Source organism: Apium graveolens, chromosome 9, assembly GCF_009905375.1.
Source record: "Apium graveolens cultivar Ventura chromosome 9, ASM990537v1, whole genome shotgun sequence".
Classification (NCBI taxonomy): domain Eukaryota; kingdom Viridiplantae; phylum Streptophyta; class Magnoliopsida; order Apiales; family Apiaceae; genus Apium; species Apium graveolens.
This window is the reverse complement of record NC_133655.1, coordinates 93,592,297-93,664,385: the sequence shown is the minus strand read 5'-3', so window position 1 is coordinate 93,664,385 and position 72,089 is coordinate 93,592,297. Positions and strand designations below refer to the sequence as shown.

At 35.6% G+C, this 72,089-nt stretch overlaps 1 protein-coding gene and 1 non-coding gene across 10 annotated transcripts; both read left to right on the top strand.

Moving 5' to 3' along the window:
* Positions 1–26,594: 26,594 nt before the first annotated feature.
* LOC141688664 (small nucleolar RNA R71) lies at positions 26,595–26,701 on the top strand. Its single transcript, XR_012562097.1, has one exon. It is a non-coding gene; the product is annotated as a small nucleolar RNA R71 (small nucleolar RNA).
* Positions 26,702–44,196: 17,495 nt separating this feature from the next.
* LOC141686757 (F-box protein At5g07610-like) lies at positions 44,197–50,228 on the top strand. Of its 9 annotated transcripts, none has more exons than XM_074491811.1 (4): positions 44,209–48,906; positions 48,996–49,071; positions 49,283–49,697; positions 49,849–50,228. In XM_074491811.1, the coding sequence occupies exon 1, from the start codon at positions 44,351–44,353 to the stop codon at positions 45,623–45,625; it is 1,275 nt and encodes a 424-aa protein (XP_074347912.1). In that variant the 5' UTR covers positions 44,209–44,350; the 3' UTR covers positions 45,626–48,906; positions 48,996–49,071; positions 49,283–49,697; positions 49,849–50,228. The 9 variants fall into 9 exon arrangements, with proteins under 9 accessions (XP_074347915.1, XP_074347914.1, XP_074347912.1 ...); XM_074491812.1 differs by having other exon boundaries at positions 44,209–49,071; positions 49,283–49,348; positions 49,515–49,697; XM_074491814.1 differs by having other exon boundaries at positions 44,197–44,276; positions 44,358–49,697.
* Positions 50,229–72,089: the final 21,861 nt, after the last annotated feature.

The window sequence follows — 72,089 nt, the reverse complement described above, 5'->3', positions numbered from 1 at the left end:
AGAATCGTACATTGATTAAAGCTGCAAGAACTATGTTAAGTGAATCAGGTCTTCCAATGTACTTTTGGGCTGAAGCTGTCAATACTGCATGTTATACTCAGAATCGAACTATAATCAACAAAGACTTCATGAAAACTCCTTATAAGATTATAAATGAATAGAAACCTTCTATCAAATACTTTCATGTATTTGGTGCAAGATGCTTCGTGCTCAAGGATGGAGATGATCGTCGTGGTAAATTCGAGGCAAAGGCATATAAGGGTATTTTTGTTGGATATGGAAGAAGATCATACAGGGTGTATATCATTGATCAACACAAAGTAACTGAAAGTGTCAATGTTATATTTGATGACACTAAACTCCCTAGTATCCAAACTGAAGATCATTCTGAGAAACTGAAGTTTGATGATATGTCAGATTCAGAATCAGAACATGATCAAGAACCTGAGGTTGTTGCTGGTGAAGAACCTGTTAATCATGATGATACTCAAGGTAATGGTGATGGAAACATTAGCAACAATGGAGATACCACTGCTACTGACGAAGAATCATCAAGTCAACCTGACAACAACTCAGGGGGAGATGCTGAAGGATCAACTAGTAGGACACAACATCCCAATGAATTTCAAGGAAAATCATCAAGATCAAATCTTCCAAGACAGACTGTCTGGAATAAAGCTCATCCTTTTGAGTTGATTATTGGTGATCCAGATGTTGGAGTCAGAACTAGACGTGCTACTCAAAATGAATATATGTTCTCAGGATTTCTTTCTGAGATGGAACCTAAGAAGATTGAAGAAGCACTGACTGATCCAGACTGGGTGATTACTATGCAAGATGAACTTAATCAGTTTGAACATCAACAAGTCTGGAAACTGGTACCTAGACCTACACACAAGAAAGCTGTTGGTACTCGGTGGGTATTCAGGAATAAACTAGATGAAGATGGTGTGGTTACAAGAAACAAAGCAAGACTGGTAGCTAAAGGGTATTCTCAAGCTAAAGGCATTGATTATGATGAAACCTATGCTCCAGTGGCTAGACTCGAGGCCATCAGGATATTTCTGGAATTCGCAGCATTCTCAAACTTTAAAGTTTATCAAATGGATGTCAAGAGTGCCTTTCTGAATGGAAAGCTGGATGAAGAGGTGTATGTAGAGCAACCTCCTGGTTTTGAAGATCCAGATCATTTGGATTTTGTCTACTTTCTTTTCAAGGCTATCTATGGTCTCAAACAGTCTCCTAGAAAATGGTATGACACTCTCTCTGAATTCCTTATTGAAAATAGCTTTATAAGAGGTGTCATAGACAAAACTCTCTTTTTTAAAAAGCATAAGAATGATACTATATTAGTCTAAGTCTATGTGGATGATATAATATTTGGGTCTACTAATGATAATCTCTATAAGAGATTTGCTAAGTTAATGCACAACAAATTTGAAATGAGCATGATGGGAGAGCTGAAGTTCTTTCTTGGATTACAAGTAAATCAAAGGTTAGATGGAACTTTTATTTGTCAATCCAAGTATCTCAAGAAACTCCTCAAAATGTACAATCTAGAGGATTCTGCATCAGCAAGGACTCCGTCAACTACAGCTGTCAAGCTTGAACCATGTGAAAACTCCATAAAGGTAGATGTCACAAGCTACAGAGGTATGATTGGCTCATTACTCTATCTTACTGCAAGTAGACCAGATATTATGTATGCTACATGCTTATGTGCAAGGTTCCAAGCGGATCCTAGAGATATTCATCTCGTTGCTGTTAAACGAATCTTGAGATATCTTAAGGGAACACCAAATCTAGGTATTTGGTACCCTAAAGAATCCGGTTTTAACCTTGTTGGATATACAGATTCAGATTACGCAGGAAGTGTTGTTGATAGGAAAAGCACCTCAGGGAGTTGTCAATTCCTAGGTAGCAGACTAGTCTCATGGTACAGCAAGAAACAGCAAGCAGTTTCCAATTCAACGGCCGAGGCTGAATATATTGCTGCTGGAAGCTGCTGTGCTCAGATCTTGTGGATTAGGAATCAGCTACGGGACTATGGCTCTGTATTGAACAAAATACCTATTCTATGTGACAATACAAGTGCAATAGCCATCACCAACAACCCTGTGCAGCATACAAGGACCAAGCACATTGACATCAGGTATCATTTTATTAGAGAGCATGTCATGAATGGTACCGTTGAACTATTTTTTGTTCCAACAGAAGAACAAATATCAGATATTTTCACTAAACCACTTGATGAATCCACATTTACCAGATTAGTTGGTAAATTGGGTATGTTGAATAACTTTAGTGATTAAACTAGTTAATATCTGATATATGTTCTTGAATGAATTTACAATTGAATTTTTCATAAATGAAAAATTCATTTGCAAATTTATTCTATCATATTTATCATTTTTCTTGCTTATTTCTATGTAATTTTTGTTATCTTATCTTCTTTATTTATTCTACTTGTTAATTTTAATATCTCAGAATATTTTATTTTCTCTAAAAATATTTTTCTATGAATTTTATTTGCTAAAATTCACCATAAATCTATTTTTGGAATAAAATATAATTACTTCTAAAATATTGATTATTTTTGTAAATATATTCTGTAAGTGTAAATTCTGTTTAATTTGTTTTATTACTGCAATGACAATCGGCAAGACAATTGAAATTGTCTTGCAGAAAGTCATTCCAGTGTATATGTGTATATGTGTTTAATTTTATTTTCAGTTTAATCTTATACTGGCAAGACAATCGGTATGACTATCAATAGTCTTGCCAGTTATAAAACTTATATTATATATATATATTTCGTTTTATTTTTATACTAGAATGAAAATCGGTATGACTATCGATTGTCTTTCTAGTATATTCTGTTTAACTTCATATTATTTTATACTGGTATGACAATCAGTATGACTATCAGATTGTCATACCAGTTATCTTTTTCCTTTTTTTTTAAATTCCAACCGGTTGCCTGGTATGACAATCGGTATGACTATCCTCGATTGTCATACCAGTTGTCCTACTTAATAATTTTTTTGTGATTGTATTTTGTTTTAATTCATTTTCAACAATCGTGTCTTTCTCTCTCTCTCTCTCTCTTCGATCAAATCCATCGCCATTGTTATCTTCTTGCTCGAGTTTTTACTTAGCACACTTAACTGTGATATATACATATACGTATGTATACATACAGTGAGGAAGTGCTGCCAATTTTTTTAATTTCACTTCATTTTTCCCCCTTCAAAATCAGTTTTTATTTGTTTTTGGGTATTTCTATTTAATTTTGTGTCTTGTGAGTTTGCAGATCTAATATTGTGAGTTAAGAACATTAACGAGATACATTTCTTTCTAAATTTTTCGAATATAATTGATTTAATTCGAATTATTAATTTTTTTTAATTCGAATTTTCTTAGTATTATTCTTAAAATTCTGAAAGTGTGTGTTTTATTATATTTTTAATGGCTCTCAATTTCCAAATTATCTCGCATAATCATGTTGGTTATTTTAATCCAGAAAAGTGTGATGTGGAAAAATTTAAGCCGTGGATTAGATTTTTAAATGACCATTTGATTGTTAGCTCTGCTATTAAATCAAATGTGCTATTAAATGTCAATCTGCTTAGACTGATTTGCACAACCTCTACTGTGGCCGATGATTCTAAATCTTTTTCATTCACCGTGGCAAACACACAGTATGTAGTTGATGAAACAGTCATCAATCGAGCGTTAAATTTTCCAATGGACAATTTCTGTAATTTACCCTCTGAAAATGATATTTCAAACTTTTTCCATGCCATTCACTATCAGGGGGTGATTAATTTAACCAAGTTGTCTAAATCCAATTTGGTTTCTGAATGGGATATTTATTTCGATACACTATCCAAAGTGTTTGCCAACTGCGCTAAATCCAACTTTCACAACATCACTTCCACTCTGCAGTATATTGGTCTTGCGGTTGTTTTCAATCAAAGGATCAATTTTGGCAAACTACTTTTACCCATTCTTCTGAGACGTCTTACTACAGCTTTACGTGATCATTCTACGAATCGTAGGGTTTCGTGCTACTACGCTCGTTTTCTTATGCTTATAGCAGAACATCTTCTCACACCTGAGCATAAAGCTCTGTTTGCTAACTCATCAGTAGCTGAACCCCCTCCCATAAGCAAAAAGATTTACACACGCCAAGACACAACCTTCAAATTCATGCAAGTTCCAGTACTTATATCTGCTTTCATGGCCACTTTCATTCCTTTACCAATTTGCAATCTTCCCGGTCATGAACAGCAAGCTCAACCTCCAGTGGTTCAAGCCACCCAGGCACAAACATCTGATGCTCTTCCACTGCAGGTAATAATTCCTCACTCTCAAACTATTCCTATTTCTGTTGAAAGACCCCCAGTGGTTGAAAGGGCTGACCATGAAGTTGTAGAACCGCATCTTCAATCCCAGGTCATAGAGCCAAACACAGAGTCTCAACCTGTCTCAACCTCTCCCCTACTGTCTAAAATGTTACCGAGAAGGTTAGTAGGAAGTAGTATGTTGTTGGATGTGAATGAACCCTCAGCTCTGCCTCCTCCCAAGAAAAGAAAAACACTTACTGAGGCATCTGAAATCCCATCCGTGTCCTCCCTACAGGACATGGACTTTGATATGGCCAATGAACAGTTACTAGAGATATTCTCTCAACAGGATGAATCTATTGAAATTCGTCATAGGGCCATGGCATCTTGTACTGAGTCAAGCACACTTCCATTACTCACAATGGAAGCATATAGACCAATAGATGATACTCAGGACACAAAGAGAGGAGTGCACATTGAGTCGGTTACAGTGCCTGCCATAGTTACGGCAGAAGAGCAGTCACATGCTTCAGAGGGAAAATCTGACTCTCAGCCACCTTTAATAGAGTCATTTTCTCCCCTCCCAGATCCAACACCTCTGGCTACCTCATGGGATTCTCCACTCGCAGATTTATCTGGAGAAAGTGGAGGGCAACTCGGTCAATTTATCCCTGAAGCAATTCAGACATCTAGTTCACATAAAAAGATAGGTTTGACTGAGGATCGGGACTCGCGAATTCCCATTACACCACCACTGACCTCTCTTGAAGAGGCTAGGGTGATTTCAATTGCAGGTACAGAAGATCAGCAACATGATGGCTCCTCACGAGCAATTATATTGAGAGATACACAAGCACATGAGTTGAGTGAACCAAACACGAGAGATATTCAGGTGAGCGCACACACGGACACAAACACTGAAAATCTGTTAGCTCAAATTGCTGCTCTGAAAGAACAACTTGCAAAAAGTCAGACTGAGGCTCAAACATTCAAAGCACAAGTGGTTGAACGGTCTTCTTCTTCCACCTATGTCAACAATCAGCTGACATTCATTAGACATGATATCTCAGCTTTGAAGTCCACTGCTGTACCAAAGCTAAACTCAATCCAGGCATCTCCAACTTTATCAGCTGAAGACATTTCAAACTTCTACTCTCTCCATACAAGAATGACTTCTCTTGAAGACCTGGTTGAAATGAATCATTCACTGGACTCTTCCAGATTTGTGAAGATAGAAAAGGGCATGGAACATCTCAATGAAGGGATGAAGCACTTGTATTTCATGATCAAAAATTCTCACTGCCCTAATGAAGAATAAAGGACTTTCTTTGAAGGGCCGTCTGGTGGAAGCTCAGGCTCTGGAGGTAATGGAGGTCAGGGAGGGTCTAAAGGAAAATCTGTAGAGGATTCCTCAACTAAGGGGGAGAAGCAAGGGAGAAGTGGAAAGGGAAAAGAAAAAGATTCTTCTACTGGAGACACAAGGAAGGCTGATGATGTCTACTATAGTGGAGAACAGGATGACTTTGATATTTTTGACATTCCCACTGAACCAGACTTGGAAGATAAAGATGGTTTCTTTGAAGCTGAGGAGGAAAGTGATTTTGAAGAATGGGAGGAGGAAGCTCAAGTGGATCCTATTTTTGAGAAAGAGTTTCAGCAGCAGCAGTCAGAGTTGAAGAGAAAAGAAGCTGAACTTAAAAAGAAATCCCAGATCATTGACATGAGGAAAGACATTCAACGAACAGAAACTCTTGAAAAGCAACGTCTTCATGACATTAAAGCTAAAGAAAGGAGAAGAGATGTCAAACTGAAGATTGGTGAAAAATGGGATAAAGCTAGGAGAGTACTTGATATGCCTCAGCTGAGCACAAACAATGATAGGCAGTTTCTACATCTTCTTGACAAGCTGGAAATCTCTAATCCAAATAATGACGTGTATATGAATGCTATCAAGACTGAAGTATCAAGGATCATAGCTTCCTTTGATAGATCTCTAAATGAAATGAGCATATTTGTATATTGTCAGAGTGAAGGATCTTTCAAGGTATCACTTTATCTGTTTGAGAATCGTTCTTTATCAGAGATTTGGGTTCTTCTCAACACAGTCAAAAGAAGCTCAGAATTGAATGATGTCCTTCGTGAAAGGCTAAAATAGTTTGCTAATAGGGCTAGTCCTCAAGTGGTCAACTTTCCTTTTCAAGTAAGATTCTTTAAGTCGGACTGTCTTCAAATCTGCCAGCTCGATTCACAATCTCTTAAAGACTACTCTGCTAAGCATCTTGTCTGGATGGAACATCACTTAAGAACTGTTGGATACTCATTTGAGTTGAAAACTAAAGCTGCTAATCTGATTCAAGCTTATTGTGAAAAGAATATTAAAAGGTACAATCAGTTCAAGAATAAGCTAAAGTCAGTTGGAGTTCAACAGTCAGACCAGCCAGCTTCACTTCAGAAAAGGATCGTGTCTTTGACAAGGAGTTGCTTCAAGATTTGGAAGAAGGTGAATTCGGAAGGGAAGACAACTGAATTCAATTAGCTCAAAACTTAATGTAATATGCTTAGAGCTTTATGAATCAAGATAGACAAATGTAGTCATATGTTCAGTCTAGAGGAACATCTATCTTGTATTCACTTGTAAATTTCTTTTGGAATCTGGAAAATGTTAAATATAATCCAAAACTTTTCTGTTATTTACTTTGCATTACTGTTTATATCTTTTTCTTATTTGTTAGTTGAGTTATCCTCTAGGTATTTGTTGTTATTGTCTAACAAATAAATAGGGGGAGATTGAAAGGCATATGTCATAGCCTATTTGTTTATTCGAGGATTTAACTCAACTCAAATAAGGATGTAACAATTAAATAGTGGTTCTATCGTCAGAGAGATCTCTCAAAGTAACATATGTCAAAGGATTAAGTAACATTGTTCATCTACAGACTTGAGGACTTAATTCACTGGAAGAAGCTCAAGAAATTGATCAAGCCTCAGTGATATAAATCAAGATTGTGGATTTAATCAAGTGACAGAGATCTTGTCAGGGTATCAATTAATTACAGGGATTTAATCTGAAGAAAATCAAGACATGAAGAAACATCACAGAAGTTAGTCATTCATGAACCAGACAGTACATCGAGTGTCAACATTGAAGTGGTGAAATGGATTCATGATTTTCAGAAGATTGTCAGAAGAGTGGTTGCTGTTCAAGAATAGTATTAATTCTCTATTAATTAATTAAGTCGTATAATTTAATTAAAAAAATAAATTATATCTGCAAAGATTAATTTATTGATTAATTGGATTAATTAATTATGAATTAATATTATGGTTTTTCAGAATTAATTTTGAATTTAAATTCAAAATTAATTCAGCAAGACAATCTTTTGTATTAGTATGACAATCGGTATGACAATCAATAGTCATACCGAAAGTTATGCCAGTTCATTTAAATTGTCTTACTGGAAGTCTTACCAACTGTGGTGATTGTCTTGCTAGTACAATCAATAGTCCTACCGAAAGTTCTACCAGCTGTTGGGATTGTCTTGCTGAGCTCAACGGATTGTCTTGCCAATTAAAATCAAGTGGGTTGTTTTAATATAAAACAACAGAAGCTGATTTTCAACAGAAGAGAATTGAATATCAAACAAACTGAAGAACAGTGAACAAAAGCAGAGAACTTATTACAATTTCTCAGGACATTAATTTCTAGTATTTATTGTTAAATCTAAACCACTAGAAATCCTTCTCTTGTTCTTGTGTAACTATCTAGCGGATCAAAATCCCTAGAACTTAATCTCAAATTGCTTTTAGCATTTGATCCTTTTTATTTCAAAAATAGAAAAAGTTCATGTCGAATTTATTCTAGATTTGGAATAATTTATTTGAGATTAATCCCTTGTAAACGATACCGTTGTTGTACCACCTTTCAAGTTTAATAATAGTTTTATTTAACTTAAATTTTGTTTCACTTTTTTATTCCGCATTTTATTTGATTAAACGGTATAGTTTGTATTCAACCCCCCTTCTACAAACATATTGGGACCTAATAGGGGAGGAGTACTGGGAGGAAATAGGGTACGAACCTCTTTTGCCACCTGAAATTCCCAAGAAATTAAGAGGGAGACCAAAAAGAATGAGAAGAAGAGAGGGGTGGGAGAGTAAAAGTGGTAAGAAAGGTAAAAATATTGTTAATGATGTCCCCCAAGTTCAGAGATTCAGTAGTGGGAGGATACAACATTGCAGCATCTGCAGGCAGACAGGGCATAGAAAGAATAAATGTCCAGGATGAGTAGTTGAGAATGCTGAGAATGGAGATAATGGTGAAACTAGTGGAAGTGCTGCAATTGATGTTAATAACAGTGGTGGCAGGGGTGGTGAGCAAGCTGGGAATGAAGGGGGTTAAACTGGTGGAAGGGCTACAACTATTGGTGATAAGAATGGTAAGAGGGTTGGTGAGCAATATGGGATTGAAGATGGTCAATCAAGTGGTGTTAGAGTTTTTACTAGGAACAAGTTGAGCTTAAGAAGAACTCAAGTTGTTGGTACATATATGGCACCAAGAATGAAGTTTCCAATTAGGAGGCCACAATCACTTGATCAAATTACAGAGATCATCCCAATACAGGAATCACAAACTACTACAGAGGTCACTCCAACTCCACCTCCACCTGCAGAATCTCAGAGTGACCTCTATATGGGTAATCAGGTTCTCAATGCACCTTCCTTTGTATTTAACATTTTTCAATATTCCCTCATGTTGTGATCAAAATTTTTATTTTTTTCAGGTTCTAAATGAAAGTGAAACTTCTCAGACTGAGAGTGAAGAAGCTGAGACTGAAAGTGATTCATATTTGGATGTACCTCCTCTTAGAAGAAGCGAAAGGTTGAAAGAAGTGGCCTTCATGAGGAATAAGTTTAATACCTCTAACTTCACCCCTGAAGATGCAGTCATTTTGGATGATTAGTTTTAAGTATTGCAATTTCATTTTAATGAGACTTGTTTTGTAAACTTATGTTTTAAGTAGCAATAACCAGGTTATTTGAACTTCTGCTACTTATAAGAAGTACTTATGTTGATGGTACTCTGATGTTGGAAACTATTTTGCTAATTAATCCAATGTTGGTAATTTGTTATGCTATTTTTTATGAGATATTTTAACTAAAAAATAACATTATTTATTCCAATGATTACATACAATAATTCATGGTAGATACTTTATTTGTCCAGTGTTCAATTCCCTGTTAAAAGTTAAAATTACAATGATAGCAAACCTACAAACTACCACACTGCATAATAACAAATTTTGGGTTTGCTTCTTCTTCTTCATCATTTTCTTCGTTTTCTTCATTTTATACATTTTTTCCTCCAGCTTTAACAGATTTTCCTCAAGCATCACAATCCTCTAATTTAGTTCACAAAGCAAATTCCTTGCCCGTCCAGACATCTCATCATTAATCCACATGAAAAATTACAGCTTCTCTCATCCTAAAATAATAATAAATTCATTTTAAAATCTTAATTAACAGTTAAATTACAACAAATCTTAATTTACCTTATACTTCTGATAACTCCAGAAACATCTTCCTGGGTTCTTGCTTGTCCATAACGTTCGTATACGAGCATTCAAGCCACAATCACATACGACCATATTAACCGACGACGAGTTGGACATATTTGACATGGGGGTTTAGTTTTTAGGTCATTGAGGATGTTAAATAGAGAAGGAATTGGATACTTATTTGCAAATGAGGGAAAAATCAAGAAGAGTGATGATGAACCCTAATGTGTATATCTGTATGTATATAAACAGCAATGTGGTCAAACTAGCCATTTTTTCAAATCAACCATGTCAGCTTGCCACATCACCAGCTTCGTTAGGGTTTTTAAACAAAGATAACGGACTGATATATTATTATATTACAGTGCTTTAAATGAGTCCCCGTGGAGAACGAGGAGTTACTTGAGAGATTTGAGTGAGATGGGTGGCCAAATTGATATAAAACCCCTATTCTTTTTTGGACGTCCCCCTCATATTTTAACATTCATTTTAACTTATCACAATCACACATTCATATAATATACTTACTTTAACCTCTACTATCTTATTTTGTGTGGTTCACATTGAAGTCAAGCATTAATTTCTTAAAGATGTGCTAGTAAAACCGGCTTATACATTATAGACGGAGGAAGAACTATTATTGCTTAGATTCTTAATCTAGATATTATAATTGACACTTGTATTTAATACACATGCGTAAGTTCATACATGAAGTAAATAATTTTAAACAATGACATTATTTACAAAGTGGGATATTAACTATAAAAGAAAACTGTTTTTGAAAAAATATTCGGATGATGATGTCCTCCTGAAAATTCTTAAATATAATTATGCTTTAGTCCTGAAGGCAGATTTGTTCTTGCATATATTATAAGGTTGAGTAGATGAACAATGATAACAGGTATTGATCAAATTAATTGTCAAAAAATAATTTAATTAATGGATATGCGACATCTTAAACATGGAGAATTTAATAAGTAAACAATATTGAGCCAAATTAAATAATTTAACTACTGTATTATGATAGTTAGTGCAAATGTTTATTCTTTAGTGAATTGAATTAATATTTAATGACATTGGGCTCAGCCCAAAATCTCATTAGAGGGCCCGACATAATTCTCTATGATCTTCGTGTAACATATATATATATACACACACACTCTTTCTTTAAAGGTTGAAGTTGGTTGGAAAAATTAGGATTTTGGAGTAGCCGCACAAAGAGGTAGCGAAGAATAATTTTTCAAAAACTTTGAAACTTGAGGAGTGGTAAACCTAGGGAGATCGAAGGTCACACTTGGCTCAAGGGGAATTAGGGAATATAATAGAAGAACGTGGAATTGAATCGTTTGCACTGTAGCGAATAAGGTTAATATTTGATTCGTACCCACTAGTTTAATGTCATAAAAGGCAGCACCACGATTCGATTGTTTCAATAATTGGCATCAAGTGCCTGATTCTAAGATTCTGTGTTTTATGATATGATGTTCATGTCGTAATTTTATATGCATTTATATGGGGGTATGCTTGTATTGATTCTGTGATGTAGGTTGTTATCCACTATATTTTATTTATGTGTTTGGATTCCATGTGCATTTAATCGTGGTTTTTTGTTGTGATTGTATCCCATGTGGTTTATCGTAGTTATGTTGTAAATTACGAGGGTTGATCGTGACAGTTTTGTTTTTATTTTTATTTTGATGTAATCTTGTAATCTCAATTTATATACAATTTAGATTATGATTTGTTATAATAAAATTCGAGTAAGATTACGATTTTATGTCATAGATTATTATCTGTTCCACTGCGTTTCTGGAGGTAATCTGCTGTATTTTCACTGATTTTCTGCCCAGAATTTTTGCTCCTGGTTGCCTGGTTTCTACTGACCTGCTGTTGTTCAGAATTCGTACATAAAATCTGATATGGACATGTAATAGCTTTTCGGAAAGAAAACGAGCTACTTTTCAAAACTGATAGCGTAATAATGACCCATGACGTTTTTTAACCATTCGATCATGTTCAATCGTCCAAAAAAGATTTTCGAAAAAATTTCCGCAAATTATTTTGGAGCTGATTTTTTTTGGGGGGGGGGCATAATAATGGATGGATTTTAATATGCTTTACATTATTTTACATATTTTTTTACTTGTTTCAATTATTCTCATTATACATGCTTTATATGTGTTTTCATGATATGTGATACTAATCTTAGTATTCTAGAACGACATGGACATAAGGTTATTATATTTTTTTTCTTTAATTATATTGAGCATGTTTTATGTTCTTTGGTTTTTGTATTATTGATATGATACATGTGAACTTCGAAGAAATAACATAGGATGATGCATATAGATTAAAATTATCACAAAAAAGTAATAAGTGGGAGAGGGCATTGATTTGGTATTAAATCACATGGTATCCAATATTGTTTGTATGTAAACACTAAGGTGAATATAAATTATGTATGTGTCACCTATAGTAGCATGTAATATATGGTGTCTAAACTTTTATGATAAGTACTTGAACAAACTTCTTCAATTAATAACGAATATTATAAGGTATACATGTCATCCACCGTGACGTACCAAGTTTCATAAAATTTGAATAATTAAAAGATACCCTTTTTAATATTAAATATGGCAAATTCTGGATCGGAATCGGGTTTTATGTGAGGCTGTTGTGACCCTTCCGAGACCCGCGAATTAACCATATTTAATATATCAAACAGTGGCATCCAGTATAATTATGATTAATTCAAGATTTAATGATGGCATACACTTAGCTATGAAAAATAATATGCACCGCCCCAACGCGGCGTATTGTTTTGTAATAGGACCGAAGCAATATTTAAATAAATTTAGGTTGTATACATGCCATACATCGTGGTGTACCAGAAACTTATGGTGCTTAAATGTTAGTGCATTAATTTTATAATTATTACAGGAACCAATAAGACTTAAAGAATTTTTCACCCTATAATTATGGGTTATGTGATATTTTTACATGCATGATTCCCAAGATACAATGGGCTTTAATCCATTTTTCACCACACTTAATGATAAAAAACTTACTGAACCTAACTATATTGAATAGAAATAAAATTTGGCCATTGTGTTGACTGCTGAGGAGTATAAATTTTGCAACTATGAACCCAAAGCTTGATCAGCCTGCTGAAGATGCTCCTGAAAGTGAGAAATAGTATTATAAGTTGTGGATTAAGGATGATGTGATGTTGGGAAGTTACATTTTGGCAGCAAAGTCAGGTGTTTAGCAGCATCAGCATCAGTTTATGGACACTACTTCAGATGTGCTCTTTAATCTCAAAAACCTTTTTGGAGATCAGAATAGGGGTGCCAGGCAAGTAGCCATGAAGGCTTTAATGAACAATCAAATGGCTGAAGGAACACAAGTAATGGATCATATTCTCAAGATGATGTCACATCTGAATAAGATAGAGATCTTTGGTGATGAACTTGACGGGGAAACCCAGACTGCCATCATCCTTATAAGCTTGTACAAAGGTTTTGAGCAGTTTTGCTTGAGTTATAACATGAAGAAAAGGTTATATAGTTTCGTAAAATTTCTGAAAAAACTATAGGCAGCAGAAGAATTATTTTGACAGAGTGTTCAAGTGTATGTGGCTGAGAAAGGTTATTCCTCTAAGCCGAAAGGTAACAAGAAGAAGAAAAAGGCTCAGACACGGAACGTTGTAAAGGTACTGGGAGTTCAAGATGGTGTGAAAAAAGCCTAAGGAAAAGTGCTTCAGGTGCAAGCAACCAGTTCATTGGAAATAAGATTATCCTCTTTCGAAGAAGACAAACAATACTGGTTTGTCTCTTTCTTTACTGTACGAAACATACATATCTACGAGCACTTGGTGTGTAGATACATGATCCATTGACCATGTTTGTAATTCTATTCAGAGGTTTCATCAATTTAGAATGCTTAAAGATGGTAATTTAGCCTTGTACGACTTCTTCAAAATCCTAGCTTCTCTTAACCCCATTTCAGCTGTAGAGAAAGAGAATATATATATATATATATATATAGGTTACAACAGGGATCATGGACAACTAGGTCGGACCTTCTACTGACATTCTGGGTCGAGCCTAATATCATTAATTATTAATTTAATTCACTAAAAAATTAATATTTGCACTACCTATCCTAATACCACAACTGAATTATTTAATTCGACTCCATATTATTTTCTTATCAAATTCCTCATGTTAAAGATATCGGATGTTCATTAATTAAAAATATTTCTGATAATTAATTTAATCAATATCTTTTATCCTTTATCATTCACTCAACATTATAATTATGCAAAAATAAATTTTCCTGCAGGACTAAAGCATAATTATCTTTAAGAGCATATTTTAAAAGAACCCAATAACTGTGGGTTCTCAAAAATGCTAATTGATTCAATTTATGATTGCATGGTAACAAGAAAAATATGTTGATCTTGGACAGCGGATATCCTGGACATATGACTAAAAATTAATCTCTGCTATCACAATTTGAGAGGAAGACTAACCCATCTATGTCTTATGGAAATGTCAACATAGGATAAAATTTGGGACATGGCAATGTAATCAATGAAAATGTCATCATTTAAAATAAATTTTTGGTAGAAGGATTGACGCACAACTTGTTGAGCTTCATAAAAATACTGATTTAGGTTATCATGTGGAATTCTATGAATCACATTATAAAGTGGTTCATAAAAAGATAAGAAAGACTGCTTTTATTGGTTACATGCATAGTAACATATTAATGAAGCCAATCTTCATGCAATTACTGATGATCCTGCTACTTATCTAATAAGCAAGGCATTAGTAGATGGAAGTTAGAATTGGAAAAAAAAAAGCTTTTTGACCTTAATTTCAACAAATGTAAATGAGTTGGTTAAAAAGACTTGGTAAGATATTACCAAATATGTTCTCTTCTCCTAATGGTTTATGTGATGCTTGTCAAAAAGCCAAACAAATGAGAAATTCATTCAAAAGCAAGAATGGTCATGAATTAATGAACCGTGTCATCTACTTCATCTAGATCTCTTTGGACTTGTCAAAATTATGTCCATCAATAAAATGAGGTATACCCTAGTAATCGTTGATGATATTACAAGATTCAATTGGGTTTATTTCTTGCACCGGAAAGATGAAGAATCTGAAACACGTCTGGATCATTTGAGACTGATTGAGAATGGTTTAAAAAACAAAGTAAAGATTCGTAGAAGATATAATGACATTGAGTTCAAAAATTCTAAAATAGAGGAATTCTGCAAGTAAAAGGAATTTCCTGGCACTCCACAGCAAAATGGAGTAGTTGAGAGGAAAAAAAGAACTTCAGTTGAAGTTGGAAAAACTAAGTTGGAGGAAGCAAAATTGCCAACTTAAATCTGGGCTAAAGTAATTAACATAACTTGTTATACTCAAAATATAACTCTTATCAGGAGGCATGATGTGGCGCCCCAAAATTCGGGGTCAGGGATCTAGGGGGCCACGCCGTCTTAAATCCTGTATAACAGTTATCTCGTACCACAATATATAAATACTCACACCCTTGCGACCCCACACTTATCACACACACACTTATAGGTTATTATCTTGGAAACGAACCATTCATTACTAGAGTATATCAATCCACAAAGTGATTAGTTATTACAACCCAAAAGTGATTAAGTCTTATCGCGGAAATAACCTTTAAGTAAGGTTAGTCCGTCGGCCAAATATCCATTTCTTATTTATTATCTTACATAAGTCATACTTGTAAATAAGCCGGACTAAAAACAACTGAAAACCAATCCAGCTTATTCGATCTACCTAAGGTACAACACCAAACATCCTACGGAACAACTGGCCATTTCCCACCCATTTCCTGGCTGTGAGTCTCATGATAGTCATCTTGATTCACTGTTGTGTTGTGTCCATTTAAGAAAACAAGTATGAGCTATAATGCCCAGCATAATAATGTACAGTATGAAATGACTGTATGATAAACTCAAGTATAATACCATATATGATAAATATGTTTTATTCAAAAATAGTTTTTCTCGGTGATACACACCTTCTTTCGAAAATAATTCTTTAGTGGATTTATTATCCTGCGAATACCTTAATGGTAAACCCAGCACCTAGGCTTGGGTAAACGCAGCACCTAGGCCTGCAAAAACCTTAAACTGCGAATAGGACATTCACTGGAGCCACCGCATACAATGATCAGTCGTACTACGGAAAATCAGTAACCTTTTCTACTAGTAGAAGGACGACACTTTCGTATTTTGGTTATCACCCTTGCCGCATACGGGCTATGTGTCCCATTTCGAGTATACACACAATTCGCAGGTCCTTAGGTACATATAGTACCGTCTCCCACGGTACTGACAGTCTCCCCAATACACGAAATACTAGATCTCTACCCCTCCCTTGTCCTTTAAGAAATCCTATCATATCTCAAGAACTCGTACTCCTCGAGTTCCCAAAGCATTTAGCTTATTGATAGGCACAACTCATGTTGCTAGTATATATATATATATATATATATGTACTTCCGAGAATTTTCAGAGGAAGTACTAGGATAATGTGAGTTGACCGTTATCAACAGATAAATAAACGAGTGGGGGTTTCTTTTGAAACTATATTCAAAATATTTAAAAAATATGTCGAGATAATATTCTTCGACGGTTTGAAATTATACGAATGATTTTCTAAAATTCATAAAATATTTTAAATCGGATTTTATGATTTTTAAATTATATTAAATTATTTAATAAATAATAAATAATTTAATAATAATTATTAAATAATTAAACCTCGAATAATTATATTTTAAAAAAATATTTGAAATAGTATTCCTCAACTAATTTATGTTTAGATAATTAAGTAATCTTTAATAATATAATTAATCGAGTTTTAAATGAATAATCGTTGGAGATTACTTCTCCTATATTAAATAAAATACCGAAATAATATTCGTTGTTCAAGTAAAATATAGTTGAGGAAATACGATCTTTGAAAATTATTCTAAATAAAATCGAGGTATTTAATACTTCGCAAGTGGACATCGAATCCCTTGGAATAAAATAAGTGCAGACTTTAATCATCCAAAACATCTCCGGAATGTCTCCCAGATTTTCGTTTTAAAACTCCGACTGACTCTCGGTCTTATACATCACGCTCATGGTAGCGTTAAAATATTCTACGACATATACACATCGTAACACAACCGTTATTTATGCGAAAACTCAAATGCTTAGTATCATAACAAGGATGGAATTTATGCAAAAGATAGTAAAACAATCCTTTTACAACACAACAGTATATGGAGTTGGGTTCATAAAATTTCGTGGGTACTTTGAGGTGGAGGATGCTCTAGGGTCCGCTCGGAAATCTATAACCATAAACATAAATCATTTCGTTAGATTCCGTTCTTATTTACGGCGACTCGTACACACATGCTACTTATTATTCGTTCTCTCCACTCACTTACCCTTATTATTCCTTTAAGTACTTATTCATGTCACGGTCGCTTTCTTTTTGAAGTACCTTATGTCCGTTTATATCTTCATTGTCAGCTCCGCTTATGATTTCTAACGATTTTTTAATCACGCGGTCTTGGTTCCGATATTTTTATAAAATTGAAAAATCCTTATTTTCACTTGAAATTTTTATATCAGTTAAGGAACTCTATTTACTACTCTCTGTAAAAATTTCAGGATTTATGAATATTTTTAAGTCGATCATTTCTATTCCAAAAGTTCGTAATTTGTAGCAATTTTTGTCGCGTAAATCACTTTTACTAAAACTATCATAACTTTTGATTCGTAAATCGGAATCAAGCGATTCAAGCGCCTAAACGATCCTTATAACATTGTCTATCATAATCAAGTTACATTTCAAGAAAATACATTTTTTACAGTCCGGACTTTTTGCAGAAACTTAATATTGAGTTTTGTTCGTTTTAGCGAGAATACGATTTGTTAGGACGAAAACACGCGCTAATAATACACGCAAGTATAGGCGTTCGCAAGTAATATAGAATACTTTCTAGTTCGTTCCCATAGAGACTCGGACTAATTATGTTCAATTACACTCACTCACCAATGTATGATTACTTCTCAATGTTAAAACAATAACACTTAGATTTGATTAACTAATTATTAACTACAATTAACTACGAGAATTAAGCACTTAATTAACACTTGAATTAATAATATTAAAACACACATGAGATCACAACTTCATTACTACTTCCTTCAATAGTCATTGTTATTACCCTTAGCATGCAACAATGATGATATTAATCAAACAACACGAAACTAATATAAGACAACTTTCATTGTACTAATACCATTCTACCAAACATCCACAATTAAGATAGAAGTTGAATAGGCATCAATTATGTTGAGTCTCTATATGTCTACAGAAATTGACAACATAACGATTTAAGCGCAAGTTATTCCTTTTGATTACATGGGGTGAATAAAACGGATAGAGTTACCCACTAATCACGTATACACATACATGAACCTATGCTAGCATGGCAAGTTCTAAATTTCAAGATCCACCGTCGCTTTACAAGAGATTAACACCCTATCTTATATGTTCGCGACGCACATAAGACGAATAAGCACAACCAATACTAGATATCATACAATCATCACACACTAAGGTATTAAACAACTAACTAAATAATTCCATAGTAAATCCGTTACGACCCCATGATCACTATTAGCCCATGATAGCACTCATCGTCATCATGGGTTCATATGAAAACATGATAATAACACACGAGAATAATAACTAAAACTACTTATATTAAACCAAAGTACGTCACAAGAGTAAATAGGTCCAAAGTAAAGAAAACTAGCATCCAACGTTACAATGAAACAAAGAATCATAAGAAAATATGCTTCCTCTTCGTTGCGGTGTGCTAAAACGGTCTTCTTCCTTATCTCCTCGCTCTTCGATTAATACTACGATCCAACCTTTTTGAAACATCTCTGAAAACTACTTATATAAGAGTCCCATAAATCCCAGATATCTCAGAAGTTGGAAATTAAACAGAACTAGGAGTCCAAAATAATAATTCTAATTTTCCGTCCCTGAGCGGCCGCTCAGCATTCCTGAGTGGGCGCTCAGCTTCCTGAGCGGTCGCTCAGCAGAGCTGAGCGGGCACTCAGAACCCTACTGGAAATTGCTCTGTTTTCTCCCGTTTCTTCGCTATAATCTGCTCCTATCTTCCCGCTTGCAATGCTAAACACATGTCAAGGCTTATTCTTGATGAAATCTCTCCTGAAATGCAATTATTACCCTGAAATGCACAAACACTAGAAAAATGCATCAAATACACAAAATACTTGATTTCAAGACACCAATTCAAGCCATTATAAGACGTTCCAAGTGGTATAAAATGCCACTTATCACACCCCCAAACTTAAATCGATGTTTGTCCTCAAGCGTCACAGACTCAAAAATAAAACAAAAACATGCATGAATGCAATCTATATGAAATGCAATGATCCCCCTTACTACGACCAAACCAACCAACTTACGACATCTCAACAAATGCAATTAGGCGAATAAAGATCAATCAAATCATGCAAACTAACATTCCGCCGGAAACGTGGTGTGTGCAGATGCTTAACAGATATGCTTCGAAACTAGATCAATTATCATAACTCGACTATCCTCAAGGTAATCACATGATTATACGAAGAATAAAATTCTAGGCACAAAATGACTTATAACACTTTAAGGTTACTGGAGCTTATTACGGAATCATGCTTTTTATTTATCACACAAATAAATGCTTATTTGACCATGCAATGAGTGAGGTCCACAAAAGACTTATGCAATTGCATCCATGTAGTGAGCGTTAGGTTAGCGAATCCCAGACTATAAAAGCCTTAGGTCATTAGGCACAAAGTCCCCTGAGAACTTAATAACTCGAATACCAAAGAGCCCACTCGTGATCAATTATGCATTAACTCTCTATTTTTTTCTTTTCTTTTCTTTTTTCTTTTTCTATTATTTTTTCTTTTTCTTTTTTTTCAAAATTTCTGAGCAAGTGCTTTTCGCTCCATCTTGCTCAACCCTAGACTACTCGCATAAAAATACGAGCCGGCTACTAGCCATTTGACGCCTAGCCACAATTAGCAATGAATTCCACTTTTACTCCAATTTTTCTTTTCATGCTTTTTATCACTAAGAACCTATTATAAATTTTAAGCATAATCAATAGATTAACCTTAAAAACCATCAAACCATAACAATAATCTAGTCCCTAATCATTCTCTAAGACTTAGTGAAATTACAAGTGTTTCTAGCATGCATGTCAACCTACAAGACTCAACATCACTTTAACGCTATCACTACACTCGCATCAATATCACAAATTAATTGGAAAAGCAACGCAAAAGGGATCATGGTATATGCATGAGCTACATGACATGATAAATAAATCTATAAAATAAAAAACTATATGGCAAAAAATATGCAACTATATGAACTAAACTATCATAAATATGCAACTATATGACATACATAAAATATTTCTTAACTACCACCCCCAAACTTAAAATCTTCACTGTCCCCAGTGAAGGTAGTAGAAAGGAACACAGGGTATACCTACTCGGAGAAATCATCATCATCATCATCATCATCACCCTCAGAGGGTGTTGTATCAAGAGGCGGATATGCATAGTCCTCACTAAAAACTGGCCACTGGATGTCAGCTCCAAGGCCTCTAAAAGCAGTCCCAAGCGCAAGGGTGAGCTCCTGAGCAAACCTGCTCTGTGTCTCGTACATAGCATCCATCCTCCTTGACAGCCTCCTATACTGGGCATCAGCCATCCCAGCACCCTCCTGAGCTCTAGAAGAACCAGCCTCATCATGCCCTGGTCTCGCCATGGTAGCACCGCGTGCTGGACGCCCTCCTGGAAGACGATAACCCAGCCCATGCTCCTCGGGCTCTCCACTAGTCCACTCCTACATCGCATTCAGAGTCCCGGAGTCAATAGGAGCGGCCGGCAACTGCAACTGCTCGTGAGACGGCCACTGTACTCCCACTGCTCGGTAAAGCTTTATAACCGTGGATGCATAAGGAATGTTCATGTGCTTAGCTCCCCTCAAAAACTTCAGAATTCCTTGGTAGATGAACTCACCAAGGTCCACATAGTACTCCTCATTCAAAATACCCCATAACAACTGTTCCCTCTCAACTGTGACCTCATGTGCTTGTGAAGTAGGCAGAATATTAGCGCAAATAAAAGCATTCCATGCACGGAAATACCTATTCATCGCAATCGCCGGAAAATGGCGATACTAGTTAGTCTCAGTCTTAAAGGTCCAAACTGTGCCCGACCTACAGAGAGTAGCACAAGTCAAATCCAAGTCAAAATTCTCAGCAGTCTTCTCGTTCCAATTCTCCTCCGTGGGCTTCCTCTGTCGCTGCCCACTCACACGGTGAATCGCCGCAGGGTGATAATCCACCGTCATCCCCCTCACAACAGAATAACCATTCTTTTCAGCCTTCGCGTTCGCATAGAATTCGCAAATAACGCTCATCGGTACTGCTTCAGGAGACTCACAGAAAGCAATCCAACCCTTCTCAGCAATCATTGACAACAACTCCCCATCCCTTCCCGATGGTAAGAATCCCCTCTCCTTCAAAATCGGCTTTCCCAGAAGCCTAGTATACTCCTCCTCAGCAGCCCTATCAAACAAACGAGGCCTCGCAGCAGTACCCCTCGAAGAATCAGCCAGTAGGGACAGTGTTGCTGCTATCAATAGTCCTAGATCTCTTGGGTGCCATCGAAACTGAGAAAAAGTGTTTAAGATTTGTGTTTTTGAATATGGGAGAGAGTTTAAGGTTTGAAAGTGTATGGGGAGTATATGGAATAGTTGTATGTATATATAGGGTAGAGATTACGGTAAAATTTGATTAGGAGTGGGTTTTAGGGTTAAAAACATGGGATAATGGGGAAATAGGTCGTGGGTAATGGGGCTGTGTTTTGTTTTTTTATTTTTCAGATTTTTTTTGGATTTTTATAAGACTTAAAAAATTTCTCCTAGTCGGGCCCTGAGCGGTCGCTCAGCAGAGCTGAGCGGGCGCTCAGGGGTCAACTGGAAAAAAAATTCCTTGCCCTATTTTTTTGATTTTTTTATGGTTTTGGATAGGTTACTAACTTCTAAGTGTTCCTGTAACAACAAATCATGGGTTGCCTCCCAAGAAGCGCTTCTTTTTCGTCATTAGCTTGACATAGCGTACCTTAATCAAGTTGACAATAAAACGGCACTAACCACTTCCCGGTTTGCCGTGTCCCCACAGTAATGCTTCAAACGCTGACCATTAACCTTGAATGCTTGGTCCGGATCATTCTCAAAAATCTCCACCGCTCCATGTGGAAACACAGTTTTGTCAATAAAAGGTCCAAACCACCTTGATTTCAACTTCTCAGGAAAAAGTCGGAGACGAGAGTTGAATAAAAGAACTTGCTGCCCCGACATAAATGACTTAGGATATAACTTCCTGTCGTGCCACCTTTTCACTTTTTCCTTGTACCTTTTGTTGTTCTCGTATGCTTGGAGTCAAAATTCATCAAGTTCATTTAGCTAAAGCATTTGCTTCTTTCCAGCTGCATCTAGATCCAGATTCAACTTCTTCAATGCCCAATAAGCCTTATGCTCAAGCTCCACAGGTAAATACATCCCTTACCATACACAAGTTGAAACGGGGACATCCCAAGTGGAGTCTTATATGCTGTTCTGTAAGCCCAAACAACTTCATCGAGCTTTAAAGACCAATCCTTCCTTGATGGACAAACAACCTTCTCTAAAATGTGCTTGATTTCTCTATCAGACACTTCCGCTTGACCATTCGTTTGCGGATGATAGGCAGTAGCAACACGATGATTCACATTGTAGCGCTGCATCATAGAAGTGAACTTACGGTTGTAGAAATACGACCCTTCATCACTTATGATTACTCGTGGCGTTCCAAACCTTGTGAAAATCTGCTTATGAAGAAAATTCAACACTACCTTTGCATCATTCGTCGGCAGAGCTTTGACTTCTACCCATTTTGAGACATAATCGACTGCTAGCAAGATGTACTGATTATTGCAGGATGAGACAAATGGCCCCATGAAATCGATTCCCCAAACATCAAAGATCTCGACTTCAAATTAGGAGGCATTATATTGCTGATAAGATAATTCACAATATCTGCGAACCATAGCTCTTCCTCCTGAACTGCGAACAACTGCTCACCCAGAAAAGATTCGTTGATCAAAGTCTTATCATGTGAAGTAGACTCGGGATTCTCCAATCTAGAGAGATGGTCAGCTACTTGATTCTCAGTACATTTTCGATCCTTGATCTCTAACTCAAATTCTTGTAGCAAAAGCACCCAACGAATGAGTCTGGGCTTCGAATCCTTCTTGGAAACCAAATAGCGAATGGCCGTATGATCAGTGAACACTGTCACCTTTGTCCCAAGCAAATAAGATCGAAATTTTTCGAAACCAAAGACAATAGCCAAGAGCTCCTTCTCAGTAGTGGTTTAGTTCATTTGAGCTCCATTTAAGGTCTTGCTAGCATAGTAGACCATATGAAAGAGATTATTCTTGCGCTGCCCAAAAACTGCGCCCACCGCATAATCACTCGCATCATATATCATCTCAAAAGGCTCTGTCCAGTCAGGTGCTGTAATAATTGGTGCAGTTATCAAACTCTTCTTGAGAGTCTCGAATGCCGTCAAGCATTCATCATCAAATTTGAAAAGCACATCCTTCTCAAGCAAGTTGCACAACAGCTTAGATATCTTTAAAAAGTCCTTGATGAAATGCCTATAAAAACCCGCATGACCAAGAAAACTACGAATTCCTTTCACAGAAATAGGTGGTGGAAGATTTTTAATGACTCCCACCTTGGCTTTGTCCACCTCGAGACCTTTACTAGAGACCTTATGCCCAAGAATAATGCCTTCACGCACCATAAAGTGACATTTTTCCCAATTGAGCACCAAATTAGTTTCCACACACCTTTTGAGTACTGTACGAAGATTATTCAAACATTCATCATACGAATGTCCAAAGACGGAGAAGTCGTCCATGAACACCTCGACATTATTTCCAATCATATCAGAGAACATAGCCATCATACATCTCTGAAAAGTGGCCGGTGCACGACATAAGCCAAACGACACTCTGCAAAAACCAAATGTGCCAAATGGACAAGTGAAGGTAGTCTTTTCTTGATCCTCTGGTGCAATACATATCTGATTATACCCCGAATAACCATCCAGAAGACAATAATACTCGTGACCGGCCAGCCTGTCAAACATCTAATCAATAAATGGAAGAGGGATGTGATCCTTCCTCGTGGCCTTGTTCAACTATCTGTAGTCCATGCATACCCTCCATCCTGTGACTGTTCGAGTGGGGATGAGCTCGTTCTTCTCATTTGCTACCACAGTAATACGTCCTTTCTTAGGTACACATTGCATGGGGCTCACCCAAGAATTGTCAGAAATAGGATAAATGATTCCTGCATCCAGCCATTTCAGAATTTCTTTCTTCACCACTTCTTTCATGATAGGATTAAGTCTGCGCTATTGCTCAACAGTCGGCTTACTACCCTCCTCTAGCAGAATCTTATGCATGCAGTATGAAGGGCTGATCCCCTTGATGTCTGCTATAGTCCATCCGATAGCCGATTTGAATTCTCTCAAGATCCTCAAGAGCTTGTTCTCCTCACTACCTGAAAGGTCTGATGCAATAATAACAGGTAGAGTAGATGCATCACCTAAAAAAGCATACCTCAAGTGTTCAGGCTATGGTTTAAGCTCCAAGGTAGGTGCTTCCTCAATAGATGGTTTGAGCTTTCCTTCAACATTTTTGAGGTCTGAAGTACCAAGAGATTCAAATGGCATGTCTAGCTTTCGCCTCCAAGGAGAAGCATTTAAATATTGTAGTTGCTCATTACCATCCTCATCATCACTGTCAAAATTCCCCACTAACTTCTCTAATGCATCAGACATTAGCATATGATCAAGTCCTGAAGTAACCATAGAATCAATCAAATCCACTTTTAAGCACTCCTCATCTTCTGTAGGGAATTTCATCGCTTTGAATATATTGAATGTCACATCCTGATCTTGTACCCTCATAGTAAGTTCACCTTTCTGCACATCTATCAAGGTACGACCTGTAGCCAAGAAAGGTCTCCCCAAGATTATGGGAATCTTCTTATCTTCCTCGAAATCCAGAATAACAAAGTCTGCAGGAAAGAAGAGCTTATCAACCTTTACTAGCACATCCTCCACTATGCCTCGTGGGTATGTAATAGAACGATCATCCAATTGTAGAGACATGTAGGTGGGCTTTGGATCAGGCAAGTTCAACTTTTTGAAGATCGACAACGGCATCAGATTGATGCTTGCTCCCAAATCACAGAGGCACTTGTCAAAAGACAACTTGCCAATGGTGCAAGGAATGGTGAAGCTACCTGGATCTTTAAGCTTTGGAGGTAACTTTTGTTGCAGCACAGCACTGCATTCTTCCGTTAAAGCAATGGTCTCCAGGTCATCCAGTTTCACCTTCCTTGAAAGACTACTCTTCATAAATTTTGCATAACTAGGCATTTGTTCCAGAGCCTTAGCAAAAGGTATATTGATGTGAAGTTTCTTGAACACCTCCAGAAACTTACCGAACTGCTTATCCAGCTTTTGTTGTTGCAATCTCTTAGGGAAAGGTGGTGGAGGAGGATAGAGCTGTTTCTCCCCTGTATTACCCTCAGGTAGAGTGTGTTCAACAGTAGTCTTCCTTGGTTCCGCCGCTTTCTCCTTTTGCTTAGCTTCATCATCACCAACTTCAGCTTTTCCTTCTTTTGCATTTTCAACATCAGCAACTTTTCCAGACCTTAAGGTAATATCCTTGACTTGCTCTTTAGCTTCCTTCCTGCCTGGCACTTCAGTATCACTAGGAAGTGTGCCAGGTTGATTATTGAGCACTGCATTGGCTATTTGACCGATTTGATTTTCCAAGGTCTTGATAGAGACCGCCTGACTTTTGCACAACAACTTAAGTTCCTCAAAATCAACATTAGAGGGTGGAGCTGCACCTCCTTGTTAAGGATATGATTGTCTTTGAGCATAATGCTGTGGTTGCTGGAATCCAGGTGGATTGAACTGTTTACTTACGCCTTGTTGATATGGTTGTTGAATAGCATTCTGATTATTACTCCAGCTGAAATTTGGATGATTTCTGTTGTTAGGATGATAAGTAGCTGGCACAGGCTGCTGCGGTCGCTGATAATTATTCACATAGTGAACAGATTCATTAACAAGAGAACACTGATCCGTAGCATGAGAACCTGCACAAAGCTCACAGACCATAGCTATCTGATTAACTCCATAGGTGGCTAGAAAATCGACCTTCATAGACAGCGCTTGGAGCTGCGCTGCAATAGCTGTAGCTGCATCAACTTCTAGAATACCTGCTACCTTACCAGGCATCATCCTTTGAGTTGGGTTTTGATGCTCATTTGCAGCCATAGTCTCAATAAGATTATAAGCCTCAGTATAGCTTTTGGCCCACAAGGCGCCTCCAGCTGCTGCATCGAGCATAGGCCGAGATTGGGCCCCCAAACCATTATAGGAACCAGTGATCGCCATCCAATCAGGCATTCCATGATGTGGACACTTTTTCAACATTTCCTTGTAGCGCTCCCAAGCTTCGCACATAGATTCTGAAGGTTGCTGTGCAAACTGAGTAAGAGCACTCCTCATAGCCGCAGTCTTCGCCATTGGATAAAACTTCACCAGAAACTTTTGCGCAAGATCTTGCCAAGTAGTGATAGACCCAGCTGGTTCAGAATGTAACCAGTCCTTAGCTTTAACCCTCAGTGAGAATGGGAAAAACCTCAGCTTGATAGCCTCATCAGTCACACCATTATATTTGAAAGTACCACAGATCTAGACAAAATTCCTTATGTGCATGTTGGGGTCTTCAGTCGCAGCACCTCCGAAAGAAATAGAATTCTGCACCATCTGAATAGTGCCCGGCTTGATTTCAAAGTTATTGGCCTCAATAGCCGGGTGCATGATGCTAGACTGAATATCATCAATTTTAGGCCGAGAAAAGTCCATAAGAGCTGGATCTGCCGGAACTATACGATCACCCATGATTACTGGCTCTTTCTGCTCACTTCCTGAATCCGAATCTTCAAATTCTATCTTCTCCGGAATATGAAGAACTTCGTCTATCTCCTCAGCCGTATTTAAAGTCCTCTTGCGAGTACGAGAACGTGTTTGCATAAATGCTCGCTAAGGTACCTGAAACACAATCGAAAATAATAAGTAACACGCCTTAATCACTGAGCCCTAATGACCACTGATGGTAAGTACATAAACTAAAAAAATACGCCGAGTCCCCGAAAACGGCGCCAAAAACTTGTTAGGGCGAAAACACGCGCTAATAATACACGAAAGTATACGCATTTGCAAGTAATATAGAATACTTTCTAGTTCGTTCCCACGGAGACTCAGACTAATTATGTTCAATTACACTCACTCACCAATGTATGATTACTTCTCAATGTTAAAACAGTAACACTTAGATTTGATTAACTAATTATTAACTACAATTAACTACGAAAATTAAGCACATAATTAACACTTTAATTAACAATATTAAAACACACATGAGATCACAACTTCATTACTACTTCCTTCAATAGTCATTGTTATTACCCTTAGCATGCAACAGTGATGATATTAATCGAACAACACGAAACTGATATAAGCCAACTTTCATTATACTAATACCATTCTACCAAACATCCACAATTAAGATAGAAGTTGAATAGGCATCAATTATATTGAGTCCCTATATGTCTACAGAAATTGACAACATAACGATTTAAGCACAAGTTATTCCTTTTGATTACAGGGCGAATAAAACGGTTAGAGTTACCCACTAATCATGCATACACACATACATGAACCTATGCTAGCATGGCAAGTTCTAAATCTCAAGATCCACCATCGCTTCACAAGAGATTAACACCCTAACTTATATGTTCGTGACGCACATAAGACGAATAAGCATAACCAATACTAGATATTATACAATTATCACACACTAAGGTATTAAACAACTAACTAAAGAATTCCATAGTAAATCCGTTACGACCCCATGATCACGATTAGCACATGATAGCTCTCATTGTCATCATGGGCTCATATGAAAACATGATAATAACACACGAGAATAATAACTAAAACTACTTATATTAAACCAGAGTACGTCACAAGAGTAAATAGGTTCAAAGTAAAGAAAACTAGCATCCAACGTTACAACGAAATAAAGAATCACAAGAAAATATGCTTCCTCTTCGTTGCGGTGTGCTAAAACGGTCTTCTTCCTTATCTCCTCGCTCTTCGATTAATACTACGATCCAACCTTTTTGAAACGTCTCTGAAAACTACTTATATAGGAGTCCCATAAATCTCAGATATCTCAGAAGTTGGAAGTTAAACAGAACTAGGAGTCCAAAATAATAATTCTAATTTTCCGTCCCTGAGCGGCCGCTCAGCATTCCTGAGCGGGCGCTCAGCTTCCTGAGCGGTCGTTCAGCAGAGCTGAGCGGGCGCTCAGACCCCTACTGGAAACTACTCTGTTTTTCTCCCGTTTCTTCGCTGCAATCTGCTCCTATCTTCCCGCTTGCAATGCTAAACACATACCAAGGCTTATTCTTGATGAAATCTCTCCAGAAATGCAATTATTACCATGAAATGCACAAATACTAGAAAAACGCATCAAATACATAAAATACTTGATTTCAAGACACCAATTGAAGCCATTATAAGACGTTCCAAGTGGTATAAAATGCCACTTAGCACGATTACGATACGAGTTTCGTTTACGTCTTAAATCTCTATACTACTACCAAAAATCATCAAATCATCATCCCAACACTAAATCCTCTCAAGAATATCATGTTATTGAGGCAACAATCATCAAACTTAGAACTAATTAACTAAACATCAAGATTACAACAAATCAACCACTAAAACTAAGTTTATAACTAGGTTTTCAAAAGTTCTTGAACTTAAACCTTAAATGAATTTGGGTCAAAGATTTATACCTTTCTTGAAAGTTTGAGATGTGTTCTTGATGATGGTGAAGTCTTGGGAATGCTTGGTAGGGTTTTTGGAACCTAGATCAACCATTAAAATCAAGAAACCAAAGAAAAGTTATTATTCATACTATTTATTATCACTTTTCTTGAATTTATTTCACCATCAAACCTCAATGAAATGGGCTCAAAAATTTATCTTACCTTATTTTAGGATATATGAAGCTTGGAAATTATTGGTGGATTTTTTCCATGGCTAGAAGAGAGAGTTTTGAAATTGATTTTCCTTCTTTTTTGTGTTTGGCCGAATGGAAGAAGAAAAATGGGGGGAGAGAGAGAGAGAGTTTTCTTGCTATCTTAAATGTTTCTTGTATAAGATTGTATTATATGATTTGTATATCTTCTAGTATATATCCTAGGACTAGCAAATCTTGGCATATCTTAGGACATATCTTGCTAGCTTCCTAGGTTTATAAGCTAACTATCTAGTTTAGGTTTTGGCTTTACTATTCCTAGCTTTAGGTCATCATACTTCCTAGTTTAGGTTACTATTTGGTAACCTAGCCATGGTTAGTTTCTTACCATGGTTAGTTAGTTTAGTTAGTTTGGTTCGATACGTTTATTTATTCGTTTACGCGTTTGCTCGGTCGCTTATTCGTTTTCATAATAATTTCTCCTAAACGGTTCGCGGTGTAAATCTATTCGTATACATTCTTTATGTTTTGAAGTATCGTTCTTGGATATAAATCCGTAGGATTTTAAATTCGTAATTATATTATGATTCCCGAAATCCTTGATATTTCGTTCATACGGTCATTTTTTAAAGTTCACTTTCTTTGAAAACTAATAGCGTTTACATATACTCATTTGGTACGTATAATCATGTTATCAACTCTGAAACTCAATTTTGCATGCACAACATAGTGTGGGCTAAAAAGTTTTTCCCCGTCTGTCAGGGTTACTATTCATTAAGCATTTTACAAAATCTAAAAAATTCGAGTTATTACACATGATGTTACCCCAAGTCTAAAATAATTTCATGTTTTTGGTTGTAAGTGTTTTGTTCTCAGAACAAATCCTAAACAACTTGGAAAGTTTGACATAAAAGCTAATAAAAAAAACTTTGTTGGTTATCCATTATCAAGAACATACGAAGTATTGAATTTGAAATCTAGGACTATCATCGAGTCCTCCAATATTTCTTTTGATGATAATAAGGTCATTGGATTTGAAGAGGACCCCATGATAGTTTGAATTTTACTAATGAAAGTTCAATATAGTAAATGAGGCAAATCTTAAGTGAGTCATCACATACTGATGAAGCAAAAAATATTAATGATGTAGTTGGACATGCACATGTTGAGGGGGAACAACAACAAAGTTCATATGATACTAATATTGATTCATCAGGTCAAAGCTCATAAAAAATATTCAAAATCAGAATGAGTCAAATATTTATAACTCATCAGGAGGAGATACCTCATCAAGAGTAAACACCTCATTAAGAGATGATGGGAATGATTCAGGGGGAGTTTCAAATGAAAATTACTTTAATGATCCATCCAATACACGGGGAATCAAGCTCAAGGAATCAATTACCAAATGTCAGGAAATGGTCATAGTCTTGATCTGATTACTGGAAATCCTGATTCTAGTGTTCGAAGCAGAAGTGCAACTCAACATGAATGTGTTTTTCACAACTTTTCATCAAAGGAGGAATCTAAGAAAGTGGAAGATGCATTCAAAGATTCTGATTGGGTAACTGTTATGCAAAAGAAATTGAATGAATTTGAGAGAAATGAAGTGTGAATGCTAGTGCGAAGGCCAAAGAACATGTATATTGTAGGCCCAAAGTGGGTGTTTAAAAAAAGATTGATCTCGATGGCACAATTATCAGGAACAAAGCAAGACTTGTTGTAGAAGAAAATTCTCAACAAGGAGGCATTGATTATGATGAAATATTTTCTCTTGTTGCAATAATGGAAGCTATCATGATTTTCTTAGCTTATGCAGCTCAAATGAAGTTCAAAGTCTTTCAAAAGGATGTGAAAAGTGCCTTTCCAAATGGGGAATTGGAAAATGAAGCATATGTTGAACAACCTTCTGATTTTGTTGATCTCAAACATCTTAATCATTTTTACAGGTTAGACAAGACATTTTATGGACCAAAACAAGGTCCAAAAGCATGGTATGAGACGTTTGACCAATTCTTATTCGAAAGTGGTTTCAAAAGATGTACAATTGATAAAAAAAATCTTTTTTATATATACCATGGTAAAGATTTGCTTTTAAGTACAAATATATGGGGATGGATTAATTTTTTGATCTAATAACAATAAGCTCTATTAGAATTTCTCTTAGCTTATGCAGTCAAGATATCAGATGAACATTATAGGAGTATTGAGTTATTTTTTGGGATTACAAGTTAAACAAACTGATGATGGAATCTTTATCAATCAGTATAAGTATACAAGGAATTTGTTGAAATTGTTTAACATGCAATACAGTGTTGTAACTACTTCTCCCATGACAGTAACTACGAAGCTTGTTCCCAAATTGAGGTAAATGTGACAAAATACAGAAGTATAATGGGCTTTTTTTCTCTATCTAACTGCTAGTAAGTCAGATATTATGTATGCAAATGCAAGATTTCAAGCAAAGCCTAGAGAACCTCATCTAATTACATTAAAGAGATTTTGCATATACATAAAAGGACTCTATCAATTGGTTTGATATATGCTAGATAATCGGATTTTAATCTAATAGGACACTAAGATGCTGATTTTGTAGGCTGCAAAACTAATAGAAAAATTACACCTAAAAGCTGTCAGTTTTTGGTTGGTAGACTGGTTTCATAAGCAAAATTCTATTTCACATCAATTATTGAAGCTGAGTATATAGTTGATGAAAATTGTTGTGCTCAGATTATTTGGATGAGAAATCAGCTAATGGACTATGATTTGAGCTCATGCCAGATAGACCCTTCCTTCCAAAATTAGTCGGACGACACTTCAAAGTTACTTACTTCACTTTTTCTTTTTACTTTTAAGCTTTCAAAAATGATAGCCAATGCTTTTAATAGCCACGACATCTACAATGTGAGTTTCGGACCGTGAGTCCAACTGTGACTACATCGAAGAGTTAGAAGAGAATTTGGGAACAGAAGGACTCGTGATAATTTTGAATAGGGAATTTAATATCTAGATACTTTATAGGGAATAAAATAAACCCTGATTGCGTAATTAATATCGCACCAATTATATTAACATTGGGCTGACAGTTAAGCCCATTAGAAGAGGCCCAAGACCCTTGAATAGGGGCCCAAAAATAGCCCAGGAATATAATTGGTATTAAAGTTAATTAAACCAGATAAGGTCCAACAATGAAGCCCAGTTAGAAAGGGCCCAAAACCCTGAATATTAATTAATTTCATAATTAATTAATAAGGGAAAAATCAGCTATTAAGAAGAGTTATAAATCCTAGTAGATTAGCCTTCAAGGGACCTAAAAGGATAAGGAATCAGTTTCCTACCACTTAGGACTTCAAAGTCCATTCTAATTCTGAGACTGGCCCACCAAGTCTCCTAACCCAAGTCTAATTCAAGGACTCCCCACATCTATATATGGGGTCTCACCCCACCAATCAGAACTACGTTTTAGACTTAGTCCTTGGAGGACATGAAAGTCACTACGTCCTTGGTGTGCCCTCGCTGCCATAGCCCCCAAGGGCAAGTATCACCAAGAACTACATTTTTTGACTTGATCCTTGGCAATCAACAAGGTACGTAGGCATCTTGTTAAGGCAGATTGAGTCACGAAACACAAGAGCAGTCAAATCGAGCCTCGAAGCTCACATTCCTTAGTAATAAATACAACAATAGTTTTTAATCCATAACATTTGGCGCCGTCTGTGGGAAAGCACAACAACAACCATGGCGAGAACACGGAGAACAAGCAGCGCCCCTGAAGGAGGAACACCTGCGGGGACAACCCAAACAATTTTGTCAACCGTGGAGGTACCTCCGCATTCGACCTATGCCGTCACCCAAGGAGGAGCCCGGGTTGGGGCAACTAAACCTCAACCTCAAGGGACGATTCCCCCAGCTCCTCAAGGTTGGAGGAAGTGGACATGTTGGACGAAGTAGAAGCACGAGGGTGATCGCCCCTTACATACGAGGTTTGGCTCCTATCCCTGAGGATCAGGAATTTTCTGGTCCTTACACCGAGAGAGACTCCGAATCTTCGGATGATGAAGTAGCCCCAAGAACGAGACGTGCTGGCAAAGAGCCGATGGCTGATGGTAGCCAACGTCCTAGGAGCACCCAAGGGATGAATCCCCAAGAAGTGCAGGAAAGGATCAGGGCTCACGAGGCAGAGATTCAAAAGCTGAGGCACGACTTGGAGGCGCACCAGACCACTAGACCCCCACTACCTCCTAGGGGGAGAAATCCTCCTCCTATCATATACCTATATGGTCCAATACAGAGAAGGGCTGTTGTCCCAAGGGCTGATCCAAGCAATCTTCTTCCCCTTGGAGATCCTGATGATCCTACTCCGCCCTTCACTGAAGAAACAATGAATGCCCATATCTCAAGGAAGTTCCAGATGCCAACTATCAAAGCTTATGATGGCACGGAAGATCCCGCTAATCATGTTAGGACATTTTCTAATGCACAACTGTTGTAGCCTGTGAATGATGCTATTAAGTGTCGGGCCTTTCCTCAAACCCTGTCGGGTATGGCTCAAAGGTGGTATAGTTGTTTGCCCCCAAACTCTATTGGATCTTCATGGAATTAAGTCAGGCTTTTATTAAACAGTTCATCAGTGGGAGAGTGCATGAGAAAAGTTCAGCATCCCTCATGAGTATTGTGCAGGAAACAAAGGAATCCTTGAGAGACTACCTGAATCGTTTCACAAAGGAGGCTTTAAAAGTCCCGGACCTTGAAGATAAGGTAGCCATGATAGCACTGCAACAGGGAACTATGGATGAGTTTTTCAAGATGTCCTTGGTCAAACGCCCCCCTGAAAGCATGTTGCAGCTCCAAGATAGGGCATGAAAGTATATCAAGGTCGAAGAGAGTATGAGAAAAACAGTCGTGAGCAACGAGCCCGCTGGAGGCAAGAAGCGGAAGACCGATCTGGAATACATCGCTAAGGACAAGTATCCTAGAACTGAGGAAAATCCTGACTCAACTCCCAAGAGAGGAGGACCTGGACAAAATTTACTGAGTATGCTAAGCTGAATGCTCCAAGGAGCCAAATTTTAATGGAAATCGAGAAAGCTCGAGATATTCGCTGGCCTAAGCCCTTGAAGGCCGACCTTGCCAAGTTAGATAAGAGCAAGTATTGTAGATTTCACAAGGATGTTGGTCATGACATCGATGAGTGTAGGCAACTGAAAGATGAAATTGAGTTCCTTATTAGAAAAGGGAGGTTGAACAAGTATACTGGAGATGAAGGGGATATGAATAACAATGGGAGAAAGAACTTTAAAGATCGTAGGAGGGACCAAGACGATCAGGGGCAGAATCCCCAGCCTAGGGGACCGGTGATAAATACAATCTTCGGAGGATCACGACCCCGAGGGCCTGTGATAAACATAATTTTTGGAGGATCAACTGCTGCTGGGTTATCCAAGAACTCCAGGAAAGCGTATGCCCGAGAAGTTATGCATATTGTTGGGGAAGCCCCGAAGAGGGCCAGGACAGGAGTAATAATGTCTTTTGATGATTCTGATCTGGAGGGTGTGAAATTTCCCCATGATGACCCGTTGGTTATAACCCCGATAATAGGGAACATCCCAGTGAGAAGGGTCCTTGTGGATAATGGTGCTTCAGTGGATATCTTGCTCCATGATACCTTTTTGAGGATGGGATATAACGACTCCCAATTGACCCCAACCGACATGCCAATATATGGATTTGTGGGAGTGGAGTGCCCCGTAGAAGGGATAATCAAGTTGCCAACAACCATAGGACGGGAACCAAGGCAAGCAACTCAGATGTTGGACTTCATGGTGGTGAAGGCTAGTTCGACTTACAACGCTACATTGGGAAGAATAGGGATACACGCCTTCAAGGCAGTCCCTTCTTCCTACCATTCAGTTAAGAAGTTTCCCACCCGGGATGGGATTGGAGAAGAGAGAGGAGATCAAAAAATGGCTAGAAGCTGTTATGTGGCCTCTTTGAGGGCAGATGGAGTTGGGGGGCAGGTTCTTCCTATTAAAGATCCGGATGTCCGAGAGAATGATGAGAAAAGAGGAAAGCCAGCAGAAGACTTGGTTTCAATTCCTTTAGCCCCCGAAGATCCTGAGAAGGTGACTTTTATTGGAGCCACGCTCGAGGAGCCCCTTAGAGGGAAGTTGGTAAAATTTTTGCAAGAAAATAGTGACGTATTTGCATGGTCAGCAGCTGATATGCCAGGCATAGACCCAGAACTAATTACTCACAAGCTGAATGTGGACCCAAATCGGAAGACAGTGAAACAAAAGAAAAGAAGTTTTGCCCCTTAGAGGGAAGTTGATGAAATTTTTGCATGAAAATAGTGACGTATTTGCATGGTCAGCAGCTGATATGCCAGGCATAGACCCGGAACTGATTACTCACAAGCTGAATGTGGACCCAAATCGAAAGACAGTGAAACAAAAAAAAAGAAGTTTTGCTCCAGAAAGGCAAGAAGCTATAAAACAGGAAGTGGAGAAGCTCTTAGAGGCTGGTTTCATTGAGGAGATTCAATTTCTGGAGTGGTTAGCAAACCCTGTAATGGTGAAGAAGGCCAATGGAAAATGGAGGATGTGTCTGGACTTCACTGATCTAAATGATGCCTGTCCTAAGGACTGTTTCCCGTTACCAAGGATCGATATTTTGATAGACGCCACTGCTGGGCATGAAATGCTGAGCTCCATGGATGGATTTAATGGATACAATCAGATTAAGATGCACCAGTATGACATTCCAAAGGTTGGTAAATAAAAATTTTAAGGATCTTATTGGAAAGACTATGGAAGTTTATGTTAATTAATGACATGTTAGTCAAGAGTCTAGTAAAAACTGATCATATAACCCATTTGAGGGAAGCTTTTGAGGTCCTGAGGTACCACAAGATGATGTTAAATCCTACAAAGTGTGCTTTCGGAGTAGGATCTGGAATTTTTTTGAGATTGATGGTCTCTAAGAGAGGGATTGAGGCCAACCCTGATAAAATAAAGGCAATCCTGGACATGGAACCACCAAAAACTGTCAAGGATGTTCAGAAGCTCACAGGAAGGGTTGCTGCGCTGGGACGATTCATCTCCAAGTCAGGAGACAAGTGCTTGTCATTCTTCAAGTCACTAAAAAACATTAAGGACTTTGTATGGAGTGAGGAAAACCATAAGGCTTTCGAGGAGTTAAAGAAATATATGGCCCAGACCCCGTTGTTGGCCAAGCCAGCTTTGAATGAAGTCTTATACTTTTACTTGGACGTTTCAGAGAGTGCTTTGAGCGCTGTGTTGGTTAAGGAGGAACTGAAAATCCAGAAACCCGTATTATATGTCAGCAAAATTCTGCATGGAGCTGAGTTGAATTATTCAACCATTGAGAAGTTTGCTTTAGCTTTGGTAATGGCTTCCAGAAAGCTCCATCCTTACTTTCAGGCTCATCAAATTGAGGTTCTAATAAATCAACCCTTGAGAAATATAATCCATAGTCCTAAGGCTAGTGGGAGACTGATCAAATGGGCAATAGAGCTGGGAGAATTCGATATCAAGTATAAGCCATGAACGGCAATAAAAGCCCAGGAATTGGCTGACTTCGTGGTAGAATGTACCATACCCAACCAAGAAGTCGGGGGTAGGAAGATACCATACCTCAGGACAAGGAAGTTGATAAGGGGGACAAAGAAAAGGATGATAAGGAGAAAGAATATTGGGTTCTCTATTTTGATAGAGCATCAAAAACAAATTCAAGTGGGGCAGGTTTGGTTTTACAAAGCCCTGATGGGTTCTTAATTGAGTATGCCATGAAGTTAGACTTCCCAACCACAAACAATGAGGCAGAATATGAAGCTCTGATAGCTAGTCTTGGCTTAGCAGGGACACTTAGAGTCAAGAGCTTAAAACTCTGTGGAGACTCGAAGCTGGTCATATCCCAGGTAAAGGGAGAGTTTGAGGCAAGGAATGATACGATGGCTAAGTATGTCCGCCTAGTTAGGGTTGTGATGACCCAATTCGATGAATGTCATGTTGAGCACATTCCAAGGGAGGAAAATGCTAAGGCAGATGCATTATCAAAGTTTGCTTCATCTGAGATAGAAGAAAGTTCTGGAAGTGTATACTTTCGCATTTTGAAAACACGGAGCATTGATGTTAAGCTTGTGGCTCCTATAGGCCTGGGGACATCATGGATAGATCCCATTAAGGCTCACATTCAAACCGGTTGGTTTCCAAACAATGCTACTGAAGTACGAAAATTGGCTATTCGAGCACTAAGATACTCTTCGATAGATGGAATTCTATATAAAAGATCTTTTGTGGTTCCCTACTTAAGGTGTCTCAGGCCCGATGAGGCATGCTTGGCTCTTGAAGAAGTACATGAAGGCATATGTGGGCAACACTTGGGGGGCAGGGCCTTAGCTCATAAGATAACTCGTTTAGGCTTCTATTGGCCAGAAATGATGGCTGATGCCAAAGAATATGTGAAAAAGTGTGACCGCTGTCAGAAGCACGCACTAGTCGTTATACAACCCCCCGAAATGCTGACCTCCATCAACTCGCCCATCCCCTTTGCTATGTGGGGAATGGATATACTGGGGCCTTTCCCCATGGCCACGACACAAAGGAAGTTCCTGATTGTAGCCATTGATTATTTACTAAGTGGATTGAAGCCAAGCATTTGGCCAAAATCACAACTAAGCAAGTTGCACGATTCCTGTGGGAAATATCATGTGCCGGTATGGAATTCCCCGCATCCTAGTCACTGAAAATGGAACACAATTCAACAATGAGGAATTCAAGAAGTATTGTGAGGAGAATGAAATTGAGTTGCGATTCACCTCTGTGCCTCACCTGCAAGCCAATGGGCAAGCAAAAGTGGCGAATCGAATAATCCTGGATGGACTAAAGAAGAGGATCGAGAAGACAAGGAATAACTGGGTGGATGAAATACTCCCAATACTATGGGCCTATAGGACTACCTGTAGAGTCGCGACTGGAGCAACTCTCTTCATGTTAGCATATGGTGCAGAAGCAGTTGTTCCAGTAGAGATATCACATTCCTCCCCCAGGATTCCAGCTTTCAATGCTGAGAAAAATGAGGAAGGGCAAAGGTTAGCCCTGGATCTAATTGATGAAGTGTGAAATGAGGCACATGCGAAGATAGTGGAATATCAGAAAAAGGCTTCCTTCTACTACAACCGGAGGGTTAAAGAAAGGTTCTTCAAACAGGGTGACTTAGTCTTAAGGAAGGTGGAAGCTTCTGGTGTAGGGCAGAAAGGGAAGCTTGCCCTAAATTGGGAAGGGCCATACAAGGTCAAAAGTGTTCAGAGAAGAGGAACCTACAAGCTAGAGACTAAGGATGGTTTTGAAATCCTGAGAACTTGGCATGCACAAAACCTGAAGGTTTACTACGTGTAAAATGATCGAGTACGATTCTCACTTGTCAAGATGACAAGTAGGTTGAAAAGCACCTTGAAGCTTTGCTTGATTAGGATTTACATGTTTTAGTTTGAGGATTAATAAGAATTGTGTAAGGGATGAATCCCAAGAGTTTTCATAAACTTTTTTTTAGAACTGTTTAGTTCATACCATATATGGTTGAGTTTGCTTATCTATTTTAGTACAAGTACGAGGAAAAATAGGGGAAATCTATGAAAAGGCTAGCAAACTAACTCCCATAAAATAGTACAAGTACTTGAAAGAAATGGTAGAAAAAGCAAACAAAGCCATGCAAGGCCTAAACACTGAAGATGTTCAAGTCCATGAAGGACCGCAAGTAGATAAAAGCCACACACGGCAAACAAAGCCATGCAAGGCCTAAACACTGAAGAACAATCTATAGTCCAAAGTCAGATGATTGACCAATAATGGCAACCTCAGAAACAACCCAAAGGCTAGGAAAGCCCTGCAAATTTACCATATCCGGGTAAGAGCTATGAACAGAGCCAAGGGACATATTAACGGAGCGCACCTCATCATCATGGGTGTCCATCATCTTGAATAAGTCTTCCGACCATCGATAAACGCTAAGAGAGCTCTAGAATACCAGTTCTGAAGCTTTCTCTCAAGTTTCTTCATCAAATGCCTCCAAGGCCATGTACTCCCTCCTTCATTTTGCACTCCTAGTGAAAGAAGCTGCGAAGTAGGTGTTGGCCAAATAAGAAAAAGATATTAGAAAGCTAACTTCACGAAATGTATATGGTCAATTGAAGTCTACATTACAAACTCCAGCAGACCGGCCTCCAAGAGATGCCTTAAGCCAGCCAGGCTCCTCCTTTAATTTTTGAAGTATTGAAAGTTCTAAAAAGAATAGATGTACCAAATACAAGGCATGAGCCCCGCACATCCCCGCCTCAGGAAGCTGTTCTCCTAATTGAAACAAACTTAACCAATGGAAAAATAAGAGGGGTTAGGCCAGCTTTAACAAGGTTTCTTTGGATTATAAGGACCCATCAAGAACATGAACGTGATGGTTTATGTTCTAGGTCCATCGAGACATGTTGTCCAAGAAAGCAAAAATGTTTCCCCTTGACCGACCAGAGGAGGCCGAGTAGCCATTGAGAATATTAAAGTTCAAGAACTTCCACAAAATAGGATCCCGAAGGGCCAAGATGCTCTAGACATTAAGGATACGGCCGACCAGGGCCTCAAGGGCTTGGTCTCTATAGCCGACCAAGAGTCCTTGAAGCTGACTCCTCCACATGGAGGGTTAGGCCAACTAGGACGTCCTCGAAGGAACGTGTACAAATGTCCGGAACTAATAGGGATGGCCTCTAAGAGAAGGTTTCAAGAAAACCATGAACTAGAGCCAAGAGATGCTCCTAGTGAAGACAAGAACTTCCACGGAAATAAGTTTCATGAAGACTAGAACCCTTACGGAGGGAAAAAAGCTTCATGAAGAGTAAGACGCTCACGGAGGTGAGATTCTAGCCTACCAAGAGTCCATGAGAATAAGTTTCGTGAAGAGAAGAACATCCATGAGAACAAGTTCCGTGAAGGCTAAAGAGTCCATGAGAACAAATTTCGTGAAGACTAGGACATCCACGAAAACAAGTTTCATGAAGAATAGAACGTTCACTAGAAAATGATCAGAAAAGTATGGTTGAGGCTAAACACAAATTGATAGTCTTAAGGGACGATTATGTTAATCACCATGATAAGAAAAAGCCCACATTCTAGAACCTTCCGGAATGTCCTCGAAGATTCTTAACGATTTCTTTTGATCCTTAATGGATTTGGAAATATAGAGGCCCAAAACGAGGCCCAAATCTAAAAAGGATTTGGAAAAGTAAAGGCCAGAAATGAGGCCCGAATCCAAATAGGATTTGGAAAAATTAGCCCAAAAATTAGCCCAATCCAAAGACCATAGATCAGGATTAAGGTCGAATTTGAGGTCGTGAATTCTATTTGAATTCTTTCGAACAGACACCGGAAAATTACGGTTAAAAAAGACCAGGATTGAGGTCGAAGTCCAGACCAGGATTGAGGTCGAAGTCCAGATCAGGATTGAGGTCGAAGTCCAGACCAGGATTGAGGTCGAAGTCCAGGTAAATAAGACCAGGATTGAGGTTGAATTCCTGAATCAAGCACAATATTTTTCGAGAACAAGGCCAGAAATTTCGACCAAAATTCAGGACAAGGGTCCGACTAGGATCCTGGTCGAAATCCAGGTCGTAAATCCTAGTCGAAACCTTACGGCCAGGAAACAAATAAGCGCAGAAATTTCGACTAAAATCCAGGTCGAGGGTTCGACTAGGATCCTGGTCGAAATCCAGGTCATAAATCCTAGTCGAAACCTTACGACCAGGAAATAAAGAAGGACATAGATTTCGACCAAAATCCAGGTCGAAGGTTCGACTAGGATCCTGGTCGAAATCCAGGTCGTGGATCCTAGTCGAAATCCTTCGACCAGGATTGAAATGCTGCCCCAAAATTCGACTAGGATCCATGTCGAAATTTCGACTAGGATCCTGGTCGAAAAGGGCTGAAAATTTCAGAAAAATCCCATAAAAATTAGGGAAAATTTGAAAATAATTTCAAAAATTATTTTTGATAAAATATTCTTGAAATATTAAAGAAGTAATATCTGTGAGTATCGGAATATTCTTGAAAATTAGGAGAAAATTCCCAGAAATTAAGAGAAAATTCCTGAAAAATACCATAAAATTCCTAAAGAAAGGGAAAAAGGTAAGAAAATGATAGGGAAGTTCTAAAAATAACCCTGAAGCCGTGTACAAGGCAAATTGTTGTAAAAGTGTAGGTCGCTCCACACTTTACGCCAAAACAATACCCTGTAAGGGAACGAATGAACTTAACTTCTGCGAAATCTTTTACGATGCCCAGAAGTTGGGGGCAAATGATAGGGAATAAAATAAACCCTGATTGCGTAATTAATATCGCACCAATTATATTAACATTGGGCAGACAGTTAAGCCCATTAGAAGAGGCCCAAGACCCTTGAATAGCAGCCCAAAAATAGCCCAGGAATATAATTGGTATTAAAGTTAATTAAACCAGATAAGGTCCAACAATGAAGCCCAGTTAGAAAGGGCCCAAAACCCTGAATATTAATTAATTTCGTAATTAATTAATAAGGGAAAAATCAGCTATTAAGAAGAGTCCCAATAAGGACATAAATCCTAGTAGATTAGCCTCCAGGGGACCTAAAAGGATAAGGAATCAATTTCCTACCACTTAGGACTCCAAAGTCCATTCTAATTCTGAGACTTGCCCACCAAGTCTCCTAACCCAAGTCCAATTCAAGGACTCCCCACATCTATATAAGGGGCTCACCCCACCAATCAGAACTACGTTTTAGACTTAGGTCTTGGAGAACATGAAAGTCACTACGTCCTTGGTGTGCTCTCGCCGCCATAGCCCCCGAGGGCATCTTGTTAAGGCAGATTGAGTCACGAAATACAAGAGCAGTCAAATCGAGTTTCGAAGCTCACGTTCCTTAGTAATGAATACAGCAATCATATACCCTAGTTTTTAATCCATAACAATACTTTTTTATGTGGATCGTTTTTAGAAAAATGTTTGTTTTTCAAATAATGTTAAATTATTCCGTTTTGTAATAAGAATAGTGCATCTTTTATATTACATTGGATGAATTTCTTTTTCATGTTTAAAATGTTTAATTCTTTTATATTATGTATATGTTGGTATGTGATGGCTCATATATTAACTGTTCACGTCATTACGAAAACTTTTATGTTTAGGTATGGTGTTGAAGATATGTTGTGTAGGTAATTTTCTTTAAAAAATTGTAAAGAACACGCATGTTGTACATGCATGTCCTTTTTGACTTTTATAAAATACGCATCATTAAGATTTGTATTCTTACTAGATTTAAAAAGGAATATGAATTCTTAACATGCATGTTCTTTACAAATTTTAAAAGGCTGAATACGCATGCGAAAAATACGCAATCAATGGTTATTTAGGGCGGAACTTAGTGCATACATGCATTTTGAACACTTAGAAACCGAAAAATTGTGTATTTTGGGCATTCTTTCCTTTTAGGCGTGTGTATAATTATTATCAAATAATATTATTAAAAGTTTTAAATAAAGAAACTACATATCTTAAAAAATTTGAATCAAATTAAAAAAATAACATAATATTAAAAACAATTCGTTTTCGCACGGGTTATAAGTTAGTATTATATAATCATTATTAATACTATTGTTATGTACTCGATTTAAATTTTCAATTTTTTAAGATAGTGATAAACAATAGTTTTTAGTTTTACCATAAAATATTTAATAAAATAAAGGCATTTTTTAAAATATTTTTCACTTTATGTGAGTAAATAAAAAAATAAAATTGTATAATTTTTGAATTGAATTAAAATTTGATAATTTACTCATATTTTGACCTGAAATTCAACTAAAGAATTTACAATATAATAAAACAGAGTACAGCTGATGTCATGTCAAGTTATTATGCTATGATGATCTCATGTGTTACTTATGTGTCAATTTCTGATTTAATATCATTTTTTTATATTGCTTTAAAATCTTCTCTTTCATATTCTTTACTTCTCTCTCTTCATTAATTCTCATCCTTAATTTCTTACTAATTAATCTCCGCTAATTCTCTCCTCCCCATTTTTCATTCTCTCTCGTTCTAATTACTCACTCATTTTTAATTTTTTTACTATTCACAATATTATAAAATTTTAAGTAGCATTTGTAAAATAAATTTTTTATATGACCTTTATATAACATATACAATAAATTATTTTTACAATATTATAAAAATATTTATAAATAACTTTTCTTTAATATATATACTTAAAATAAATTTTAACTAAACTAATACTTTCATAATTAACCGGGCATGGCCCCCGGACTGATCAAGTTTGATTACAGGGTAATGGACAAATATAGCCGATTTTTAAACAAAAATTACCAAAATAAACGATCCTGAATAGTTGGCCAATTTTAGCCGACAGATTACGCATATCAAAACGGAGTATTGCGCTATACGCATTTCGGAGTGTAGTAACCTGCATTACGCAATCTCAAGTGAGGTATTACAAAATATATAACAAAAGATACGCATTTGGCACCATAGTATATAAACTTAAATATGCATTTACTTAATGCGTATTACTATTAGTTATAACAAACCTAAGGAACCACCCATGTGAGTTGTGGGTCCAACATCACTTCTTTTAGCACCTGTACTCTTACCTCTTTGCAAGTATCAGCTGACAAACAGAAACACACCACAGAATCCACAGAATCGTCATACACAAAATAGCATTTGTTATTAGATACGCAAGTAGTAGTAATGTATTAAATATTAGCATATACGCATCTGGCAATGACAGGTTGGATCGATCATTATTGGCCAACTTTATGATCTCGGCTATTTTGATATTATTTAATAAAAAATCAGTTATTTATGTCATTTTTTCTTTGATTCACACTCGAGCCCAAACCCAAATTTATACTGCCGATTATAAAATATATATATATATATATGATGCAGAAGATGAGAAGCATCCGAAGATGAATCGTATCCGGTATGCAAGCTAATACTACTTTGATTATGAGTTTAAAATGGTTTTGATTGTAAATTATTAATATTAATTTATTTATGTCAGTAGTGAGTTTAAGTTCAAAAAAAAAGAAGAGGACAAGTTCCATGGATGATAAGTGGTTGCTTAGCAGATGCACATCTAAATCATCAGAAGAAATTGTTGTAAACGATGATGATCTATTATCACTGATTCTATTGCGTATTTCTTATCGAAAACTCAAGTGTTTCAAGTGTGTTTCTAAAAGATGGCTTTATCTAATCACTGCTCCTCAGTTTGTTGGTCTCCGCTGTAGTTTGCTCCCTCTCCGTGCACCTATTGCCTTGTTTTGTCAACCTTGTCCTAATCATGTTTATTTCCTTCCTCTCGATTATCCGCACAACCCTTCCCCTTTCAGAACTCTTGATTTTGCTAATGACCCTTTTGATCCTCAACGTATTCGTATTCTCGCTTCCTGCAATGGCCTTTTATTGTGCTCTACTTGCCTCTTAGCTCTTCCGCATCATATCACCACTTATGTGTATAACCCTTCTTCCAATCAATTAGCTGTTCTTCCTAAATATCCTCCTCCTGTTGCCAATAGGGTTCTTTATAGAAGCTTAGCTTTTGATCCCAAAAACTCCCCTCACTACAAAGTTATTGCTTTTATTACCACTTCTCTATCAGATTATACTGGTGACTTTCATGTTTACTCCTCTCAAACCGGGACTTGGACCCTGTCTCTCCACTCTTTTTTTCTGCCCAAACATATGTACTTGAGCTATGGAGTTTATTGGCGCAGTTGTCTTCATTGGTTAGGTGATTTAAATTTTATGTCTTATGGTCTCTACTTTAATTTGGATGCCGGTACCCTCTCAACATTTCCAGGGCCTCCTATAAATGGCAAGTTGACTTCAAAAAGTTCGTATTTTGGGGAGTCTGAAGGCCATTTGCATTTTATTGGGGGCTGTCTTACTGCAACTTCAGTCACCGTGTATGAGATGAAGACTGATTACTCACACTGGTTTATCAAGTATTCAATCGATCTTGCTCCAATTTCTAAAGTTTTCCCAGAGATGACTAAACACAAGACTTGTTATGTTGATGGAAATAGTTATGTATTTGCTGCGCTTTCACTTATTAGAAGAGAAATTTTCCAGGAGGATTCCTTCTTGGTATTGGAAATACCTGGTAAGGTTATACGTTACAATCTCGTGGATACAAGCTTTAAAGCGATATGGGACTTTGCTGTAGATTTCGGTGTGGAAAAAGTTGATATTTGGCGTTTTGGAACGTTTAGAGTTTGGCAGTACATTGAAGTTTGGCAGTACATTGAAGCCCTGTTGTGGTTGTAGTTAGTTGGTCAAGGTGCTACATCTTTAGTCCCACTGATTTGGTAATGTACTACTTATGCAATTAATCACTTTCAAGATCAATGCAAAAGTACCTTGTTTTTTTTTTTAATTTTAAATTTTGTTTGGTTGATTTCCTATTTGTACCAGACTAGCTTATGCGCTGTAGTGTTTACTTCTTCTGATTGTCTGTTTCTTTAACAATCTTTCTTCATAAATGTGGTGGTAGATGCCAGTTTGACAATCAGAGATCAATGTTGAGCCAGTATACACATTATTTGCATCACATACTTTTAGTATAGATTTAAATGCAAGAAAATCATTCTTACATATTTCTAATTTAGAAGCTAGGAATAAATTCAATTATATTAAGGATAAAATGTGTGTAAAATTTAACTAGTTACACAGTTCACTAAGTGAATTAAATAAAAAGAAACTTAGAATAAAATGATCCATAATCAGGTATACACGTGGTAGACATTGATGCTATATTTTTTGTTTTATTTAAATTTCCCTTTTCCAAAAAAAACAAATAATAATTTTTGGAAGCTAATACAACTTACGTGTGTAATCAAGCCTCATACACTTACGAGACAAGTAAAAATACATCAAGGGCGGTTTTCTGTGAGACAGACTTAGAAGGGTGACTTTACAGTTTATCCAAGCTAGCAATAACTTCCGGCATAAGTTCCTTTTCTTACACTATCAAGTATACGTAGAGATTATGAGGATAAAGTTATCTCGGGCTTATAATTTCCAGAGGATGTATATGGTTAAGACGATGTATTCTCTAATGGATATGAGAAGATGATTCATCTTATGGATGCAAATTGTATGAATGAAGGACTGCCGAATGAAGTGCTTTATTTTTTGTTTTTTAAAAAACCAATAGGACACGTCTGTTGCATTCTTTCGAAATAACTGTCTTTAGTTTATATGTATTAAAGTTTTATCTCTACTGATTAAATACCCTACCATAATATTCTATCTTTATAGCTGATTCTTTTCAGTTCCATAATATGTACCTCATGAAAAATGACATACATATGTTCATATTTCTGTTGTACTTAAGTGGGCATATTAATTAGATCATGATCAAACAAGCTCGTTAATGAGAAAACAAGCTCGATTTCTTCTGTGTATGAAACTAGAAAAGATTGTGTAATTTGGTTCTCTAAATTGATCAAGACCAGATGTATTTTTAATTATAATTTGAATGGTTTTAGGTGGTTATCGTGCTTTTGGTTTTTTATCTTCCAATATAAGAACCTTTTTGCAGTAGTATATAATTGGAGGCTGAATGCGGGTAGCAATATGAACTTAAACTCTGAATTTGCTCTGGTGAAACTATATATATATTTTGTAATTAGTAACTAAGACACCTGAATTAATGTCCCGGGAGATTGCCAATTCCTCTATCTTTCTTCTTTATGCTGAGGATTTTTAATGCACAAGAACATGCTTTTTACTACTCAAAATATTTCACATGGATAATTCCCTTAAAAATAAAGCTTGATGTCAGGGTGTATAAACTTTAGAAGGAAATGTTCAGCTTCCTCTTTTACTTTTATTTTCTCTCAACAGGAACTTTTGTCTCCTTTGAGTTAGGTTGCCTTTACTACTTGAAACCCTCGTCATTGTGAACTAGGTTCAAGATAAAAGAACTAAGGATGAAGATGTATATTGCATTAACTGAGAGAAGCATATAGATATTGAGTTACTGCATATGCTTTGTTCGCACGCTAGCTTAAATTATTATGATTATATAGCCGCTAACTTAACCAGCTCCTTTGTTCCCTCACTAATTACTTCACATGCCATTTTTTCATTTTTTAATTCTATGTTAAGTTAACAAATTACACACTGTAACATAATTAACCATATGATCACTTCCAGCTTGTTCCAAAAATGCCTTTTTGACGTTGGTTTAATTCTATGCAAATTTAATATTGGAAAGTAGTGCAAAATATTAATCTTATCTTTTATATATGTACAAATCTCTCCCCCTGCCCCCACCTAAATATATATATATTTATACGTATGTATATATATACATATATATATACACACACAGACATGGGCATCACTGCTATTTGTTACTATCATGGTGAAGTAGGTCGTGCAATTTGAACTTTATATTATATATTTTCTTGTCTACTCTTTATATATATGGATACACACACAGACACGGGCATCACCGCTATTTGTTACTACCATGGTGAAGTAGGTCGTGCAATTTGAACTTTATATTATATATTTTCTTATCTACTTTTTGTTTGAGATACAGTTGATTCGGCTTCTGTTATTTACCGCCGCCTAGATGTTCTTAACTATCTAACTTCTTCATCGGCATTGTTAATTCTCAGCCAGATGCTTAATTTCTTGCCAAATATGTTGCTCCAGGTGTTATTATGTTCACCTCCTTAATTGTAGTTGTCATTTCAATGGTTGCAACTTTGCTTATAGTTGCACTTTCAGTTCAATATTTATGTAATGCTTCTGAGGTTCTTTTGACGCTGTGTGATATGTTAGGTCTCAAATTAAATAGTTTACTGATTCAATATTTTGCAATCTATGTTTAGAGATCCTGATTATGTTTGATATTCTCTTAGCTCACAGATAGTCCATAGGAGGAAATAATATGAAACGTTTGGAAAATAGGTTTCAATCTAGTTACAGCACAAAAATTTGCTTTACTACCTTCAGGGAATTCCAGACATTCTTTCCTTGCAGGAAAGCTTTAAATTTTAGTAGAGAACTATAGCTTTGGCGATATCAAGGGCCAATCTTCCTATTTCTATGGATAATCTTATGGCGGCCTTATTTTGTTCATTTGATTATTTAGTATGTTTTATCGTTTGTTTGACATATCCTCTTTATTAGTTTGCTTATGCTCTTCCTTTTAGCTGGCTATGTGCCATACAAATTTATCAAATTCGGGGAAGAGTTGGAGGTAACTGGTAAGTGGAGCTATGCTTTATTTACTATATTTTTTACTTCAGAGTGTTGCTTGGCTCGATAATCTGCAGTTTGTTGCTCTTAATGCTTGATATAATATCAAATCATGTAATTTTTTTATTTTTCTTACCGTTTTTGAAATATTATATATTGTATTGCTGATTACCTTTTCAAAATTAAATATAGTGTCCTCGATTCGAGTTCACTAGGACTATGTTGACTATCTGGACGAATTGCCGCCTCATATTTGACGAATTTCTTGTGAAGACATCAATTGTCATTGACATTTATCATTGTCTTGTAAATTTTCCAATCAATTTGTTTAGGTAGATAAAAAGCTAAGATTATTTAATGTGTACATAATTACAACAACATTATCTTGAGCTCAAGCTTGGTCTTTCATCTATTTTCACAGGTATATATATTCAGGAGGACTATTTGTATGAATCCTTGAAATATCAAGGCCAATGTTAACATGTGGAATGGTTTAAGTAGGTCTATAATCTTTTCTGGTTATTACGATTCTATAATTTTTGCGTTCTTGGAAACGTATTTCAAAGCAATTTAGCGTAAAGATAGAGGCATTTAAGTCATTACTTGAAGCTCAGAAAGGTAGTTGGTGTCCAGAAACTTTGATTCCTCTTGGAATTGATTTACGCAGAGTTGTAACTTTTAATGTTGATAACCTGATCTACTTTGTAGTACTGATCATGGCTATTGTGTGCTTCAAATGATGCTATGACTTTATAGGGCTTAATTGGCTGCCAGGTTGAAAATTCATCTTAACTTTCTTATTTGTATTATAGGCTCAAGTATCTATTTAACTTATAAAGCCTGAAGGCTTTTTTACAGTGAATTTACTTTTATGTCCTCCTTTTACTAACTGAATTTACTTATATTTCCTCCTCTTTGCTCCTGCTGTTCAACCCTTCAGATACGGTTTGTGCACGCTTGATTGTTTGCCCCTCATATGCACACATCTCTTTGCTCCCTTCTCCGTCGTTGATTTTGCTGTTTAATACGTGTCGCTTGAAGATGACTTCAACCTGCTGTTGCTTGTAGATGACTTCCACCTGCTTTTCCATCTTACGGTCGAGTGTGAAGCTCAGTTTTCGAGGTCAGGTTACTCTTCCCACGCATCTTGATTTAACCTCAAAATCCTACTCTTCCTAATCTATTTTGTTCATTTTATCGTATAAGATATTTATGATTTGAACTAAAAATTTATAAGATTTGAACTAACAATTTATAAATGGTGCTTTTGTCAGATTCGTAACATTTGTGACGGAAAATCAAGCTTCTCAAGCAGAAATTCAAGCTTCAAGCTTCTGAAATTTATGAGGAATTGCTTGCAAAAAATTTCATAGTTCTCAGTCTCACTAACATCTAGGTGCATAATGCAGATAAGGTGTTTGATTAACGTCCTCTTTAGAATTTTAGAACTTATGTACGTAATTGTCGTTGAATCGTGTTTATGAAAGATGGTAGAAAATCAAGCTTCTGAAATTTATGAGGAATTGCTTGCGAAAGATTTGATTGAAGTTCTCTTTAGAATTTTAGAACATGTACGTAATTGTCGTTGGATCGATGTTTATGAAAGATGGTGATGATTTTGATAGAGTAATTCTTATTGAATCTCATTTTTCTATATTCTTGCGGTTTAAGTGTTTGATTAAAGATTTATGAGACTTTTTGGACATTTTCTTTGTTAATAAACCTGTGAGTTTGTTGATGGCAAGTACATCTTCACACACATCTTCATGTAAACTCCCTTTTATTAATTCAAGTCTTTAAGAGAGTTTTCGATAACATTATTTTTTGTGTGTGTTACTAAGATGGGACTGTGAATGTGTTGAATGAGACATGGAGTGATGGGAAAAGAGGGGTTATTGAAGAAAGTGATTATACGTCACCCAGGAATTTCGGGAGAGGGGGCTTCACTTGAACGGAAAGAACAAAAAATTATATTATCATTTGTACTTCACTTAGATCTTAAAAATTTGAGAACTAGACTTTAGCGCCTACAGACTAGAAGTGGCGTTTAATTTTCAGTTTAAATTACAAGTGTGTCTGTGTGGCCTCGGCTCAAACACATTAGTGGGTTAGTGTCGAATATGTTAGAGTGGGCTTATATGAAAAACACTCAAATTTTAATATAGAAAATGAAGATGTTATAGACTCAAGGGTGTGCTCAAGCCCCCTAAGCAGACCATATGCATCCGCCACTGATTATAAGGCTGACAGTGAAAGTGACAAGGCTAAGCTTAAGGTCATGTTTTGGGTTCCTCCTTTCTTGCCTGTATTACTGTTGTTGGTGATTATAATTGAAAACCTGTTGTTTACAGATATTGTGCAGTAAACCACATTTAGATGTAGGGATATAAAATCAGTTAGTGGAGAAGGCTATAGAAGAAGGGTATGATGTGAGTAAACTCCACAAGATGACGCACACTGATCATATCAGTAGATATATGGACTTTCTCGCTCATTATCAGGTCGGTTTTCATGATAATTTATTCCTTTTTTTGTTTTACTTAAGATTCTATAGTGTAGTGGTTCCCATTATTAGGTTTGTTTTCATGACAAATTGTTCCTTTTATGTTTTAAGTTGTATAAAGTTTCATTCAGTTTGGTTGATGATCCATTAACTTAATCCTGAAGTATAATTACTACACAATATAATCTCATGTTAGTGCGTGTTAAACATGGGGATCATTACATTTTATGTACTTATCATTCAGTCTATGTGAATTATGTTTATTCAAAGGCAGTCCAGGATCATCCGAGGAAAATATGAAGGTCAAGGGTAAAGAAGTTAGTGACTGTTTGGGAAATCTTAAAATAAGTAACTTATGATTTAAAATAAATAATTGACTTATAGAAAATAAGTAGAGAAATACTTATAAGATATAAGTGTTTGAATAATTTTAATTATAAGTCAGAATTTTTTTTACTTAAATGACCTAAATAAATAATTTTTAAATACAATTCTCTTAATTTGTGAGTTTAAATTAAAAAAACATGTACAAACATTTATTTTAAAACAAAAATTAATGAAAAAGTGAAAAAATGAAATAAGTTGAGAAAAATCTTTATTGCATGTAATACCTTATATTGTTTGTCCTGTTCCTTAGCTCTCTTTTTAATTCAATAGTTTCTTAATATATATTCTTATTATTTTTTTATTTCTATTGGACAACAAAAGCGTTAGCTTGGAATAGGCTGGGCATTGAAATTTGATTTAGATGACCATGTTGTTTAATTTCTAGCTATAAAGAAAACAGTAGCTTATAGAAGTGTTATTTAGTTTTGTATAAACCATTCCCCAATTTCGTACCTGTTCAAATTTCTCATTTGGGCATAAACCATCCCTCAGTACCGCACAACTTTGTTGTCTGGGATGAGTTTGGATCTTGAGAACAAAATTATCAACCAGGTCCATTTTAGTTTTATATAGATATATATTTAGTAACCTATTAGTGCTATCTATTAGAATAATATAAGATCCTGAAAATGGTCATTCTCAAACACCTTGAGGTTTTAAGAGTAGCTGGTTCCTTGACATGGTATAAGAATGTTGCAGTTTTGTAGTGGATTTTAAATAACTTTAACTATTTTCCTCAGCATTTATTTATGTATATATATTACATGATTACGTGTTTATTTTACATTTTTTTTAAAAATCTTTTTAACATATTATTCTATAGAAATAGAACTTCGTGATATGCCAACTTGCATACAGTTCTCCAGATAGGAGTATTGTTCAGAGTTACAGAGATGTTTACCGGTAAACTTCTTACTTTTATGTATTTAGTTTGATCATTACTAATCAGTTTGCATCCTCTATTAGTTTCACTCAAACACAGTTTAGTACTTGTTTACACTCCACATTTTTATATTCAAACTGAAATTGTACATTCCACATTTTTATATTCAAACATAAATTGTAACCTTTCTGCCTGCTATATAAAAAATACCTTTTATATTCTACTTTCCTGATTTACTCCTTTCCCATATGACATTAAATACATTCTACTTTCCTGATTTACTCCTTTCCTAATTAAATACAATACTGGATGAAAAGGTTGCAAATTAAGTGTGAACTAGTATAATAACCCGTGCGAGTCACATGTAATTTTCTGGAGTTTTTTTATACATCATGTGATTATAATGTTTATAGAACATCTCCAACAATATCCTTATATAGGCTCTTGAGTCAAATTTTCAAGAAATGGAGATAAAATTTCTCTGCAACAAGCTCTATGTCCCCCTCTATAACATTAGGAGATTCGAATGTTTCCTCACTTTTAGGAGTGAATATCTCCTCAACTATTATTATATTATATTTTTCTTACTCGTTATTTTATATTTAATGAATGAATATAAACAGTGTAGTAAGTGTACGTTTAAAACGAAATGATTAAACTTAATATGTAGAATGCCGTTAGTATGTTTACAAATAAAAAGCTACAAATTAGCATATATGTTGAATACAGAGTTGACCAATTCGAATCTCACGGGAAGGAAAATTTATGATTATGCCTCCCGAGTAAGAGCCTGTCGCATAAATACGGTTTTCCTTGGTTCACGTGGTTTGCAGGCTATTGCGTGAGCCCGTAGGATTTACCCAGTGCGCACCCGAAGGGTAGCGGCTGCGAGTTACCTACGATAAAAAAATCTTGAATTTTATTTAAATAAACTATATGTACTGCTCTATATTATTACTGAGTTCACTACTAACTTACAATTAACTCACTCAATTTAAAAAGATAAAAAATGCATAACTGAAGTGAAGTCAGAATAACTTGCAATCATAATATACAATAATGTAAAATTTACATTATTGTTAATATTAAAGTTGATTTTAATGAAAAATATTAGTTTTTGAAATTCAACATATGTATGTATGGAGAAATGTTAGTTTTTTATTTACACCACTATTAACAAAATAAGATTAAGTTATATGTATGTGTGTGTTAGCATGTAAATTATTGTATGTTACGTCTCTTAGTAAATTATGATGGTTTCAATTATTTATATGCTAAATATCTGATTTATGTACATGTATAATCATTATTAACATCTAATGAGATAATTGATTACTTAAATAACATGTAGTTATAATTATTCAAAAATTAAAATTATGTAATAAATAAATTGCTATAATTTATATATGGTATTCACATTATCACTGACAAAAAATCCATATCTATTTTTTATGCAACCGAATATTAATCATGGTTGTAACATAAAAATGAATTATATATTTTTAAAACTTATTATTGATATTCATGATTTTTTTTCAAGAATTCGAAAGAAAAATTGTATTTATATCGTTATTTAAACCGTTTTTAAGTTTCTTTCATTACGACTCTAATATTTTTTCATATAATAATTTGATAACATTTTATATTGTTCTTCTAAAATTAAAAATTTTTAGTTCGATAAAGTTTTATAAATATCAGTTGAACTGGTTAATTCTTTCAAATTATTGAACAATATATGTTTTTTCCTTAAATAATATAAAATGCATTGAATCAAATGCTACAATATAGTATAGATATAACTTTTATTTGAATAATTCAAAATATTAAAGTAATTCAAAAAATTTGTACAATATTATCTTGATCAACGAATATTTCTGATCTAAATGAATTCTTTTTAAAAAGTTAGTTTTTTTAAAGTGAAAAATGAAAAATATTCGATTTAATATATTATCATAGTTTTAACAAATCTAGTGAGATCTCATTTCAAATTTCAAATATTCTTAAAATTGGGACAAATCCCAAAAATAATAATGCGTTACTAGTGAAGTTAGTAATTTTAATATAAATAATCAATTGACTTGATCCTATAAAGACCTTAAACACATTAATTTATATTAACATAAGATATTAAGAGATTTCACATTATTGGTAAGATATTCTCGCCGAGTTTGTAATTTAAATTTACTAAACGCAGAATGTGACGATGTTTTCCGGCCGGGTCATGTAGTCAAATTTTGAGTATTTTTTGAACAATGAGCCAAGTTCTAAAATGCATTGACTCATTATAATTCGAACTTATTTAAATATGTAATACCAATATAGATTATTTATATATAAGTAATTCTATTTTCAATATTTTTTTAAAAATTATATATTTACATTTTAATTACCTTTTATAATAAAAAATATATGAGATATATTTTCAAACTAAAAAATTATTAATAAATAAGATAATAATACATTTATGTACCATGCCTAATTTTATATCTGGAATTCAATTTTTTAAAATTAACTGTACAAATATTCAACTAACTATCTTTTTTTGCATAATTCAAGTAAGTATCTTTAAAGTTAAATAAAATATTAATTTTGTACACTTACATATTATGTGTATGATAAAAAACACATGTGACAATATAGTGTAATTGTAAGAGGTTGTATAGTTGAATGAAATAACTTGAGTTCGATTCTCATAAAACACATATATTATATAAATAAGACTTTTTAATCTCTTATTCTGTTATTATATATATAGAAGAGATTAAAAGAAAATGAATTACAAATTGATTTATTCAAAACTTAATACTAAACAGTGTTTCAGTGAAATAGTAGTAGTTGGATCTAAAGTGAAAATTACTTGCATAGTCATTCTAATTAACTATTTCTTTACGGGCATTGGAAAGACAACCTCTTTTCAAGTCCTTAATCATGGATAGTCATCTGAAGGTGCAGTATGAGAAGTAAAATGCCAGATATCCCAAAATTTTTCCTCAAAAATTTTCTCAAATTTGATATGTTATATGAATAGTTGGGAATATATCTAATAATAAAATGGGATCCGCGTGTATTTATATGCACCCATGAACCGCATGTATTTATATGCGCACACGAATCAAAATCAGTCACATATTAATCACGTCATTTGTTAAAAATTGTGAAGAAATTATTGGGAGCACCTGACACTCCTCGGATGAGAATACAAATTTTGAAGTTGTGCTTACGATGGGCATCTGCTCGGGAAGGCAGGATAGGATTTTTAAAGGAAAATGTTGTCAGCTTTGTAAGAGCAAGTCCAATAGGCTCTTAATAGATTCCTTATAAATAGACCCGACAATTTTGGACACGACACGACTTACACGACATGAAACGATATGAAAATTTAGTGTTTGTGTTTACATTTTTAGTACACGACATGAAAGTACACGGTCGAGATTTAGTGTCGGTTTTGTGTTTAACCTTCAAGTACACGACACGACACGAAGTATACGACATAAATAAATATTATAATTAAATTTTAAGATTTTTTATGAATATATGTAGAATTATAATTAATGTATGCATATTTATTTTAAAAATATTATTTGATTTCATTATATTGTATATATATGAGATTTAAATATATATTTTCATATATTTCATAATTTTTTACCTAAAAATCTTATATTTTAATTTATATTAATATTAAATTTAATATATATTAATATTCAATTAACACAACATACACGACACGAAACAAAAGTACACGAACACGAATGTACATGAATGCTAAACATGTCGGATTTGTGTTTAGCCTTCAAGTCTACGAAACACGAAAATACACGACATGAAAGTATACGACACGAACGAATTGCCAGGTTTACTTATAAATATTATAAAATATTAACTTTTAGTGATTTAAGACATAATTTTGAATTTCAACTCCAACAATGTTCCTTATCTTTAATCCTTATTATTATAATAATAATAAATTTGAATGAGATATGAAAGGAAGAGAGAGAAAAGAACTAAAAAAAGAGAGAAAAATCAATTTTTTATTGATAAATATGATATGAGGGATGACTTGTGATTCCTTAAAGATGAGGTATGAGAGGAGTGTCTCAGTGATATAAGGAACCACTAAGACTTGAAGTGCAATTTTATGTCATCTTCGTTATATTTGGACTTAAGAGCATATTTAAGGGAGTTGTTCGACTTGTCAGCTTTTTAAAGCACAATGAAAAAGAACAAAAAACTTCAACTTGTACACTTATATAGATTGTTATTTTATTGTTTTGAGTAAATTTTTATGCGAACTAGGTCTGTAGCTGGTAAAATATGAATTTGTGGACAATTTTTTTATGCAATTTAAACAATTAATCACGGATATTAGAAAATAATAAAATTAAGTTACACAAAAGGATATTATTTGTAGGTAATTCCAACAGCTTAGTTATTTGGAGTCTTAAAGTTAAATATAAGTAACATGAACAAAAAAACTATTCCATAAGATCCACTAAAATTTTCTTCTTATTCCTTATCTTTACCTAACCTCTCTCCTCTTCTAACCTTTTATTTTATAATATATATTTGAAAAAAACACTTTCTCTTTCTTTACTTTATGTAATAATGTTATTTTTTAATGATTAAATATTGTATAAGGAATGGATATAGGGAATATTGTTGGAATTGAAAATAGCTATTGATGTCTTAAGTTACTAAGGTTCAATATTTTATATTAAATTTAGAAAATAAATTAAGAAGCTGTTGGAGATGCTCTCAGATATGCATAACTTAACTGTTCGCGGAAGAATAGACTATTTGTAAAAAAAATTCAATTGTTTTTGCCGGATACTGTTTCTAAAATTTAAGATTTAATAGTTTGGTACATATATCAATTAATAATTTAAAATTAAACTATTAAATACTTTAGGACATAACCTTATACATTAACAATTAATTCTCCCAATTAATTTCACTGCAAAAAATAATTAATTTTATTTTATTTTAATAATTGTTTAACCTTTAATTACTGGTGCCATGTAATAAAGATATATTATGTTCAAATTTTAAACAAATTAATCTCATTCAAACACCATTATTCTTATATTTCAATATTTTTTTTTACAAATTTATACATTCAAAAAAAAAATTAAAACTACTTCAATATAAAACAAGTGATATAAGTAAACTTTTTTAATTTATCATTAGCTATCTAAGAAAAAATAAAAAAATAAAAAATCACCAGTGATCCATGCGAATAAGAAAACATAGAAAATGTTAAAAATATGAAAATATAAAATTTTGGTTAGAAACTGAGAAATGTCCCGATGAACTTAAGATATTAACATAAAATAAAAGACCCACTTCAGATATTAACATAAAATAAATATCCGGAAAGTTACAAATAACAAAAAATAAGCAAGGTTATAAAGGTCAACACCAACAAAGTATGCTGCTTTATTATGACAAAAATATTTAGAAACAAGTTCACCATGGTATATACCTATTTCTATAAAAAAGTTGTATACAAAAACAACTATCATTCATAAAATCTATTCAATTTTTTAACACTATATTTTCATGTTCTATTTCTATTTTCTTATGTAAGAACAACCCATTCAGTTTCTAACAAATTGGTTTGATTAGTCCCTTAAGAAATTAAACTTATTAATTTTTTTAAACTCAGATAATGAAACTTATTACTTAAATTATTCAGTAACACAACTGAAAAAACATGTATATATACAAAACATTTTATATTGCCCAATTTCTCTGTACTTTTTATTGATGACCATATTTCAATCCCGCAACGATGTTTTTTATTCTAATTTTTAATGTATCTAAGGGCCGGTTAACAAAGATCGAACCTGGAGTATTAACCGAGCAATGGACATAAACATTATAACCGCAATATGCTTGCCGTTATCTGCCTAATTCTATAATAAATTTAATATAATACCATATTTTTCTATTATTTTATGTACGGTTATTTTATTACCGCATTTACCGTGACAAATTTATTCAAAAAATTATTTTCATCAATTATAATCTTGCGAAGTGAAAAAAACTTCTAATATTGATAAGTTCAGAACTCGTGGAAAGTGCTAGATTATACTTTTTTTCATTGTTAAGACGGGGGAATGCAAAAGGTTGTGTATATCATTGTACACAGCTGAAATGAGGCTCCGTCCCTTTATTAGCATTGTAGCACATAACGCCACTATTTCTGGGTTTCTGCCACTGACACTCGGAAGTAGTGGCATTCTGGGATAATTTCAATTGTTTTTTATTTTTTTTCTTTCCCTCCCCGTGTTTGTCTTGTGTCTAGTATTTTGTAAGGTAATTAATCATGGCGAAGGATATTTTTTGGACTATTATATTGAATTAAAGGAAAATTATTTTGGTCTAATTTTTTTATTGTTGGGTAGTGATATAAACCAATTTTTAGTACGTATTTTTTATTTTAATCAAAAAGTTGTATATATATGACTTTTGTACCTTTAGAAAATGTGTCTTGCGATTCGAGTGTAAAGAATATGTGAGGGCATGTTTTTGAACGCTCATATTTAATTCCCAAAAAATTATTTTGGTTTAATATTTTTTTTGTTGAGTAGTGATGTAAACTTATTTGTAGTATGTATTTTTTATTTTAATTTTAATTTTTTTGTATGGTTTTAATTGCTTGGAAAATGGTATCACGGGGGAATATATTTTTTCTTGACAAGGCCTCATAATCAAGAATTTTAGAGGTGTAATTCTACAAAATTTATAAAAATGTTATTTGTTTGATGTAGACGTACATTTACTGTGTTGTGAGCATTAAAAATAAAATTATTTTTAAAAAAATAGAAAACATAGTAATTTGTACTGTCTGAAAATGGTACTGCAAGTGTGTGAAATAGTACATCAATAAATTGAAAATGAAACTATGAAATGGGAAGGCCATTCATGAAACTGTTGAAAGTAGTAATACAACATAAAAAAGAAGGAAAACATTTAAGTCAAATTTGTTCATCAGACATGTAATCATCGGAAATGTAATCCTCATTTTGTAATAGTCTTTGTTGTTCCGCTTCTGTAAGCTCTCTACCAGAAGCACGAACTGAATCTTGTGCTAGTTCAAACATATAATAACGACTCTAATACAACAACATCGGTTATTTTCCCTCCGAATACAAGTCACAGATTTAACCACTTTTCGCCTAAATTTAGACTAATGAATATTTTCCTCAGGGCGAGGATATAGAGATAAGGAACGACGAAGCGGAACCCTTACACTCATCGCAATCAAATCATGTGTAAGACTTTCAGATTCTTCACGTTGAAATGCCCATTCTCGGCGTACACCAGCAAAGTACTCCACTGGATCACTTACCCTAAGACTACGATAATCGTCATCTCTTTCTCGTAGCAACCACTTGTGATTTGTTGACGATGACATCCTAGTAATGTTTGTATGAAATATGTGTGAGGGCATAAAATTTATATAGTGTAAGTAGTTGGGTGATAATGAAAAGTTAATGTGGCGCCCTCCAAACCCGGGTCAGAAGTTTGGGGTCCACAAAACAAACACAATATATCAAACTATATATGAAATATTAATTGCAATGACCCTGCTCTATGTAACCATGGATTGCAACAACAACCTTAACTTTTATTACAACGTACCAAATCCCAACTAATTTAACTTACAACTGATAATAAAATTATTCTTACAATCTTACTATCTCACTACCGCCATAAGCTCTTGCTAGCTCGATCCAACTCAATCTGGAATCCTAGCTCGTACATTGAACTGGAAAATCTCGCTATCAACTATATCCTTCTTAACTGTAGAGTACATAAAAAAAATATTCGCAAGAGTGAGCTAACTAGCTCAGCAAGTCATAATAACGATAACTGAGGTTAAACAATGATCAAGGGATGTAATTCATATGAATCAAGTTTCTTTTTAACTAATCATTAGAATTGGATATTCATTTTAAGTTTTAAAACTAAGGTTAGGCTGCTGATCAGTCACGCACTAACCCCGAGCAAAGCACACATCACTGCTCTAATTACTGGATCCAAGGCACACATTGGCCTAACTTGACCATTGGTCTGACCACGAATCTGGTCCACATATATAAAAACTATCCAATCCTAAAGCAGTTCAATATGATAAACAATATAATTCGATAACACAAGATCATAATCAATGATGATTAAACATTTAAATAAAACGTAAGGAAACTCATGGATATCACAAGGGTATATTAGGATATGTAAAAGAAATGGCTTTCAATCTGTAAAAGAATCAGGTATTAGAAAAATAGTGAATTTTTAAGGTATAATTCTTTGATGTTTTAAAGAACGGTTGGAGTATAAAAGTTTCTGTTATTTTCAAACAATTTTGTTTCAGTGTTTGGTGTTTGGTAGTTATACATTTGGGGAGTAGTATCATATTTGTGTGATTTGGTATCTGAGGATCAACAAAGGATGGTTTACAAAGAATAAGGCTTACGGCTCAAGATTAAGAAAATCAGGGTTCAAGGTTTAATAGTTTAAAGCACTTGCAATATAAAATAGGAGTTATTTTGAATAATAGCGACATGTTATGAAACAGTTCGAAAATATTGGTAATATATCTTGAAGAAAAGTTCAGAAATACTTGCCTTACAGGGCTTTACAACTAGTACTGATCAACTCTGAGCCGACTCTACCACTCAGGCTTTAAAGTCCAACCACTAGATCACATTGGATTCGACTTCGATACTCAGGTTTTTCTGTTGAAACTCTACTGAGCTCGTCGACTGACCACTAGGTTATCTTTAGTCCATCGTCCACTTTCAGGTTCCCGACTATAACCTACAGGGTCGAAATACCCTACGTTAGAGATTCGATTATGCTTGACATATTCTCACTAACAATCTACCCGAATGTTAACAAAACCCAACTCGTAACATATTTCATATAATAGTACACGTATCACTTAGGGTTCACGTTCTTGAAAATCGGTTCGGTGCTCGTTTTCAGAAAATACATATACTTGTCATTTTACGAGATTAAGGTTACTGAGTTTTGGACCGAACATTCAACGCAACACACAATCAGGTTTTATATAAAACATATATATATATGTATTTACTTATACTCGCTCGACGTCCCGATATCCCGATAATCCTCGGATACGCTCTCGTATTTCCGTAGTTCGATTTCCCGGAAATCGGACATCGTCCCCTTTGTTTATCGGACTACTCGTCGAAACATCATCGACGTCAATAACACAAATCACAATCCAATTTTCACAATTCCACAACCATCCCCATACGAAACTAATTACGCAACTCATTTTATTTATTTTATAAAAATTAGGACTCAGAATAAATTCATCACCGTCCACCGTCGGCTCGCTGAGGCTCATCGCCGACGGCGGTAAAATTCGCGGGTTCCCGATTAAATTCGGGTTTCCAACGCGAATTCCCCTGATTATACAATAATTTTACATCCAATAATTATTTAATTTCACGAAATCCATCAATAATTCCTGCAGAAATCCAAACAATTTAAATAATTAAATATTACACATGTCATAACCCCAATTTTTGGAATTTTTGAAACACGGATGAATAGTAACTTTTGCTGATGATGCTGATTAAGGAAAATTATCAGACCACGCTATATAGGAGCACTGTTATGGAAATTCTAAGATCGTATTAGTACTCCATAAAGTAAATAAGTGTATGTAAAGATCGTCAGAATCCAAATTCAAACACTTTGATTTTTCCCGAAAATCCACCAGATACCGAAAGAATTGAGTATAAGATAACATGATTAAAAGGATTTAATTCAAGAATTATAAGAGAGGATCATAAAAGGAATATAAAATATGGAGAAAGGTTTAGGGGAACCCAAGTAATAAGATCCCGGGTATGATCCCTCAAATGATAAACGAGAACGAAAGTTAAGCGAACCGTATAACAGATCTGCGGTCATTAGCCAAGTAATTAGGAGCTAATCAAAAAGGTTAGTGATGATGATGTCATCACACCAACAAGAAGAGGAAAAGTGTGGGAGGATGACATAAGCATGACCAAAAGGGAAGGAATTGTTGGATGATTGTGAGCCACACAATTTTTAGCATGGTAACAACCTAATTAACAAGCAAATCATCACACAAATACCTAGGCAACCAAACAAGAAGCATTTCTTCTCCCCCCTCATTCTTGCTCTCGGCTTTTCCATGAAAAGCAAAGGAGAATTTTCAAAACTCAAGCTACACACCTTCAAAAATCAAGAGGTTTGTTTCTTTAGCTTCCATAATTCATAACTTAGATGAGCCATAAGTTTAAGCTCAAGATTCCATGTTTAACATAGCTAATCAATTCATCAAAGTTCTTGGTGAATAGTGTTTTCAAGAAACTAACTTTGTGTTTTCTTATGTTTTCTTCAAGATCCAAGCTTAGTAGAGATAGTTTGTGGTTATTTAAGGCTTCCTTAGTGATTCTCCACTCTCCAAGGAAGGTATAACCCCTCCAAACCCTAACTTTACTTTGAGTATTAGGTTTGATTTTGTTTGTTATAGTTCATGAGAGCATGATTCTTGTATGTTTAGAGTTTGGTTGGAATTGTAATGAGTTTGGAGTTGTAAATCTTGGATTATTGGTTAATAAACTTAAGTATAGTTTTAGTTCATGTTTGAGAATAATATAAATTGGAGAACTTGAGGTGTTGGGGCTGTTGTAGTATTGTATGGATGGAGTTTGGTTGTATGGTTGATTTGTGGTTGATTTGGAGTAGGATAAAATTTGGTAATCGCGTAAACATAGCCGTTGTAATGCCCGATTTACTTTAGACTGTTTTGTTCTTAACATCAGGACCCGAGAACTCACTGTTAGGTTTTGACCATAGCCATGATTAGATAGTTCATGTTACGAGCTTCGTTTTGATATGTGGTTCGCTTGAATCCGATGTATGGTTTAGGAGAAACGACCGTTTTAAGTAACGGCGTTTCGCGAACGAACCATTACCCCTCGCCTTACTTTGAAACCTTGGTTAATGCCCTTAAATGACTAATTGGAGTATGAAACAATTATGTAAAGTGGACTAGGCAGTTGGTAGGGTATTCGCGAAAGCGTCGCCTTAAAATCCGTAACGGTTAATTTATTAAAAATGGTGGAGCCGAGGGTACTCGAACGACTTATGTGATTCGTTAAGCGTAGGAGTGACCATAAGAGAACGTTAGGGTTCAATTGGTTAAAGTCTAGTTTCTTAAGCGACCGGGGTTTAATTCCAACTTATGTTGTTGTTCATAGGTTATTGGACCCACTCTAAGCTTAAGTTTATCCGGGAGCACTCAGGTAAGTTTTCTACCCGTTATACTGTTGTTGTGATGTATATATGTTTATGTATTATCTTGTGATAGATGCATGATGGTTAATTAGCAAATCTTGCGATATATTGGAGCATGCTGATATGGTATATGTGCATGTCTGTTTCATAATCTTGATATCTAATTGTTGATTCAAATGCTTATAAGTTGCATAATACCTATGCTAGAAATAAGCAGTAGTTGCGTATACCCTTAGTATAGGGGACCCAAAGGTGAACATTTTCTAAACCGGGAGTCGATGTTCCCGAGTATAATATATATATATATATATATTTATATAGATATAGATATAGTTTTCAAAACTATTAATCGAATAAGGTTTATTCGATAACTTTATTTTAATTAATGAATATTAGTTTGAATATTCATTCAAGGACTTATGACTCCGTTTATTTTATTTAATGAATATTATTTTGAATATTCATTCGAGAACTTATGACTCTGCTTATTTAATTAAATAATATTCTTTATTTTATTAAAGAATAATGTTTCGATAATCAAACTTATTTTTGATTATTTAAATAAAGATCGTCTATCTTTGGTTATTTATTATTCACTTCAAGTATAAGTTTTAAAACTTCTACTTCAATTATTTTTATAAGGATTATCCTTTTGGGAATATTATTTAGATAATAATATTCAGATATTTTCTAATATATCGGGACTGATTTATTTCATTAAATCAGCATTACTCCAAACATTCTTAAAAATATTTTCGAGTCTTCAAAATGATTTTAAAAGTTAGAGCGGATCCCAAAACTCATTTTTATATTTAAGATCTTCCTTTCGAAGGGGATTTAAATACTCGCTCAAAACTTGAGGGATCCGGCTCAGTGGTGTATTTTACATTCGCAACGAGGTTGCTGTTTTGATAAATGAATTGATTACTTACCCACGTTCGGGAAGTAAGTCCATCTATTGAGTCGGCATAAGCAACATGGGCTCAGTGGGCGTCCATGAAAGTGTAAGTGGCTTAGTGGGAGTCCATCAAATGCGTAAGTGGCTGAGTGGCAGTCCAACATAAGGTCCTATTGCGGCCAGGGTGATGACCAGTGGGGAATTCGTCCATCTACTAGTAGAAAATGTTACTTATTGGTATCTTTGCCTGATCAGCAAGATATCAGGTTTATGCCAAGGTATTCTCCTTTCCAAATTCATTGGATATTACAACTCTGTTTATAATTTTCATAACAGAGGTTTTCAAGGAGTGTATGAAATGTATATATATAGGTGTGTATATATATATCAGGACTTAATGAAGTATCTCGTAACTTCATTATTTATAATGATATTTCAAAGATTGAATCTATTCAAGTCTTATCTTGTAGTCTCATCAGTGTGATGAACTTTTGAATCTAATTATAACTTGAACGGTGGTAGTTCAAGTAGTATTCGGAAAAGATATAAGTATATTGGAGTATCTTGTAACTTCATCTTTTAAACTTATATCTAGTAAATGATTATCTTATGCATATCAAAGATTTTCAGAAAAACGTTGAGACAAGGTTAGATATATGAGATCACCTTGCAACGATATTTTTATACAGTTATAAACTGGAACTCTGTGTATATTATACATGTCAGAGGATTTCTAAGATTGTGAAAAGTATATATGTATATATATACTGAATATTTTGCGACTTGTCGCGTTAAGATATCAACTTGGTTCATTTCTTCTTGACCAAGACTTTCATGAGTACTATGAGAATGCTCATATATTGTTAATTATTATACATATTATTTCGGTGGGCTTGTTGCTCACCCTTGCTTTCTTCTTTTATCACACAACAACAGATGGACAAGATGAACAGGATCAAGCTCCCAATTCGCGAGCGGATAGGAAACGTTCCGCAGTTTTTTGTAGGCGTTGATGCCGTCGTAGCTGAGGCAGGAACTACCAATAGGCTAGGTTTTCAACTATTGATGTACCATACTTATGTATATTATGAATTGTAATAATGGCAAAGAATATGTAAATTTATTCAGAAACCCTTTTGAGGTGTAATGACTTATAATTGTGGAATAAAATGACTTGTGTTATTTTTGGTATTCATCTCTGAGACTATAACTTGTGGTGTGTGTGTATATTGTGGGGTCACAGTACGCAATAGTTGGTTGACTGTTAAGATTAAGTATTGATAAGGGAAATGGAACTCGTGACAACCCGAATCCCCGACCCCGAATTTGGGGGTGTTACAGAAATGGTATCAGAGCTAAGCGTTATAAACCTCAGAGATGAAGTGACGTTAAAATAATAAGTTCACTAAGATAAATAAGAACTCTTGCCAAGTTCATAGTCGGAGTACCTAACGTAGTACTGACAGTTAAAACCCTTATGGGAACCCTTATAAATAACATGATAGAAGCGTTGTTCATTATCGTATATGGTAGCGGGACTCCGAACCCTGAGGTTGAGGAGCAACAACGCGATGATGTTTTATTAGTTATTGGAGATCAGATTGTGGATCCGATAGAGCGTCCTAACACGGGACCGGATGATGTTAATATTGAGGATGTAGCGGTTGAGGATGTTGTCCCAGAAGGGATTGTTGCTGAGAAGGATCTCGTGGAGGATCCTAACAAGACTGAAGAGATGGTCGCTGAGGAATTGATAACCATGGTTAGAGCGACTACCAGAGGTAGGATTGGTCGGTCACTACCGGAGGTTCGTTCAAGTTTGTAAAGATAGTAGCCCCTTTAACGCGGCTAACTCATAAGACTGAGAAGTTCGAATGGACAGAGAAATGCGAGAACAACTTTCAAGAACTGAAGCAAAGGTTGGTGACGGCTCCTATGTTGTCGTTGCCGGATGGAAAAGGAGATTTTGTGTTTTTTAGTGACCCTTCGCATAAGGAATTAGGGTGCTTCTTATACAGCACAACAAGGTAATCGCGTACGCGTCAAGACAATTAAGGGAATATAAAATTCGATATCCCCACCCATGAACTTGGGCTCGTGGCAATAGTTTTGCCCTAAAGATTGGAGGCACTACTTGTATGGAGAGAAGTGCGAGATTTACACAAGCCATAAGTGCTCTAGTGCATTTTCACGCAGAAAGAGCTCAACATGCGCCAGAGGAGGTGGTTAGAGCTAATCAAGGATTACGATTATGAGATTCTTTATCATCTAGGGAAAGCCAAAATGGTGGCTAATGCCCTTAGTATAAAGGAAAGACTCAAGATGAAAATGTCTTTGGGAGAGTTGATAAGAGATTTTGAGAAAATGGAAATAGAAGTGAAGGTAACCGGAGCCGGTACCGAAATGCTGTTTGAGATTGCAATACAGCCCGAATTATCGAAAAAGATCATATTGTGCCAAGAAAAAAAGTGATGAATGAAGGCAGAGAGTCAATGACTGGAGAAGAGATTAATACCAAGAAAGATGATAAGGGAATAACGAGGTATTCCTACAGAATTTGGGTTCCAAATGTTCAAGAGCTTAAGGACTGGATCTTAGATTAAAATCCATAGCTCGAGGAATAAGATTTAGGGCAAACCCCGAATGTGATAGTCAGGGAGGTTGCCATTAAGAAAAAAGGATCCCATAACATAATGAAGTGGAAAACCAGGATTTTAACGTATAAGATAACCCCAAGTATGGGAGAAGGATGAAACATTTCATACTAAGGAAATAGAAAGTCGAGTAAGGAAAGGAGACCCGAGACGGTACTCCTATACGGCAATTCATGGACCTGTCTAAAAAGAACTTAGACTATTATCCCAACCACCACCTTGAGGAAATAATGCGGTAGGAAATCCTTTCATGACCTTTAAGTCGCTAAGCTCTCAGAGTTCCAAGGAACAGGTTGACCCAGTCGAGGCAAGAGCCTGGCTAAATGAAATATAGGAATCATTTGAGATTCTAAATGATTGACGAAGCACAAAAGACTGTTTTTGTCACTTACCCTCCTAAGAGAGAGGCCACCCATTGGTGAAAGGCCAAGAAGGGCACGGAGCCATAGGTTATAATAAACTGATTAAAGTTCAAACAATTATTTTCGGGAAAGTACTTCCCAAGGTTATGGAGGTAGTGTAAAAGCTTTAGAGCCAGAACAAAGGCGGACGAGTATGATGAATTATGAATCTAAGTTGTAAAAGTTGTCAAGATTCATTCCGAGGACACGAATCCAGAATGACAGGATGTTTGAAATCAATGCTTATGTTGTGTTGGTTCATGTAATGGTTGTAATAGAACAAAAATAAAAGACTGAAAAGGGCAGGATTATAAAGGGATATAAAGGAAAGAGAGTTGAGAAGTGATAAGGGAGTTAGGTATGGGAAACCCTAAGAAACCCTTGCAATAAATATAGAGAAGTGTGTCATCATCAGCACGATGGTGACTGATCATGAGATAAATTCAAGGTTTGAAGGCGTAAGCGATACGTATAGTTAATTCCCTTGAAGTTGACAGTATTCGATGAAAATTTGAGATTGATCGATTGATTAATAAGGAAACACGGATGGACTGAGGAGATAAGAAAGTAAGAAATTAGGAAAATGGGATGAAGGAAGTGACCTTCAAGAATGTGAAGTGTAAGTAACGCATGTGAATTGATACCCAAAAAGGGAGACACCAAGTATAGAAGATATCTCAACCTTGAGATGACTGTTGAGATAAACAACAAAAGTAAATGAGGATTTAGTAAAAAGAAGTTCATGTTGAACACGACCAATATCTTCCAGAACATCCATGTGATCATTACCAAGTCAGGAAAGAAAAGCGGATAACCATTGTTATCTTTTGGAGGCCATATGGATTGACCTCAATTTGAATAAGAATGTTATTGTGAAATTAGGTATAGACTATCGAGGTGGGAATGATTGAATAAGATACCCTTATCAGGGATATATGACTTGATTTACCCATGGAAGAATGCGGGTACCTTTTTAAAGGTGGAATTAAGGATAAAACCTCGATAACTTGAGAGGAACCATAGGGGAATGCATGAAGGTTGACATTTCACCCTTAATAGGGACATTATGAGTTTTGACAGTATGAATTGGAAAGGATTAAGGTAACAACAACCTTTAAAGATCAGTAGAGAAATTTTTCAGAAGTACTTAAATAATGGTTCTAGTATTAGTAAATGGTATCTTGATATACCCTATGCCTAGGGTGTACCTGATGAAGGATTTAAGGATAACCTTAGAGGTTTTACAAGGAGAAAGGTAATATTCAAAGTTCTCAAGAATAGAAATTTTGATGAAGGAAATATGACGTAATTATAATAATGCCAGGTGGGGCACGTGTTGAACCATAAGAAAGTATAGATCGATCCAATGAGGGTCGAGATTGGTGAAAACAAGAATGACCCAAGATAAGAGACGTCCTAAGTATGATCGGGAGTCAATCATGGAAATGTTCACATCTAAAGACTAAGGCAATGACTTATGGAAAAATGGTGATTTTTTTTTCTCACCAGGACTTAAGAGAAGCATTTTCACATAAGCAGTGATTGAAATGAGGTAGAAAATTTAGTTGGAGGTGGTTAAAATGACATTGATTATAAGGAAAGTTTACTATCAGGAAAGGCCAAAGAGGTGGCCAACACTTTAAGTATAAGAGGACAATTATCGGCGCTCGTGCCAGAGGAATACAGTGATAATGGTTAATTCCGTGAAGGTTGTATTATGGCATGAAAGATTGACATTCCTTCTTATGACTGTGCGGTACTCAACCGTAATAGTAGTTTGGTAAAGATTTAATTCATGTAATCACCGTGAGCGGGCTTTCTATCTTAGAAGGTCCTATCTTGAGATAAGCCAGGAGCATGTTACGAAAGGACTAAATGAACCTTTGAGCTTCATGTCTCCCAGTAAAGAAATATGGTTAATAATGGTATTAGCCTGCTATCGTTGCTTTGATTGAAACTCTTCTGCAATTCTATCTGCTTCATGTCACGTATGTACGTCAGGATCAGGAATGTTCTACACGAATCATGAATGGTGATTATGTTACCTCCTTAGAAGGATTCGATATGATATGAATGGACTCCGTATGGTTAGCTATTAAAACTTCATGGAAAATGAATGACTACAGTAGGTCAACGGTGGGCCATAGTAATGCAGGAATGATTCTGCGAGTAATGAGCCGATTACTTACAACCGTGAGAGTTGTATTGGAATGGATGTTGAGAGTGAGTACCACTAATCAGGTCGTGGTGGTGTATAAGTTATCATTGATAGGCTAATTAAGTCGATTATCTACCTATTGAATACTTATTCCTTCTTATCAATAGAGAGTCGTATTACTATACGAGGAAGGTTGCGGTGCAAGTATAGAATTCTAATAACGATGATGTCTAGAATGAAATCCCTTATTCGAGTTTCGATGTCGAGGGAGTTTCAAAGGTGATTGTGTATAAGCTCGAGCAAGAGCATGGGTCCATAGAATGATGGACAAAATATCAAAAATATTTAGGCATGTGAAATACGATGCTATAATACCTGATGTTGATATATATACGTATATGTTTTGTTCTCCTATGACAAACCTCTATAGTTCAGAGGTAGATTCCAAGCCAGATATTTTGTGGCAGTATATTTTATATATATATAATTCTCTTCAATTTATTCTTTTCTCTCCCTTTCATTTTGTATAAGCTGAGAAGAACAACCCTTCCAGAAGGGGAGGTATTGTCGAATGACTATCTATCTGTGTGATAGAAGCCTAGTAGGATACCACATGTTGTTTAATTGCTTGTCAAGTACTAAAGGCTGGCCACCTTCTGTACTAACTATGCAATAGAACAAGTGTTCATGATCATAGTGATCTCTCAACAAATTCCTTTAATTCTATATAATTGATCAAACTTTGGAAAATAGAAACAGCTGAAAAAGGAGTAGTAAAGTTATGGTGGTATTCGGAATGGAAACACATTCGTGATACCAAGGTTGACGTGGTTATTAAAAGGTTATAGAACGCTAACGAGCAAAAGTGTAACCAGTATAGTATTATGTACGGAAGATAGTAACGACTACGAACAAGAAAAAAAGGAGTATTGAGAAGCAAAAGCTATAGTGCTAGAAGCTATGATTAGAGTCTATGCTATAGACTTGAAAGAATTTGGAATGATCGTTTATCACGAATTGAATTTTCTTACGACAATAGATCGTATGTCAGTATCGGGATATCGCCTTATGCGATCCTTGAGGGAAGACAATGTCGATCTCCCTTATGTTAGGATGAAGTTGTAGAGCGCAAGATGCTCGGACCCGCAGTAGTCCAAAGGACCAAGGATATAATAAATCTAATCAGAGGACGGCTGGTAGTAGCCCAAGATGGACATAAGAAGTATGTTGATTTGACACGAAAGGACAAAGAATAGGAAGTAGGGGACCTAGTGCTATTATAGGTATTCCCTTGGAAAGGATGGATGAGGTTCGGAAATAAAGGAAAGCTAAGCCCACGAATTATTGGACCCTTGGATATATTAAGACGTATTGGGAAGTTAGCATATGAGCTAGCCCTACCCCCGAACATGTAGAAAATTCATAACGTGTTCCATGTATCAATGTTAAGGAAGTGTAATTCGGATGCCAGACAAATAGGGGCATATGAGCGCATAGACATGCAACCAGACGTAACCTATATGAAGCAACCAGGAAGGGTTATAGATTGAAAAGGAACAAGTGCTTAGGAGAAGGGTTATCAAACTAGTCAGAGTTTGATGGTAGAACCATAATGTAGGAAAATTTACTTGAGAGTTAGAAAGTGCAATGCTAAGAGAGCATCCCTATTCATTTTCTATCCGATTCCGGGACGGAATCCTTTTAAGGAGGGGAGACTGTAATAACCCCAATTTTTGGAATTTTTGAAACACGGATGAATAGTAACTTTTGCTGATGATGCTGATTAAGGAAAATTATCAGACCACGCTATATAGGAGTACTGTTATGGAAATTCTAAGATCGTATTAGTATTCCATAAAGTAAATAAGTGTATGTAAAGATCGTCAGAATCCAAATTCAAACACTTTGATTTTTCCCGAAAATCCACCAGATACTGAAAGAATTGAGTATAAGGTAACATGATTAAAAGGATTTAATTCAAGGATTATAAGAGAGGATCATAAAAGGAATATAAAATATGGAGAAAGGTTTAGGGGAACCCAAGTAATAAGATCCCGGGTATGATCCCTCAAACGATAAACGAGAACGAAAGTTAAGCGAACCGTATAACAGATCCGCGGTCATTAGCCAAGTAATTAGGAGCTAATCAAAATGGTTAGTGATGATGATGTCATCACACTAACAAGAAGAGGAAAAGTGTGGGAGGATGACATAGGAGGATGACATAAGCATGACCAAAAGGGAAGGAATTGTTGGATGATTGTGAGCCACATAATTTTTACCATGGTATCAACCTAATTAACAAGCAAATCATCACACAA

What these genes read in the sequence shown, in the direction of transcription:
- LOC141686757 (XM_074491813.1), top strand. Translation starts at nt 44,351, where the DNA reads ATGTCAGTAGTGAGTTTAAGTTCAAAAAAAAAGAAGAGGACAAGTTCC.